This window comes from Esox lucius, chromosome 1 (assembly GCF_011004845.1).
Source record: "Esox lucius isolate fEsoLuc1 chromosome 1, fEsoLuc1.pri, whole genome shotgun sequence".
Taxonomy (NCBI): Eukaryota; Metazoa; Chordata; class Actinopteri; order Esociformes; family Esocidae; genus Esox; species Esox lucius.
In genome coordinates this window covers 19321908-19393996 of record NC_047569.1, presented here as the reverse complement: position 1 = coordinate 19393996, position 72089 = coordinate 19321908, and the positions used below count along the sequence as shown (strand labels likewise).

The window sequence follows — 72089 nt, the reverse complement described above, 5'->3', positions numbered from 1 at the left end:
ATCTTTGGAGGGATTTGAAAGTCTGTATTGCCCAGTGACAACCCCGAAACCTGAAGGATCTGGAGAAGGTCTGTATGGAGGAGTGGGCCAAAATCCCTGCCGCAGAGTGTGCAAACCTGGTCAAGAACTACAGGAAATGTATGATCTCTGTAATTGCAAACAAAGGTTTCTGTACCAAATATTAAGTTCTGCTTTTCTGATGTATCAAATACTTATGGCATGCAATAAAATGCTAATTAATAACTTAATAATCATACAATGTGATTTTAGATTCTGTCACTCACAGGTGAAGAATTGCTGATATCTGCATACCCTTAGTACTTAATACAGTGTATTGCCCCCGTTAGCATCAATGACACCGTGAAGTCTTTTGTAATAGTTGTCTATGAGGCCCCGAATTCTTGCAGGTGGTATAGCTTCCCAGGAATCTTAGCAAAATGCCTCCAGGTCATGCAAAGTCTTTGGTCGTCATGAACTGCACGTTTGAGATCTCCCCAGAGTGGCTCAATGATATTAAAGTCAGGACACTGTGATGGCCACTCCAGAACCTTATCCTTTATCTGCTGTAACCACTGGAGGGTCAACTTGGCCTTGTGCTTAGGGTCATTGTCGTGCTGTAAAGTCCAAGAACGTCCCATGTGCAGCTTTCATGCAGAAGAATGCAAATTGTCTGCCAGTACTTTCTTATAACATGCTGCATTCATCTTGCCATACATTTTCACAAGATTCCGTGCCTTTAGAGCTCACACCCCCCCCAAAACATAAGTAAGCCACCGCCATGTTTCACAGTGGGGATGGTATTCTGTTCATTATAGGCCTTGTTGACCCCTCTCCAAACATAGTGCTTATGGTTGTGACCATAAGGATCTATTTTGGTCTCGTCAATCCAAATTACAGTGTGTCAGAAGCTGTCAGGCGTGTCAAGGTGTTGTTGGGCATATTGTAACCATGGTTTTCTGTGGCATTGGTGCAGTAAAGGCTTTTTTCTGGCAACTCGACCATGTAGCTCATTTTTTTCAAGTATCGTCGATGAGATGATAGATGAGATGGGCGGTGGTGTTAGAAGGCCGGTGACGTGGACCGCTGGAGCCTGCCCGCTGCAGGGGGAGGAGAGGCAACAGAGGGCGCAGTCGTCACAGTTACACAGGTCTTTAGACTTTTCTTTTCTGTTCCCCGTGGCTCAGTATCTAGCCTGCTCAGTGCATCCATGTGAGAGCTAACAAACTTATTGACTATTTATGCACAGACACTGTTTGCAATTTAAAAAGCCACAAGTGTGGGAAAATCACCTTTAATTGCCATTTTCACCTGTGTGTCACCTTGTGTGTTTGTAACAAGGCCAAACATTCAAGGGTATGTAAACTTTTAATCAGGGCCATTTGGGTGATTTCTGTTATCATTATGATTTAAAAAGGAGCCAAACAACTATGTGATAATAAATGGCTTCATATAATCACTATCAGTCATATTTTCAAAATCAATGCCAAAATGTCACAATTTCTGGCAGGGTATGCAAACGTATGAGCACAACTGTATGTGTGCACGTGGTGGTAGCTGTGGTGTGCTAAGCACTCTTGTCATTTATATTTTATTTTCCTGTGTCTTTGCAGCGGCGGGGCAGAGCAGGTGCCAGAGCAACAGCAGTGAGGTTTAGAGTCATGCTGTTTGTCCTTTCCTCTGTCTAGAGCTTCTTCTTTTCTTCTTAAATTGACTACTGTGCAAAACATCAACAAGTGCCCAGAAAAATTATATTGTTCATAATAACAAGAAAATGAACCAGGCAAGCCTAGAAGGAATGATGTTGCCCTCGCTGGATTCAAACCAGAGTCTCCTATGTGACAGCTTATGTTATTAACCACTACGCCACTAATCTATATGCATACAGAGTGTTCTGCATTCTTAAATCAATGAGTAAAAATTCCACGGTTCTCCAAACTTGTGGGTTTAGATAAATCCAAACCAACAACCGGTATAACAGGGTTGATACACTACATTCAAAGTGTTAAATTAGAAAGAGATTAATGTAGGGACCAATTGAGACATAATACCTTGTCATAAAATTGCGTCTCGACATTAAATCATTGTGTCACGCATTAACATCATGCCAAGTTTGAATATTTAGCTAGACACCATTAAGCATTGTGTTAAACTAGCATTTCGTATTAAGTTTAGTACAACCACAAATAGCCTCTATGAACTGTATGGCTTTTTGCTGGCCATTTTAACAGCTTATTAGCCAGTAATAAGCTTACTAGTATCCACTAACTACTTGGAATAGTCATAAGAATTGAACAATTCCTATCGAGACTGAAGATGACCTTTACACTGCCAAAGCTATTTAATTTCATTTTTGTCACTTCATAGATATAAATTGCTGATGCAATTAAAAGCCACCTTTTAAATGCACAGATTATCTGGGATTCAATTGAACACCATGTACAAGCTGAGGTGCTATCATATCTTCAATTTTTTACTTGTTGGCAAGAATCTGCTTAGGAAATCTGTAATACAGTCCTAACTTCTGCCACCTTAACCTCCCTCACACAAACAGCACACTTAAACTCTGATTTATGGTCTTCACCACGATTGTAGCACTGACATTCTTTACTCTGATCTTCGGTAACCCCATTCCTCCAACACATATTTCCAGCATGGCCAGATTACAAAACGTAAACTGCAGAAATACTTGGCACAAATGCTCTCCTTGCATAACTCACCGCGTATCTCACCGCGTAACCCTAACTGAACTTAGTGAGGTTTTCTTTGTCAAAAAGCAATCGCACAGACAAACTGTCCACCCTTTCTCCTTTCACCACGCATGCTTGTAGGCAGGCACTCACCACATTTGGGATTTTTCTCAAGTTGCTGGTTTCCACCTCGTGTTGCATGACAATATTATCATTAATTACACTGCACTCTCCCTCTGTTCAGCTGAGAAACAATTAATCAAAAAAATTATAATTTGACTCACAGATTCAGGGGCGTTTCTAGGCATAGGCAGACTAGGCGGTCGCCTAGGGCAACAACTGCAGGAGGGGCGCCGATTGGGAGATAATCAGATTTTGAAGACCAGGTGCTCTTGGAGTCTTCCTCAATGAGCTTGACACAGTTATACACTCATTTCCAGATTACTTGCACACTCATATTACTAGCCAAGTTTCAACCTCCCAGCCGATGCCTTCAAAACATTTATTTTCACTCCTTACTTTTGACCTCAACCTTTCCCAGTCCCCCCCACTCACAAGGCAGGAAATGCACTTGACTTCATCTTTAATAGATGCTGTCTGTTGACTTCTCACTTCTACCCCCTCTGGGTCTCTGATTAATCCTCTCTGTCTCCTTCAACCTTACCCTCTCAGCCCTTTTGCAGATGGTAATCGCTCCCTGACTGCTCCCTGCTCCTCTGTCATATACTACCTTGCATAAATAAAAGTTCCCCCATCCCTAAACATTTCTCCATTCTTCCCCCTGAATCTGCCTCTTACATCCTACTCCACTCCCTTTCCACATTCTACAACCCAGTGTTCACTTTCTCTTGGCCGGCTGGGGCCTCCCCTCCTGCTATGTGGCTAAATGACTCACTCCAAGCTCACAGAATAGCGCTTCTAGCCAACCACAGCCATTGGACCCTGCAACCTTGCATTAAAAGCTACACCGATATCAGTCTGGTCATTCTTTGATTGAAGCAATTTGTGCAAGGGTCTTTGCCAAGGTGTGTTGATAAAAGACATTCTAACAATCAAACCAATAAACCACATGAAGTTTTACCAAAGCTCCACATTTCACAACAACTTACAGTACTTTACCACAAGCACCAGCAGTCAATCAAGCAAGCTGCTCAGTCAGTGTAGCTACAGTAGTTAACAGGTTAAAACATCTTTGTAATTACATTAAGCACATTTTTAACTGTTGGCAAGAAACAGAGAAAGAAGGCCCCAATGACAAAGCAACAACTTTAACAGTAGACAAAAAACAACCAGGAGCCAACATCTTCAGAAAACACCTGAAAAGCGTTGTGGCCTAATCCCCTGACTCTAGGAAGGACCATGCAGTTGTGGCGATCTACTTACACAGTGTAGAGTGACAGAGATCAGTTGAATGCGGTTGTGAAACAAACAAACACACTGCAAATGTATTCTGCTCTATGGGGCTATTCCTGGCCTTTTATGCATTCTGTTTTTGATATTTAACTCTATTTAGAAGTATGCTTCAATAGTTTATATTTTATTGATATATCCATTAAATAGTCTGACAGTCCTGCATTGTTTGAGACTAGCAACATGTCAATTTTTTCATACTGTATGCATAAATGTATTTATTATTGTCATAATTTGGTTCAATGTGTCTTAACAGACTTAATTCTAATTTAATGTAGTTAATTTCTAACCAGCTATCTACAGGTTTGCCTGATGAAACAGACGCTAACTGCATGCTTGTGTGTCAGAAATTGCTGCCATATTTTGTCTGTTAACATGAAACTAAACCCATACGTAGAAATAACAAAGAGAAAGGGTTTCTACATTACCCCTTCCATTTAGGTCATCATATTGTTAATAATATATTAGAGGTCAAAATTGTTCTCAAAGAATCCTCAAGTATGTGTACTTATGTTGATGACAAACCTGCCCCTATGAGGATATCTAAAGACAGGGTAAACAAGTGGTTCAGCACTGAAGTCTCAGATTTATTTTAACTAAGTCTGATCTAACGCCCGTTATTTTAACTAAGTCTGATCTAACGCCCGTTATTTTAACTAAGTCTGATCTAACGCCCGTTATTTTAACTAAGTCTGATCTAACGCCCGATAACTAAAGGTTCTTTAGTTAATCCATGGCATAAGACAGCAGGAAACAGTATTTTTCCCCATACAATCGGGGAGACTCCAGAAACTTTACATATGTATATAAAGCTAAACTATCATTTAAAAAACAACTTCTCAACCTTTTCCTAGCTAACTGTTTTGCAAATCAGTTCGGGCTCGTGTGTACACACATAATTATTGATTGGCAACACATTTTAGGCAATACATCGCAAAACAGGATGTTGTTACAATTTGAGCCGATGATTTACGACATGGTTTTGCTTTACGGTTGTACCATGGACCTTCTACAAAGACTGTTATGAAAGAAGATATGCAACTTCGAACCAATTGGTCTTTATTTTCTGAAAGGGGTAGAGTCAATTTGGCTTGCGATCTGAATATATGAGCCAATGAAATGTTTTTCTCTGGGTCACCTGCTCTGCAGACCAGATTGGCCCCGCCCTGATCATAATAACACTGAGTTGGTTCTATATTCCGTCTCTAGCTTTCTTTACTATGTCTGTCTTCTGTATAAAAACACAGACTTGTCAATTGTTTTACAAGTGTAGATCCCATCAAGTGAATTAGGAACTGTTTCTCAAGTAATACAAAATGGGAGTAGCGGATGAGACTGACAGGACTCTCTTCGTTGGAAACCTGGATCCGAAAGTGACGGAGGAACTTTTATTCGAGCTATTTTTGCAGGTGCAGTTTTGACGAGCTAGCTAGCAACTGTCGACCATAGTAGCAAATAGACGAACGTTAGCTAGCGGGTTAGCTAGCTAACGTCTGCGAAGTTAATTGCGATACATTAAACGGCTTCGATTCAATATGCGTACAATCTAGTGAGTACGGTAATATACTGTGATTTTTCAGGAGCAATTCCAACTTTAAGAACGCGGAAACTGCTGAAGTTCTGTACGTTACAGTTATTGTTAGTTCTGGATAACCAAGCTCGCATCGGAGAAGTTATTGTTATTTATGTATAACTACTAAATAGTTATTGTAGGTTGGTCGCCCGCCAGTCCTCTTGACAAAAAACTCAACACTAAATTAAACTAAAATGTTTGGGGGGCATTGGCATCATCTTGAAGGATTTGTCAAGGATGTTACAGTAGACTCATTGTTAAGCTTAGCTACGATCTAACATTAACTTTTTATTTTCTATTTGAATTAATGCTATGCTAGGTTTACTTTGTATTCAATCGATTAATTACTGCGTAGGTACTACTGTAGTATCCTGAGTAGCAGAAATTCAGATGTTTTATTTACCATTTTTGCAAACCTTATACTTTCAAAATGTTATTCACGTAGGCATAAAATATGGAGTTCTGTAAATTTCTTTGATGTTTTTGGTTGCTGCAAAATTCTGTATTTTCTGTGGCTCCATGTGTTTGAGGCTTAAAACAATCAAAATCTTCCAGTTTGGTTGAACATTGCTTTACACTAGGCAATACTTTCATGTAGCTAAATACCGGTTTACACATGACTGTTTTATGCTAGTGCTTTGGGATTGTTTTTGTAATGAATAGCAATGTAGAATCTCTGAGTAGTATGCCCATTCTTTTTTGACACCACAGTTGACAAAACAGGTGACTAAAGTATCCATACAAATAATCAAACTTTTAAAAATAAAGCTATTACATTCAGTAACAAAGACAGTTATGTTTAGCTTTAATGCTGTTGATTGGTGACCGCATGTATTGGGGTTGACATCCATAAAAGCGTCATTGTTATACCTCAAACATGCTTTAAAATATAATTAGAAACCCCCCCCAAAATGTGGGCACATTTTTATGTGGAAATGAGAAGACCATATGGTAGGGCTCTCATCTGTATAATACATATTAATTCCTCTGATTAGTTGTTTCCTGCCAGCCTCAAGATGCTTAAGTTCATGAAAGTGCAAGAGGTGTGCCTTTGTGGGATTACTTTTTCAAAGTTGACTTGTTTCATTGAGTATCACTTGTTAGCTGGGGTGTATTTAGCAGGATGGAAGGAAACAAAGCTGTATCAAATATGGATCTTCTACATGTAGAATAAAAAAATCACATACTGTGTGGTGTTTACATTAGCACTGTTTAAGAACATACGGAACATGGTATGCATCACATTTTTGAAGTCCGTGATCAAGCTGGGTAACTTAAATTTAAAATAATGTCCATTGGTTGTTTTCTCAAATGCAGGCAGGACCTCTCTACAAAGTGAAAATCCCAAAAGATAATGATGGAAAACAGAAGGCTTTTGGATTTGTCTGTTTCAAACATGAGGTTTCCGTACCCTATGGCATGAACCTGCTCAATGGGGCAACTCTGTTTGGAAGAACTCTCAAAATCCAGTTCAGAGCAGGTAAACTAAGTTAAACCCATAGCCACTCGTGTAATGTGTAGCTAATGGTTCACTCTGGTAAGTCTGGAACTGAATTGTCATTTTCAAAACATTTACAGGAAGCAGTCACACTAACAACCCTCCGAACTTTCAAAATAAAAGCCCTATGAATACTCCAAGTCCACATGGGTCTGGGAGCAGGTATGTTGTAACATTGCAAATGCAAAAACCTCAGATAATTTGATGTTAATATGCATGATGTTGTGCAACAGTAGCTACTGTTTAACTGCAGTAATTTTTTGCAGGTATGACAAGAGCCCTGACCAGATGGGCTCCCCATCATTTTCACCCCCTCAGCACATCCAGAGGTCCTTCTCCTCGCCTGATAGTCTGCAGAGACAGGCCCTGGTAAGCATCTATCCTTTCAATGGTTTCTAACTGGTTGGTCACATCCCATATTTGGGTTGACAGTGGTTTTGACTGGTATGCAGTTGTCAAATGTAATGATGATAAAATATATTTTCACAAGGTAGAAAGTGTCGATTTATTCAATTGCATTGCAATTTTCTTTAGCTCAAATGCTCCCTGAAATTGGAAGAGCGAGAGAGACATAGATATCTATCTTTTCTAATTCCAGGTAAGATTTGGGCTAAAGAAAATTGCAATGCAATTATTAGGTCACAATTGCCAAGAACTAGTTCAGCTGGCTTCCAAGGCAAAACCAGTTCAGAACCATTGCTTTATTTTTTTCTGCACTGTTACTGTGGCTTTTTTACATTAACACCCAAAGCGGCCACATTTAACCACTATCTGGTCAGTAAAGAGTAATTTTTTTTTTTTTTTTTCAGATGAATAACGCGTGGCAACTACAGATGCAGCAGATCCAACTCCAAGGGTTAAATGGAGTCATCCCAGCTTGTGGTAACGGGCTCCTGGGGCAGCCCCTACAGCATCAGCGTGGCGGTGGGCTCTGTCAACAAGACAGCTCCTCACCGAGAGGCAGCAGCCACTACAGCAGGGACCCGCACTACTCAACAGGCTCTGATGACACCGGCTCCAGTCGCCACCACCGCAGCCAGCGAGGTGACCATTATCACCATGACAACAGGAGTGAAAGTGGCCGCAGCAGAGATGACAGGTGGAGGGACAGCTCAAGAGATAGCCGATGGCGACGATACTAAAGCCGTATGGGAATTTAAGAACTGTATTCAGTACATTTTGAACTTCCTAAAAGGCATTTTAATTTTTTAATAAGATTCTTCAAATACAATGTAAATCCTGAGCTAAATGGAACTACAAATTTATTGACTGAGGAAAAAAAAAAAATGCTCAGGATGTTCTTAACAATTGGTTTACGGAGGATGTTGATACTTAAAAAATGATCTGGATTGTGTCCAGGTAAAAACAAAACATTTATTTGGTTATATAGTTGGATGCATTCTTTTTATACCTGTGGGGTTTAAACATTGTTTTAATTTGATTTGAAAAATTTATAGATGTAAGATTTTCATACCCTTTTGGCAGTCATTGTTTTGGGGAGGATTTATATTTGTTTTCTATATATGAGAAAAGTCGTCATTTGTCAGGAGTTTGTATTACTCTGCAAATATCCTTTTTATAACATTTGTTATGCCCTGCAATGGCAAAGCATAGTAACTACAAATTTGGTGAAACGTTTTGTTGAATTGGAAAAGTTTATTACATGATTGTAGTGTTTGTGAAACAACAAGCCAATTACAGAGTATTAAGACAGGATTGCTGAAGGGGGTAGGGAAATAAGACTCTTGTAGGGCAGTGTGGTGCTCAACTGTTTCAATTGCTCAGGTATTTTAAATTTTTTAAGAATTTTGAACTTTATTTGGAATTTGGAACATGTTTTTGTTATGAAACCAATTTTAACAGCAGCAACTGTTTTATACAACTAGCTTTTTGCAGCATCCCTTTTTAATTTCAACTCTGTAACATTCAATGCACAAGTGAAATGTTTGTATGAAAAATTGGCATAAAAATCATGTCAGTACACACTTGTTTTTGTTTTTATGCGGTAAAACTATTAGGCTTACTATGAAAACATTGAATGTAGACAGATGGTATTTTGTCCATCCAGTCATTCAGAATTTTGACTCATGCATGCTCACATGATTGGCTCATCTCTGAAAATGACTATGCCTAACAAATGTACACTACCATTTAAAAGTTTGGGGTCACTTAGAAATGTCCTTGTTTTCCATGAAAACCGACATGAAATGCATTTGAATAGGGAACAATAGCAAATATAGTCATTGACAAGGTTAGAAATATTGTGTCTTTCAAAATATGATTTAGTCATAGAATCCTCTGTTTGCAGTGTTTAAAGCCTTGCAGACCTTTGGCATTCTGTATGCCTATGTAAATCAGCCGTTTCAAGATACAATACTCATTTACAACATGAACAATATCTACACTCTTTCTGATCGATTTGATGTTATTTTGATGGATAGAAACTGTGCTCGTCTTTTGAAAACAAGGAATGGTAGTGTATTTTTGAATGGTAGAGTATGCCTGCAATGAGTAAGAACGTATTCTCCAGGTGGTGCTACACACCCCTTTGACATTTCTGTTATCTGTGCTATCCATAGTAGGTTAGTGACTCCTAGTATTTAAAGTGTCACTATGTTAACTCTGAGCTTGCTTATCACAATGAAAAAGATATCAGGATAATAATCAATGGCCAATTGTGTCTTCAAGTGCAGCCTATTCAATTAACATTCTTTAGTGAAGTTAGGCAACGTGAATATAAATATATATATATATATATATATATAGGCTCAAAACATACAAATTAATATTCAAAATGTATATTTAGCACAACACAATATTAGTTTTTCAAAAGGTGTGATGGACGCAGGTAATATAAAGACTGGGCTCATAAACATTTCAACAGAGAAGATAAAATGCTAGATAAGTCATAGTTTGCATAATCAATTCCATAGTGTTGGAATATACAACAGTATCTTCAAGATGTACCATGTAGCATTGTGGATGACAATCAAGGGAATATCTAGTGATATGTTGAACAGAGACTTGATACATTTATGTGCAGGCCACATAAAAAAATTGTGTCTTGAGCTATCAGTATTTGTAAGTTTACACAAAATCGAGCATCTCGAGTCTTCTTCAATATGTCTCAGAAAGCCCTAAGTTCAAGTACACAACCAATTAAATCAATAATTAATTTGTACCTGCTTTGTGGGGGTTGATTTTTGAAGGTGGAGTCAAATGTTTCAGTTTGTTTCACATTACATTTGTGTACCTTAACAGGATTGGGGTTTATTTCCAGTGTAATTAGAAATGGTAATTCAATTCACAGACTTGCTCATGAATTGGAGAATAGATACATTTTAAATTTGCATTTCCACAATCAAAATGGAAATTGAACTAGGCTGTTTGAATTAGAATTTTAAAAGTATTATTGGAATTTACATGGGATAAAATTGATTTCAGTATTTTTACATGTTGTATAGGTCAATTAGTTATACATAGTGTATATCATTTTTAATAATTTAAACTTTTTCCAGGATCTATAGCTGTCTAAATACAATCAGACTGAAAACATAAGGAAATAAATGTGAAATATGTGGAATTGTTGCTGATAGCTTGTACAAACTAGGGTTGATGGTAGGCTAAAGCTTGGTAAACTTTGTATTGGGCCCGCAATTAACCGGCCACATCGATACATAATGTCAATAAAAAGATAAAAAAGATAGTTGACAACTAATTCCATTGGTTATGTTAATGGGGATCGCAGCATAAAAGAAAAAATTACGTCTACACCAGTAGAAATACATTTAATGCGCTTTACACTGAAGACGTGCGTGGCACAGAATGCATCGCACACTTAGAAGACATTGGTGCCATGACAACAGAGGTTGAAGGGGGCTCAACTGGGCTGAACACGATACTGGACGTTAATGTAGAATTGTGTCATTGTCCCCTTTTCAGAGAGGTCGTTTAAGTTTGGCTTCATGGCTTGAGTTTTGAGGTTAAGCGTAGTTCATATTGAATGGATGTTAACGTAACATTAGCACCATCAAACCGGTGGTCTACTTGTGTGAAAGTTGTTCATCATAGTCAAGCATCGTCTAATACCTAAAAGTATTCCTCCCGTTGCTGATTTATGCACATGGAAGATGTTATTGTCAAGCATCGCCTAATACCTAAAAGCATGTGTATCATTTCTGTGGACTCTACTAACCATCCCAGGGTTTGAATTCCTTGCTATCAACAAAGGTATTGAAAAAGTAGGTTACAGCATAAAGATTGACAATCAGCATTACTTAATGTTTATAGTGTAATATTAAACGTTGTTAGTTTAACAGTGTGTATTAATAAAGTATACAGGTTTATAAGGTTTAGTTAATCCAGTGTTTTTTGTGAAATGGAAGATTGTTTTCTTAGATGCACCATACCTGGGAATACCTACTTAATTAATTGTTGAAAAGCAAGTATTTTTAATAGTAATGTTGTCTGTGTACTTCTGTTAATAGAGCCTACTACATGATTCTCAGGGATGTTTCACTGTTCCCTATTTCTCATTTTACTCTGTATATTTTACAGATTCATTAAACAGAACCTGGAATTATGGATACATTTTATATAGACTAATAATTCTAACTGATATTTTTAGATGTTTTAAATAGTGCATTGTGCAAGATGAGAAAAACACCCAAAATTTTATAAAAATTATATACCTGCATTTAATATTTTTTATTTCTGATTAATCAAAGTAGTAATCCATAGATTAGTGACAACATCATTACAAACCTGTTTCCAACAGATTTGGGACGCTGTGTAAAATATAAATAAAACAGAATGCAATGATCTACCATATATGAACCATATATTCAATAGAAAATAGTACAAAGGCAACTGAGACATTTTATTGTTTCTTGAAAAATATGTCTACTTTGATAATTTAATGCCAGCAACACGTTTCAAAAAAGTTGTGACAGAGGCAACAAAAGACTGGAAACGTTGTGTAATGCAAAAAAACTAAACCTGGTGGAATATCACACAACTAATTAATTCAACTGGCAACAGGTCAGTAACATGATTGGGTATTAAAAGATCATTCCAGAGAGGATGGGCCTGTCAGAAGTGAGGATGGGGAGAGGCTCATCACTCTTTAAACGACTGCACAGGCAAGTAGTGCAACCATTTTTGAATAATATTTCTCAACGTAAAATTTCAAAGAGTTTTTTGGGATCTTATCATCTACAGTACATAATATCATTAAAAGATTCAGAGAATCCAGAGAACTCTGTATGCAAAGGACAAGGCTGAAAACCAATATTGGATGGCCGTGATCTTTGGGCCATCAGGCTACACTGCATTAGAAACAGATACAATTCTGCAGTGGAAATCACTGCATGTGCCCAAAACAGATACAATTCTGCAGTGGAAATCATTGCATAGGCTCAGGAACACTTCTGAAAACCACTGTCTGTGAACACAGTATGTCGCTGCATCCACAAATGCAAGTTAAAGCTCTACCATGCAAAGAAGAAACCAGATATAAACAAGATCCAGAAATGCCGCAGCCTTCTCTGGGCCTGAGTTCATTAAAGATGGACTGAGGCTAAGTGGAAAACTGTCATGTGGTCTGACAAATTGAATATTTGTAATTCTTATGGGGAATTATGGACGCTGTGTCCTCTGGAGTAATGAGGTAAGGAACTATCCGGCTTGTTATCAGTGCACAGTTTAAAAGCCAGAATCCGTGATGGTATGGGGGTGTATTAGTGCACATGGCATGGGTGACTTGCATATCTGTGAAGGCACCATTAATGCTTAACAATATATACAGGTTTTGGAGCAACATATGCTGCCATCCAGATGAAGTCTTTTTTTTTACTCAGTCTAGGCCTTGCTTATTTCAGTAAGACAATGCCAAACCACATTCTGCAAGTTCTGCACGTAATACAACAGCATGGCTTTGTAGTAAAAGAGTCTGGTTGCTTAACTGGCCTGCCTGCAGTTAAGACCTGTCCCCTATTGAAAACATTTGGCGCATTAAGAAACAATAAATACAAAATAGAACTGAATTGTTGAGCAGCTGAAATCCAGGTAATGGGGATACATTTCACTTTCAAAACTACAGCAATTGGTCTCCTCAGAGACCATACAAAGTATTTTTAAAAGAAGAAGTAATGCAACACAGTGGTAAACATGCACCTGTCCTAACATTCTTTAAACATCTTGCTGGCATCAAATTCAAAATGGGCATGTATTTTTCCCAAAACAATAAAATCTCAGTTTCAACATTTGATATGTTGTCTTTATAATATTTTCAATTAAATATAGGGATTAAATAATCTTTGTATCCTGTTTGTATTAGGATTTTACCCAGCATCCCAACTTTTTTGTAATTGGGGTTGTATCAAAATAGTCGTTAATTGTTGCCCTATTTAGTATATTATAAAATATAAAATATTATAAAAGAGTTGCAATGGAATTTTTTCCACTTTGATCATTGTTTCAGCCCAGTGTGATGCCACTTTCACAGCAGGTTGCCTAAAACAAATTGCCTAACAAAATCCATTAATGTCCACATTTAGGGCATAATCTAACCTACTGGAAGTGCTAAGGCTTGTAATAGTGACTCCTGTTGTATATCAACATGTCTTACATCTCTAATAAAGCTTTCGGTGGATGTGCTTTTGCACCCACCAGAGTATAAGCCCTTTGTCTTGCTTGTATGCTGGCAGGTGTCAGATTCTGCCCTGATGCTTAGAAGTGGTTCTAATAAAGACTCCGTTCAGCAGGCTACTAGTAAAGCCATTTTTCTGGCGGTGGCCGGGACATACCTGTTTTAATTATTTGATCTTCTTGGCATGTGTAGCCATAGAGCGGCTAGATGAGGTCCACTTAGTGGCGGTTCCTGTGTGGACTTACAGTATATAGATGAATATCCATAAAATGATCCCCCAAACCCCTATCCCCTGCAGCCCAGGAGCCTTCTTCCATCACCCCAGATCCTGGTAGTCAGGTTGCATGGTTCATCCGTGCCAAAGTATTCTACCCCCCCCCCCCACCCCGGACAACAGAAGCCTCTCACAGTTGTTCTCATCCTTTCCCTTTGATCAAGCCATCAATACCCGAAAGGGACCAAGCTTTCCCATGCAAGCCCCATATTTCCTCCTCATAATCCTTCACACTTTGAACATGGCAGCTGTAATCTACAGCGGGACCTGTGGTGAGTTGTAGAGAATACCTCCAATGGTTGCAAACATTTTAATTCTTGGGAAAATGTTTTTTCCTTTCATTTTTTCATCCCACCAAGTGTAAACTTGACATAATCTAATATTACTGTTCCTGGACTCTCAAGGATCCTCTTTTGTTATTAAACACTCACAACAAAATGAGAGAATGAGAGGCATTTGATATGAACATCATATAATTTCAGCTGCAAACTGAATTCCCGAAATGGCAAGCTAAAATGTTTCAGTGAAGGAATCAGATCATAATGTTGTCAACACAAACCCCACAAACACTTGACAGTGCTGGGCAAATTTGCAACGCCCCATGCGAGGCTGCCAGGAATTGTGGCCATTATGACACAGCTGTACAAGGCACATCTTACTTCTAAACCATTTAATGGCCCCCAAGTTACTAGTCATGCAGGATTTTTTAATTGAAACCTAAATCTGATGTATAAAATTTTCATGTGATGATGCTTCAGCGATAATACTTTTTGTACTATGTTATTTAGAGGAATAATAAAGTTATCAATACCACTGTGTTAGGCCACAATAAATACCAATTAGAATAGCCTATATTTTAATGGTTTCCAAGAAATGTGAAGTTTCCCATTCTGTGAAAACAAAGTCCCTGAATGCATTGTGGAATATTGGAAATAAATAAAAATACCTTAATTATGATTGTAGGTTGAATTATTGGGAGAAAAAATCTGTTTCAGCTTTTCGGAAAAAATTTAACTATTGCAAGCTAGCCATTGGAATAAAACAAAATTACTATTTACTAATTTTATTGTGTTGTTTTGTTGGTTTGCAGTTAATAAAAATACATTCTACAACACAGTTTATGTCCTAGTTACATTAATTACATAATATAGACTATAGATCTTATTAAATTTACATTTTCAAGACCCAAAAGTTAAAACATTTTATGTTTATTTGCTACCGGAAGTAACGTTATTTGGCCTGTTTGTGGGGGTTATTGGCAAAAATCTGTGCTATATTGCAGATTTTGTTATTTGGGCAAAACAATGCAAATGTACAGTAGTGAAAATTGAAACTGAAGACATTTGAAAAAATATAGGAGGCTGCCAAGGATATACACAATACTTTTTTGCTTGAATCTCCACCTCCTGATGAGGAATATGAAAAACAACAAGCATGTTTTTATTCCAAAATGGCTGTCAATGATGCCTTTGGGAAAGATGTCAAAGAATGGTTATGTGACATTGGGAAACCACTTTGTGATAAGATTGATGATGATGCCTCTGTACGAAGTGATCACATCGGGCCGGATGATTAGTATGTCCAATCCTCCAACAAATTCAAATCAAAGCAGAAAAGGCAGTACTAATGCAGCATGCCATTGCTGTTAAGGAAAAACATGCTTTGAAAGCAGAAGAAAAGCTGAGCGAAAGAAAGGAAAAACGTGACACAAATTGTTGCAGTTGATCTCAAAACTCACTGTAATGGAAGGCAATGAGTTGAGCTGTTCTTCGGACGTGATTAATTCTTTTTATAGGATCGGATCTAAACCCTCTAGAAAAGTAGAAAGTTGACAACTTCCGCTATTATGCCAAGGATTCTTTACCCATAGAATATCTGAGGAAGAACGTACTCACAGAGACAAACCTCACACCGGTTGACCTACGCCCTCCAGTAGGATTAGTTGTCACACAAAGAGAGCCACATCACAGATACCAAGCTGCTCAAACAATCTCTCCTTTATTACACAACACTTACATAGACACGTCAAATTATCTACAATATACTGGAAAGGCAAAACAACATCACGGCCCTGCTGGTTCATGTTTTCTCTCTTTACCACCAAGGGACATTCCTGTTTTTGAAGGAAGTCCAGTGCTATATGGACCAGTTGTGAGAAATGTTTAGCATTGCATTGAAGGTAAGATGAGCGACAGTAAGAATCATCTGTACTATCTGGTGCAGTATACAAGAGATCAGACACAAGCTTGTGCATAGTTCCCAGCACATGGATTCAGATACACGATACCAGAGGGCTAAAGCCCTCCTAAAGGAGCACTTTGAGAACCAAAAAAACTACATGGAAAAGGCCTTTGGCTGACCTACCGTACAGTCAGAAGATGCCAAATCCTTACAGTGGCTAGTACACTGGTGAGGCAGAGCGCTTGAATGGAGGCTCCGGATTGGCTTGGACCGGGGATGTTACAACAGTCACATTCATTCTTCCTAAGAGGATGCTGCAATGCCATGGAGAACATCACATACATGGAAAAGTTAAATATCCTGTGTAATTGGAAGCATGTCATGCTAAAGTTACCATATAAGCTCAGAGAAAGATGGAGAGTGAAAGCCTGTGAGTTAGAGGAGCAGCGTGGAAACCGGAGAATGTTTAGTGACACAGTGAACTTAAATGAGAGACATGTTAGAATAATTTCTGATCCCCAATTTGGAGACATACCATTCATTATAAAAAAAATGTGGGTGTTACTGTAGATGCTGTTAAGTTTTTATTTTGTGAGGGTGATCACTCATTACAAAAGTGCATGAAGCTTACAAATAAACCACATTAGAGAAAATGCTTTACATGTTGGTCATATCAGTAGGGATATGACCAGCACATTCGCCCGTTTTGCTATGTTTGTACACAAAGACATCCAACTGTGCTCCACATTCAAATGCAGGCTAGGAAAGAACATAAGGACACATCCATTAGTCTCCATGAAGGCATGTGGTCATGCTGGTACTGTAGTTCAAGACTGTATCATTTCCATTGCCTTGGTACAGTTACAGTCAAAGACTGGGACAGGCAAACAAGGTGCTGCAGACGTAGGCTTTCTTGGATCCTGGAAGTCCAGCTACTCAACATCTTATTGAACGGCTTGATATAAAGGGGACTAATACTGAAATACTGCCACCTACCATGGCCCAGGAGAATTCTGTTAGAAGTTCTCTTTTTGGAGTTGTCCAGGCTGGAAAAAAAATTATTTTTAGTCCTACCAGAAGTATTTTTCCAGAAGAAAGTGCCTGTCTAAAGAAAGTATTCCTGCAGAAGATGATATCAAAGAATGGCCATATCAAGTAAGAATTCAAATTCCACATCTGGACGCAGATATAGAACCGTTGATTGGTACAAACGCTTCAAACCTTCAAGAGCCATGGGAAGTTATTAACATCCACAGTGACCTATTGGGATGGTTTGTGAATGATCCCTTGGGAAGGGGCAAGGACCAGGGAACTCTTAATAATTATAATTTGGTTACCACTAATAGGATACCTGTTGCCAAGTTTGAGGAGCTATTGGTTGCCCAGCTTAATCATGATTTCAATGAGAAGTTATTTGAAGGGAAGCTGGAAATGTGAAAAGAGGATAATCAGGAGAATGGAGAAAGGGTCATTACTGCATGGCTCTTCTATTTAAGATGCACAACATCACAATACCAAACAATAAAAGGGTTGCCTAAAAGTGTATCCTGAGTTTAAAGAAGACATTTAACAAGAACAAGGAGTACCATGTAACCCTTTTGCACTGAAGTCATTGATAAAAGATATGCTGAGGTGGTACCACAAAACCAGTGTGACAATTGATATGGTTTGGTACGTTCCCCATTCTTTTTTTTCTTGGATAGGGTGCATCATCCATAAATGAAAACATTGAGGGTGGTGTTTGACTGTGCTGCAGAAAAAAGGAACATCTTTTAACTTCTAACTGTTACAAGGTCCTGATCAGACCAATTCCATCTTTAGTGCCCTTACGAGGTTTAGACAAGAACCTGTTGCATTAATGGCAGATATCCAGGCCAAGTTTCATGAGGTGAAGGGTTCTGTGCAGGATGTTTACATTCTTTTGCTGATTTTGTTGTTTTTTGTGGTGATGTGTTACAAAGTCCTGTGGAGTACAGGATGCCTTTTCACCTTTTTGGAGCAGTGTCATCACCAAGTTGTGTTAACTATTAAAAGAAGACCGCTGAGGATAACAAAGCCTACTTAAAAACTTAAGGTATTAACACTGTGCACCGGCATTTTTATGTGGATGTCATCCAAAAGTGAAAGAGCCATGCCATTACACACAAGACATGTCATATTGTCAGTGGTTAGTTCAGTTTAGGAACTGTTGGGATTCTGTCGCAGACAACAATGAAAGTACGAAAATAAAAAATGTCAGAGGAAAAATCATCCTGGACTTACTTTTACAAATGTGGGGGAGGACTACTTTGGGCCAATTGAAGTGAAGAGACAAAATTAAGAATGCTTTACTGCAACATGGAACTGATTGGAGCTTCAATCCAGCCGGACCTCATCGTAGTGTCGTATGCGAGAGCTTCATTCTCAGTGTCAAGAAGGTGTGAAACTCAGTTCTGCATCAACAAACCCTGGATGATGAAAGCCTCCACACCATGCGGTGTGAGGTGGAGGCAATCCTCAATGACTAGCCCATCACCATACTCTTTCATGATATAAATTACCTTGAGGCACTTACCCCTAACCACATTCTGTTTATGCCGCTTCTTGTCCCCAGGGCCTTAAAAAGAATGACAAGTTTATTAGGAGTTGGAGACAGGTCCAATACATGGCAACCGTTTTGGAAAAGATGGGTACGAGACTGATCAAACCAAGGAGGAGTTTCAAATTAGGGGACATTGTGATCATTATGGATCCAACAGCTCCTTGTGGTTCATGGCTGATGCACAAGTGATACAACCCAACCTGACAAGAAAAATTTTGTAATCTATAGTTGAAAAACTAAGATTGGAGAAATGGAAAGGCCTGTGACCAAGGTCTGCCTCATTCAGGAGGCTACCTGAGACACTGAAGATGCTTCTAAATGTCTCTTTTCTTTGTACAATTGTTTATCACACATAACAATTTGGGGCCAGTGTGTAGGAGCCATTTTGATTGACTTAGTGTTTTCTTTTTTGTCATTTTTTGGCTTTTCACCTTTCACCACTAGAGGGCAATTTTACTGGGGTGAGGGATCAGGTTAATGGCCTAGGTTTGAGGTCACAGGTAAACTGGTAGTAGGCAAGCATGGGTGAAGATGGAAATACATATGGTTTTTACTGCTATTTACAGACAGGACTATTCATCCCCACCTACATCATCACAATGATAAAACAACAGCCTTGCATCAGTCAATTTACATTTTCATTAATGGGAACATCACCCAAATGTATTTCATGACTGGACAATAAATCATTAGCAGGTCAGGAATACTTGCCCTTCATTCAGGAGTCAAGTTGCAAATCAAAGCTCATAATTCCCCCTACATCTCCATTTTGCCACAGTGGACTGTCTTTACTTTCACCATTGTAGATCAGCTTGTGAGTGCCCTAGAGCAAAACCAAACCACCACCTTGTTCCAGAGACTAGTGAATCTAGAACACATTTTTATAATCTTTTAATTGGTTGTTCTTAAGGAATTTATGTGTAAGTGCACTGGATGAGGTCCATTTTCCACTGACAGCTTCTGGTTGGTAGCATGGCTTGTGGGCGTCTTACAGCAAAACTAAACACATCCACGAGTTTCAGAGACTACTGATTCAATTGGAGTTTGCAGCTCCAACCATTTGTTCTGTCATGGCGATTGTCTATCTAATAATACAGCTGCTACTGAAGACTTTGGTTGTATCTGAGGTTCAGTGTGTCCATGCGGAAAATGGCGATGACCAACATCTTCCCCTGGCTCTCCCCTTTTGATCCATGAATGACACAAGTTTGTGGCACAAACCTTTTTGATATTTTAAGTGGCGTCTGTTGTTACAGCGTCCCAACCTCTGCAAAAAAGACAGCAAATGATTAATTCTGTTAATGCATTTACTGTAACAGATCACCTGATTTGCAAGATTCTACTGAACACAGCAAAGGACTAACGGTGCGGCCAGCACAAATACAATTGTAATCAGATAACAAATTATGAGATGACCTAGTTCAATCACGCCTTCGTGATAATAGACTAGTATGGCTTAAAGCAACTGATCATTGAAATATCCGATTTTCTATGTTCATCAATACATTTTTTATTTATTATAAACTTTGTATGTACTTTTATTTAGCCTTTTTTCAACTACTTCTAATTAGTTTGTAGTCACGGAAACAAAGGTAGTTATTGTTGTACTTGGAATTCAACTAGAATATAGGATGTCCCACTAAAACTAGCTCTATAAAAAGCTGACAACGATACATTAATTCTTCATTGACCTTATCTTGCTGATCCCTCAAATGAATGCCTTACTAATGCCTAATGCCTCTCATCATCTACGGTACATAATATCATTAAAAGATTTGTTGAATCCCAGAGAAATCTTTATACACAAGAGACAAGGCCAAAAACCAATATTGGATGGCTATGATCTTCAGACCCTCAGGTGGGGGAAATCACTGTATGTGTTCAGGAACACTTCCGAAAACCACTGTCTGTGAACACAGTACGTCGCTGCATCCACAAATGCAAGTTAAAACTCCACCATGCAAAAAATAAACCATATATAAAAAAGATCCAGAAATGCAGTGGCCTTTTCTGGCCCCAAGCTCATTTAAAATGACTGAGGCGAAGTGGAAAACTGTCCTGTGGTCTGACAAATCGAAATGTGAAATTATTTTTGGGAATCATGGACGCTGCGTCCTCTGGGCTAAAGAGGAGAGGGACAATCTGGCTTGTTATCATTGCACAGTTCAAAAGCCAGCATCCGTGATGGTATGGGGGTGCATTAATGCACATGGCATGGGTGACTTGGACATCTGTGAAGGCAATATTAATGCTGAACAATATATGCAGGTTTTGGAGCAACATATGCTGCCATACAGACTATATCATTTTCAGGGAAGGCCTTGCTTATTTCAGCAAGACAATGCCAAACTACATTCTGCACATATTACAATAGCATGTCTCTGTAGTCAAAGACTCTGGGTGCTAAACCGGCCTGTCTGCAGTCCTGTCACCACTGAAAACATTTGGCGCATTATGAAACAAAAAATACAACAAAGGAGACCCCGAACTGTTGAGCAGCTGAAATCCTAAATGAAGCAAAAATGGGAAAGCATTTCAATTTCAAAGATACAGAAATTGGTTTCCTCAGTTCCCAAACATTTACAGAGTATTGTTAAAAGAAGAGGTGATACAACACAGTTGTAAACATGCACCTGTCCCACTGTTTGAAACGCATTGCTCGCATCAAAGTCAAAGTGAGCATGTATTTTTGGTACTATTTTCAATTAAAAATAGGACATCATTGCTTTCTGTTTTGATTTGAATTTTATGCGGCGTCCCAACTTTTTGGAAACAGGGTTATACTTTTGGGTTGGCCTTTACATACCTCATTTATAATTTTTTTGTGGCTCTTGGGGATATTTTGGAAGAGTGCCCACTTCTAGACTGAGTTGCAGATATGTTAAATGTTCTCCATTTGTAAATGATTTGCCTCAGAGTGATTATTTTTGAGATGGTTGCATAGCCTTCCTCAGAATGATGTGCTCTCACTACATTTTTCTGATATCCTCTGAGATTCCCTTTCCCGTTGGTATGTTATGTTTTGCATTCCCCTGTATGGGTAACACCAAACTGACCAGATTTCTTGTATCTATTTATCAAAGTCCAGCACAAACTCTTTCCTTGAAATTCCTCCTTTTATTGGTTCATCCCCCCTTTGATCATTAAGATCTCAGCTGTAAAAGTGCAGAAATTCCAAAAAGCTTGTTGGCATGGAGGAGAAATGTAGTTCTAGTATTGGATACGTGGTGACCCAAAGATTCTGTACTAGCCAAAACCTTTTGGAAATGCTACACTGCTCATTTTATAGTCATGCCTGAATGGGCATGGTGGTCAAGCATGGCTACTACGTTAGACTAGGTAGCTAACTCTATGTATGCTGATAAATACATCTTGTTGCAGTTAATGATGCAGATATGCTGGCTCTAAATTAAAAGTTGATCAGTGTTTCCCTGCAATGCTACTTTAGTGCACAGCAGCAGCTGACACAGCAGTCTACCGCATTACGTTACTGCAGGCGTCACGGCAACAACAGGCAGGAGTCAGCTGGCTTAGAGGTTTTCACCCCTACTGACACTTCTCCACATCCCTGAAATAAACCATGACATCTGTTAGTAACACAATGGCGCTGACATTATCACAGGCGTGAACCAAAATTGAACAAAGGGTCAGTTACTGGTGTAAGTAATGCTGAGGCTCATGGTTAAAGTTTCAGATGCTCTTGGAAAGCTTAAACATGGAAATTGACATAGAAATTATTTTGCAATCTTGACATAAGTAAATACATTAATAACACTTGCTAATATTTAAAATCACCATAGCTTACAAAAATTGAGAATTGTCTTCTAAAACCACTCCCAGTAAGCACTCACACCTTTGCCCAACATACCAAAATGGATAGGGAATATGGACAGTGGATATAAAAAGTATACACACCCCTGTTGAAATGCCAGGTTCTTGTGATGTAAAAGAATGAGACAAATAAATAATGTCAGAACTTTTTCCACCTTTAATGTGTCCTATAACATGAACAATTTAATTGAAAAACAAACTGAAAAAAAAAAGAAAATAAACTCCCAATAACCTGGTTGCATAAGTGTGCACACTCTTAAACTAATACTTTGTTGTAGCACCTTTTGATTTTATTGCAGCAATCAGTCTTTTTGGGTAGGAGTCTATTAGCATGCAGATCTTGACGTGGCAATATTAGCTCACTCTTCTTTGAAACAGCGCTCCAAATTGGGTCAGATTGCAAGGACATCTCCTGTGCACAGCCCTCTTCAGATCACCCCACAGATGTTCAATTGGAATTAGGTCTGGGCTCGGGCTGGGTTATTCCAAAACTTTAATCTTCTTTGTAAGAAAAGGCTACCCCATAGCCCATTCATATAAACAATATAGATTGTTGTCACATGTAGCACACAGCCAGTACTTGCCAGACATTCCTGCAGTTCCTTTAATGTTGCTGTAGGTCTCTTGGAAGCCTCCCTGACCAGTTTTCTCCTAGTCTTTTCATCAATTTTTGAGGGACATCCAGTTCTTGGTAATGTCTCTGTTGTCTCCACTTGATGATGACTGTCTTCACTGTGTTCCATGGTATATCTAATGCTTTAGAAAGTCTTTTGTACCCTTCTCCTGACTGATATCGTTCAACAATGAGATCCCTCTGATGCTTTGGAAGCTCTCTGCAGCCCATGGCTTTTGCTCTGAGATGCAACTAAGAAGATGTCAGAACAGCTGAACTTTTTTTGTGATTAATCAGAGTAACTTTAAATGATGGCAGGTGTGTAATTACTTCTATTTAACATGAGTTTGAATGTGATTGGTTAATTCTGAACACAGCCACATCCCCAGTTATAAGAGGGTGTGCACACTTATGCAATCAGGTTACTGTATTATTTTTATTTTTCTTAATTTTTTCCCCTCGAACACTTCAGTTTGTTTTTCAATTGAATTGTTCACATTATAGGTCACATTAAAAGTAGAAAAAGTTCTGACATGATTTATCTTTGTCTCATTCTTTTACATCACAAAAACCTGGCATTTTAACAGGGGTGTGTAGATTTTTATATCCACTGTAGTTTAGCGAGCATTTGCACATTGTCAAGATGATGCCAAGACATCAGAATAGAATATTGATAACTGATTGACAAATAAACAATGCATAATTACAAAAGTTAAAACATAGTCACTGCAAATACTGCTGTAAAACATCTTGATACTAGGTGCAAACACTCCATACTATGTATACATTGAGCCTACATTTGGCAGATATACAGTCTTGGCCAAAGGTATTGGCACCCTTGCATTTTACTCAAATTATACACCATTTCATCTAGAAAACCACAGAAATGCTAAAATCTTTTGGAATTCCCATATGTATTTTTTTGAACAAAAGCAAATGACCTATACAATATTATTGGCACCTTCAAAATAGTTCAAAATAATTTCAAGCAGGTTATTCCATTTGAATTGAGTGTACTTGTGGTGCCTGCAAAATGAAAATCACTAATAAAACTAGTTTTAATAGAGAAAACTTCTCATCTCCTGTTTTGTTTCACTATGTGTACTCGAAGGAACATGGAAAAAGAAAGAAAACCAAAGAATGGACAGAGGAGGTCAGACACAAAATTGTAACCAAGCATGGACAATCTCAAGGCAACAAGTCCATTTCCAGAAAAGTTGATGTTCCAGTTTTCACCGCACATTATGTTATCAAGAACAAGAAAGTCCATGCCAGTGTATCCAACCTCCCTGGAAGCTGCTGCAAAATACACCTCAATAAAATCTTTCAGTTTGAATGATTGTTTGAATGGTGGATAATCAATCAATAATTATTCACCAAGATAATCACTATTCAATATTCAAACATTATTCAATATGTACTGGAAATCAAACTTCCATCAAACACATCCCCACCCTTGAGGATTAAGTTCAATTTAATACTTAATAATGTAATCATTAGGCTATTAAAATGCATGCTTTACCCAATCATGGTAAGGGAAGTCCATAGAAAACACAATGAGGTTTTGATTAATATTGGCTCATATAAGGGCGCATTGACCAACATTTCTTGCATATCAATTTTACAGACACAAATGGATGCCACCCTGTCGAACAAACAAATTGTGAACTTTTATACACTGTTCTAAAATGTTTTGTCTTTTTCTATAATCTCTGTAATTTTCTTTTTATGAATTAGGTTATTTATCCACATTAAATGGTTGGATAGAAATGTGGTTACTAGGTTTTTAATGGAAACAGATTTTCATGAGAATATTCTTAAAGGGATAGTTTGAACTAGATTCATATTTGGGAGAAATTTAGCTGACACTGAGTTGTTCTTGTGACATTTTTCAAAACAAGCCATTATTCATCTTTCTCCCAGCCTGGAATTAGCATTATTAGCATCTTCCAAATGCGTGAATTGAAACTGTGCGTCCTGAGTAACAAAAACTTTTTAGAGGGATGGTAACATTAAAATAATATTCTTTTTTTAACAGTGCTGTCTCCTTTATCTTTTTTAATTTTAAGTATTTTATGTGGTTCAGTATCATTGTTCTTTGAAAAATGAATGGACCGAGTAAGCAGAGCCGGCTAAGAGCGAATGTCTCTTAGTGAGTGAGTGACCGACCTTTCTTGATAGCTATTGTATCAATGTCATTCACAAATGAAAGAAAAAAGTATGTTGTTATGCCATGAAAGAAAAAAATATGTTCTTATGCCATGAAATGAAATAGCTTTGGCAGACTCGCTAGCAATTGCTATGACTATTCAAGTAAGTTAGTAGATAATGGTAAAGCATATTACTGGCTAATAAGCTGTTAAAACGGCCAGTGGCACAAGAGGATTTGTTCAGGATAGAGGCTATACTGACACATTGAACGTAGAGCTCTGTGGTGTAGTGGTTAGCGACACAGCTTTTCACATGGTTGACCTTGGTTTGAATCTCAAGTAGGCAATACTTTCTATCGCGTTCTGGCTGAACTAGGCTTGCCTGGTTTCTTGTTATGCATAATAATTGTCATCACATTCAAGAACAAATGTAAAATATATGAAACTATTTATAAAATTCTGAGTTAGACCACTTACATTTCTTAAATATTCAGACTTGATGCTGTTTTTCATATATGACATTCGAAAAATATATATTCTGTACTTTTTTATGCTTAAACATCAACCATGAATGTACTGCACCAGCTTTGCACACAGTGTTGAAGTGATTTTGGTCCATTCTTCTAGACAGATTGGATCCAGGTTGTTTGAGTTGGTTGGACAACCTTTGTGGACTGCAGAGGGTACAAAAAACGAATTGTTAAGTCTTTAATCTAAAGTACGGATGCACAATTAATCGAAATATAAACAAAATTGCGATATTGACATGTGCAATAAGCCTATCCAAATTGCCATGATACATGATTTTCAGCTCCAAAAAAGGTCAATGATATGCGCTTCACGCAGTACAACGGTCACAAATCGTACATCTGTAAATGTTTTTCTTGTAGGAGTTTTAGGTATTTTTGTAGATTACTTAAATACCTGGACTAATTTTGTTGAAAAAATTTGGTTTGTTTGGTTTTTCAATGTTACTTTGAGTTAACACTGCAACTACTAGCGAAGACGCCTGCTTCAAGTTAATGAGTGGAACCAGGATATATTGTCCCACATACACAACAGCATGATTATTAAAAGTTTCGGCTTCAATGTCGGTGCCTACAAACAATTTTAATATGGGAGAAAATATACCTCAAGGGTTGAGAAATTTTGCCTAATCAGCTATGGCGACGGTACCAACATAGCAAATGCTGCAAATGCCATTGCATTAAATGAGCTGTTAAACAAATAGTTCGACACAGGCTGCACCTTCACATTTTTTGAAAATAACCGTAATTGCAATATTTGTCAAAGAATTTGCTATTCAGTATTTTATCTAATTTAAAGTGTTGTCACGTCCTGGCTATGCCCCTAGCCATCTCTGCGCTGGGCTCGGGGCATAGCCAGGACAGGACAGGAGGTGGCTCATCTAGCCACCTCCAACCCTTTTGGTCTCCCCAATTGGAGGCAGGTGTTGGTCATTGCCTCCAATTGGGGACCCTATTTAAGTCCTTTGATTTTGCCATGCTGGTGTGGTTCATTTTGGTTTTTCCCCTGTGTGTCAGTTAGCCCATGTCACTGGTTGCTGCCGTTTGTTTTGTTTGAGTTTTTTTGTTTCATTAAACATGGATGATTCCTGGTATCTCAACTCTGCGCCAGTGTCCTTCCACACCCCAGCACCCCAGACAAGTGTTAAGTCTTCTGTGTACTGTTTCTGTTGTGTGTATGCTGTCTCTCCTCTGTTCCTTCCCCTGGTGTGGTGAGTTGCTGCCAATGATGTGGGCGTGGCCATCAATTCCATCATCAATCCCCAACCGCCAATCCTAACCGGCTTGCTGCCCTATAAAGACATTCAATCTGTGTTTGGTTAGGTTAGATTGTCATTTGTTTGAGAGAGAGAGAGAGAGAGAGAGAGAGAGAGAGAGAGAGAGAGAGAGAGAGAGAGAGAGAGAGAGAGAGAGAGGTCTTTGTGTTAGAATCTGAGTTAGTGTTAGGAGTAGGTTAGATTGTTGTTTGTGTAAGTGACAGAGAGACTTGTTTGTGCTTGTGTAAACTTCCTTATCCCAGACTTCTATGGAGTAGGGTTAGGTAGACACCCTGGGGTTTACATATACCTGTAGGTTAGATGCCAGCGACTGTCTCCCAGTGGTTTTTGTAACAGTGAGGGTGTCATGTCATCTGCTGGTGTTGGTCCACTGTGTTTTCTGAGGTCCAAGGTCAACACAGCCGTCTACCAGGAAGTTTTAGAGCACGTCATGCTTCCTGCTGCTGACCAACTTTATGGAGATGCACACAGTGCCAAAGCTACCAGTACCTGGTTTAAGGACCATGGTATCCCTGTTCTTAATTGGCAGCAAATTCGCCTGACTTTAACTCTATAGAAAATCTATGGGGTATTGTGAAGAAGATGCGATACGCCAGAACCAACAATGCAGAAGAGCTGAAGGCCACTATCAGAGCAACCTAGGCTTTCATAACACGAGCAGTGCCACAGACTGATCGACTCCATGCCACCCGGCATTGCTGCAGTAATTCAGGCAAAAGGAGCCCCAACTAAGTACTGAGTGCTTTACATGCTCATACTTTTCAGTTGGCCAACATTTCTAAAAATGTTTTTTTGTATTGGTCTTAAGTAATATTGTAATTTTCTGAGATACTGAATTTGGGGTTTTCATTAGTTGTCAGTTATAATCATCAAAATTAAAAGAAATGAACACTTGAAATATATCAGTCTGTGTGGAATGAATGTATACATTATACAAGTTTCACTTTTTGAATGGAATTACTTAAATAAATCAACTTTTTGATGATATTCAAATTTTATGACCAGCACCTGTACACTCACCTAAAGGATTATTAGGAACACCATACTAATACTGTGTTTGACCCCCTTTCTCCTTCAGAACTGCCTTAATTCTATGTGGCATTGATTCAACAAGGTGCTGAAAGCATTCTTTAGAAATGTTGGCCCATAGCACACATTTTTGTTGTAGCCCTGGACAAGCACACCCAATTCAACTCAGTGAGAGCCTGATAATTAGTTGACAAGTTGAATCAGCTGTGCTTGGCTGGAGCTACAATGAATATGTGTACTGTTGGGGGTACTTGAGGACTTTAGTTGGGAACCACTGGTCTAAACGGAATAATTCATAATGCAGACTTAGCTTTGCCTGCAAGGAGACACGAACTCAGGACTTATACTTCATAAGCCCACTTCTCTAACCACTACGCTATTTAACAAGAGGCAGTCACTCACTCAGTAAGAGACATTTGCTCTTCTTGGCCAGCTCCGCTTACGTGGTCCGGCAAAAAAAAGTATAAATAATACAGGCGTATACTTTGAACCAGATCACTAATGTGAGGCATCTAGTGCTGTCCATACTGATGACATTTTCACAACAAATGTGCAGTCACTTGGAACTCACGGAGGATGTGTTGCATATGTCCTGTACGTGCTCGATGGCGGAGCAGTAGGGTCTACCATCTGTTAACATTAAAAAACATTCTCTGGCAGTGTCAGTACTTCCTTTAAGGTGTGTGAGGTGAAGGCCAATGACAAGCTTTGTTTGGGTTCATGTAGCCTACACTGAACGCTCCAGAAACAGAAATATACGGAAGGCACGCGAGCATAAGACAAAAGAGGGTACATTTTCCATTTGATGGCGAGAGCTGTGTGAACGGTGATCCAGAGTTGGCTACCTTTCTTCTTGAGTAGGTTACACCGCCTCATAGTTGGCTAGATAGTCAAGGAAATGTATATGTAATTTACTTGATGATGACGGAGAAACAATAATACTACGTAGAAAATCATTCAATGTTGTTTATTCTATTTGTACGAGCTCTAATACGTTTTGGGAAGGTTTCTCAAGTCTTTGGTTGAGACAATAAGCAAATGAGCTAAGTTGTGTCAGAGCAGACACTCCTTGATTCAATTTCTTGCTGGAAAATAGTGTTACAACCTGGTATTATCTGCAAAATGTTAAAAAAATATATAATAATAATACATTCATTGTGGATTGTTTGACTAAACCTTATGCATAATATAATACTGCTCAGAAGCAGAAATTATTTTGCATTTTAGCTAGATTTAGGCTTGTGCAAACTGGTCAAAATGCGCACATTATTGTTCCAGCTAGAGCAACTAGTACAATTATGGTTTAATGTTCGCTAGATAGCCATCAACGAGTCTCTGAATTATGGTGATGCATCTAACGCAATAGCCCAGATTATGCTTTGATTAGTATAACTGTTTACTTTCTTAATTCTGTGTTCCGTAGTTATGGAAAGGGCCCATCAACTTTAACCCCATTTGAAACGAAAGTCTGTTCATTGCATTCCAGCAATGGTTGGAAGTGACATTGCTTCAAACAGGTATGTATGCTTATAGTTTGTATTGACAATGTCAGATCCTAATGGAGCTATAGAACCGATATACAACTCACTGCCGATAGGTGTCGTTAAGTTTCATAAGGCAACTTTAAGGATAGTGATCATATGAAGTCATTTATTATCGCATAGTTGTTTGGTTCCTTTTTAAGTCATAATGATAACATAAATCACCCAAATGGCCCTGATTAAACGTTTACATACCCTTGAATGTTTGGCCTTGTTACAGACAAACAAGGTGAAACACACAGGTAAAAATTGCAATTAAAGGTGAATTTCCCACACTTGTGGCTTTTTAAATAGCAATTAGTGTCTGTGTATAAATAGTGAATGATTTGTTAGCGCTCATGTGGATGCACTGATCAGGTTAGATACTGAGACACAGGGAGCAGAAAATAACTGTTAGTGTTATGTTTGTTTTACATCGGTATTTGATAATTGTATCAATAATAATAATAAATGTTAACAGAGATATTGAAACTACTGTAGTGCTTCGCCAGTCACTAAATAATAAATGACCAGATTATGCGCACCCACCTTATGATCACTCACACTGTGACTCGATGCAACATTTTAACACATGCAACATGTCATAATTATTTCACGCATCTCTTCTTTTTCAGCAGAAGTAATCCAAAAGTATCTCTAATCCGATTACAATATTTTTGCTTGTAACGTAACAAATTACAGTTACAGTTTTCTACATGTAATGGATTACTTATAGACCCGGCTGTAGCCCCGGATCTTTTATGAATAGCCCCGGATCTCAAATTGACCAAAATAAAAAACAGCCTCTGATCTATTCATCAATAATTCCAATCGCGCATTATGACAATGTAGACGTGTAGGCCGCTAGCGTGCACATCCAAAATCCTGTACTTTCTGTCCCTGGGGGGTGGGTTAAGCCCCAAATGTTTTGTGATCCTAACGACTCCTCTGATAACGGTATTGAAAATCAACTTGTGCACAGCAGCAGAAGACACAGGAGTCCACTATTATGTTACTGCAGTCATCCCAACAACAACAGGCAGGAGGCAGCTGGCTTTGTGAAAACATACCATAATTTTAACTAACAGCTAACCTATGTGACATATGGACAGGGGTGTATCACAAAATTCTGGGCCCGGTCTCTGAGGGCTCCTCTCCTATTTATTGAATATTCAAACATTTTCAAGGGACCCTCTACACGTTAGGGCCCAATATATTTAGTACCTCCTTCCCTTACCTGGTATGACTGAGCTGCAGCACGGTGGCCAAGACCATACAGTGGTCAGGTTCCACTCAGAACAGGCCTCACCATGGTCGATCAAAGAAGTTGAGTGCAAATGCTCAGCGTCCTATCCAGAGGTTGTCCTTGCGAAATAGAGTGCTGCCAGCATTGCTGCAGAGGTTGAATGGGTGGGGGTCAGCCTGTCAGTGCTCAGACCATTTCCCGCACACTGCATCAAATTGGTCTGCATGGCTGACGTCCCAGAAGGAAGGCTCTTCTACAGATGATGCAGAAGAAAGCCTGCAGACAGTTTGCTGAAGTCAAGCAGACTAAGGACATTACTAATTACTGGAACCATATCCAGTGGTCTGATGAGACAAAGATAAACGTATATAGTTCAGATGGTGTCAAGCGTGTGTGGCGGCAACCAGGTGAGGAGTACAAAGACAAGTGTGTCTTGCCTACAGTCAAGCATGGTGGTGGGAGTGTCATGGTCTGGGGCTGCATGAGTGCTGCTGGTACTGAGGAGCTACAGTTCATTGAGGGAACCAAGAGTGCCAATATGTACTGTGACATAATGAAGCAGAGCATGATCCCTTCCCTTCGGAGACTGGGCAGCAGGTCAGTATTCCAACATGATAACGACCCCAAACACATCTCCAAGATGACCACTGCCTTGCTATAGAAGCTGAGGGTAAAGGTGATGGATTGGCCAAGCATGTCTCCAGACCTAAACCCTATTGAGCATCTGTGGGGCATCCTCAAACGGAAGGTGGAGGAGCACAAGTTCTCTAACATCCACCAGCTCCCTGATGTCGTCATGGAGGAGTGGAATAGGACTCTGATGAACTCCATGCCCAAGAGGGTTAAGGCAGTGCTGGAAAATAATGGTGGCCACACAAAATATTCACCCATTGAGCCCAATTTATAAATTTTCACTTCGGGGTGTACTCACTTTTGTTGCCAGTGGTTTTGACATTAATGGCTGTGTGTTGTGTTATTTTGAAGGGACAGGAAATGTACACTGTTATACAAGCTTTATACTCACTATTTTACATTGTAGCAAAGTGTAATTTCTTCAGTGTTGTCACATGAAAAGATATAATCAAATGTTTACAAAAATCTGAGGGGTGTACTCACTTTTGTGAGATACTATATTTGTTCTCACATCAAATGCCGTTCTGATAATTACACTGTAAAGGGTTATTATCACAAAGTAAATATCCCATAATTTTATTATAAATAACGTGCATTAACTAACACTAAAACAGTATAAAAAACTGTTCAAGCTACAGATTTACTGAACTAGACAATCCCCAAAAAACAGCTTAAACGTGTATTGACTATGATAATATAAATATGTATACATTTGCACATCGTCAGTAAACTGAAACTGTTTAGCCATCCCACTTTACAGGTGTTCAATGTGTGAACATAATAATAATATACATAATTATATATACATTTGCATTAATTAGGCCTAAAACAGTTTATAAACATCAAACAACAAAAATAAATCATTCTTTCACATTTTAAAATGCCTCAACAAATGTATTGACAATAACCATATATATGCAAACATCTTATGTAACTTTCAAGCTAAATACCCAGCTAGTTCTATCGGCCATTGCACTTTCTGCAAATCAAATGTCTCTCCACTATTACAACCTGGGGCGTCTTCAAATTCACCACAACTATATCAAGACCAAAAGGTGAATCATTGCAATGAGGTTGATAAGAGAAATGTTGATTGGTCCCTGTATGTATGTAGCCTTTATTACAGCTACCTAGCAAGTCCATTAAATTATTAATAAATCCAACAACAATCAAATAATTTTGTTACCAGTGACATCTGCTCTATCAATAACGGCTGTTTGGATGTTCAAGAACAAAAAGAAAATGACCAGTTCAGTGTAAATCCCAAATCACACGACAGAAGAACATCAACGGCATCATTATTTTGCTTGCATAATTTGGAAATGGTCAATTCACATTAGGCGCGCCGCTACTGCAAACGTATATAGGTGTCAATATAGCTAAAAAGTAAGGGAACACCTTAATCACATATCTTGTGTTGATGAACAAAATATATTAGATCATAATCATTCGATGAGAACAAAAGTACATAACAACGGTCAAAGGAAACCAATGAATGTGTCATCCTGGTGGAGCTGGTCTTCCTGTGCAACCTGAATGGGCTGCAGGTACCACCTCATGCTACCAGTAGTGACAATGACACTAGCAAAACAACAAACTAGAGAAGAATCAGTCAGGAAGGATAAGCAGAGAACAATTGTCTGTGGCCACCACCTGCAAAACCATTCCCTTTTTATGGGTTGTCTTGCTGTTGCCTCTCCAGTGCACCTGTTGTCACTTTCATTTGCACCAAAACAGTTGACATTGATTCACAATTGCTCATGCTTCCTAACTGGACAGATTGATATCCCTGAAGTTTATTTGACTTGGTGTTATACTGTGAGGATTATGTGTTCCATTTTTTTTTAGCAGTGTAGTATGCCAGATTGTTATGCAAGACAATTAGTATGTCTTAAACCATAGTACGCTGAAAATAGTATGCCAAAAGTTCCCAGGTCTTCTGTTTCTGGTGGATTTTCGAAGTATACATCCGTGCATGCTTTCTGGCGTAATATAGACCATAACCCCTTGGGCAGTAAATGAGGAGGGGTTTATCTCTTATCTTTTCACTTCACAAGTCAGTTATCGCCACCTGTATTGATGGTTATTGCATCAATTTTATTCAGGTATGAAAGAAATACAAACGTTGTTGTGCCATGCAATTAAATAGCTTTAGCACTGTAAAGTATGTCTTCAATCTCACTAGCATGTGCTCAAATCTTATGACTATTTCAAGTAGTAAGATATAGTATTGCTGGCTGGTAAACTATTAAAACGGCCAGTGGCAAAAGCCATACAGGTCATAGATGCTATTTATTGTATCAGTCAACTTTTCCAAAAAAAACTTCAGTCAATTTAACACAATGCTTAATGGTGTCTATAGCTCAGGTCTATCTAAATACTCAAACTTAGCATGATGCACGATAAAATTATCTACTGTTGAAATTAAATTTTATGAGGAGGCAATGCTGGCATATAGCTTACTATATACTGAACAGTTGCTACTGATAACTGGTAATTGAAAAGACGAAAGCTTTGTCACAAACACTTCCTCTTCTACATGTACCTGCGCAAGGGGTTGTGGTTACATACTTCAAAAAAATCCACCTGAGATAGAAGATCAACCTGGAACATTTGGCATACTATTTCCTGCTTACTATGGTTTGGGACAGGCCTTCTAATCTTCATCTGACATACTATAGTGTGGTCTATACCCTATGCGATTTGAGACAAAATCATACTTTACATTTGGGGTACTTAGGTTTGGAATAGCAATTGAAAAATGGCAGTCTTTGACTTCCATACATGCTTTTTGCACTAGAAAGAACACAAGTAAGCACTTTAAAACACAACCAATAACTTATAAACTGCTCTATTTATGGGCACCAAAATAGTGCTAGCTTTTCTGACACGTCGATTGCGGTTTCACATCAATATTTGACAAGCATCTATTTTATTATTTTTTATTAATGACTGCTTTCTGAAACGTGTTTTCAGGTTTTGCAATATGGTTAAAAAGGGTTCTGTCTATTACTTGGGATAGTTTTACAACCAAAAAAATCTAAACTTTTCTGTTCTACAAGTGCTAGTGCCTTGCATTAGGCTATGTATTTTCCTCTCAGCCACCGCTGTAGAATAGACCGCTGCTTCTCACTCTGTACCTTGCTAGATCGATTAGTCCGAGGCGCTGTCTTACTTTTAGCGGGTCCGCGCAAATTCCAGGCACTGATTGTCTGATATTGCAGTGTAAATGAGATGTTACATGTATTTGAAATATGAACGGAATACTGTTCTTTTTATGTTACCCAATACTTTTCCACAGTCCTGGTAGAAATGGTCTCTTATTCGTTTTTACATTTACATTTGCATTTTGTGTCCCGGGTGATGGACAATCAGTGTTATCATCTAAAGTAAATAAATAACGACATATTAAATAAAAATAATAATATGTTACCAGGCTACTTAGCACTGGCGTTGCGTGGTCACGGTGGGCCCTAGTAAGGTTGAGGTTGTAAATATTTGAGATAATTTAATGTATGTTACCATGCAATACTAAATGTATTTAAAAAAAATGTATTTTATTACGATAGCTTGCTGAATTTTCTTTCAAAATATGTGGTATTAGAAGCAATTAAACATTTAGGCGGAAAGAAGAACAGAGACATTGAATGAGGCCATTAAAACACGAATCACAGTACAAACAAACGAATAAATGCCATCCTCTTCCCAAGCCTCACAGTTAAACAGGGTTTGTATCCCCTCCATGGCCAGGGTTTTTTCCAGGAATAAAACAAGGATTACTAAAACAGTGGTTTCATCACCCGGATTTTGAATTTGGCTGACCTAACACCCTTGGAAGACAGGACGGTGCAGTCGGGTCGAGGGTTCATTTGCAGAGATTTATGATGGTCCTTAGGGACGGTTCGGTACCTGACACATTTCTTTAGCTTCCTGAGGTTAAAGAGGCGCTATTGTGCGTTATTTACCACCGTGTTGCTGTGCCAGGGCAACCCAACCCTGTTCCTGGAGAGCCACCATCCTTCAGGTTTTTCTCCAATGCTAATTTGACACCCCTGATTCTAATACTTTTCTGGATGAAACACTGAAAAAGGTTAGTCAAAACTGGGTTGGAGATAAAACCTACAGGACGCAGCCTTGGGTTAGACCTTTTCAGGTCCTCGGTGATGTGCATGCCGAGAAACCAGAAGCTTTTGACCCTCTTTCCTATTTTACGTGAAAGACAGTAGGCATAAGGATTGACGGTAGCCTATAACCCACAAACAAAAGAACTGTGTTAGGTAAACCTAGGTATTTGACAGCACTTGATGATTTACTTACGGTTGTGCATATATCTATGCATTAAGCCTACCGTTTTTGCTTTAAAATCATTTTTTTTATCTTAAAAAAATGGAACTACATATATTGTATAATTGTATAATAAACATGCAAACCATGATATTTATAGCAATGCAATTAATCTATGCAATAAATAATGATAACAAACCCCATAATAATACATATTATTACTATGGTTGTTGCTATTAATGGAAAATAAAAACAACTCTACAACGACTTAAAAGAAACAAAAACACGACGCTTAATTTTGCAATCCAACTCTATTTTTGACCACAACGAAAAATAACTTGCTGTAGTAATCCTCGTTTTTGTATGTTGACAGAGGACCTTTTAGTTTTAATTGCTTCAGAAGTACTACAAAAGTCGGGGACTTTTTTTAAATATATATTTATATATATATAAAAGTCTTATTCCGTTTGCTAAATTAACTTAAGTTATGAAACTTGTTGCCAGAAAAAGGCCGGTAGAAAAAGTGCGATACTAGAAAAATACAAACATGTTATACATTTGCTGATAATATTGCTAGTAATAATTATTATTATAAGACAAACTTTTATTTATGCAAGCCCCAGATGCATTCAATAAAATAATTCAAACCTCATTCGTATTCAGTTCAGTTTGGCTTAACCTAATAGTTGAAAAGTGTGACAAAATATAATAATCATGATTTAGATTAACTGGCATTTACATTTAGACTATATGCGCAAACATGCCAATTCAGGTAATTTCTGAGTTTGATAGGTGCGTCTCAGAAAGGAATTTATTTCAGAAATGAATATTATCACAAAAAAGGCTAAGGCTGAAAATAAAATCATCATCACCATCATCGTAGTAATAATGAGTCCACATACAACAGCAATTATGTAAATATAATACGATCATCGGGCATATTGTATCAGTATAATGTTTGAACTCCTCGTGCAATTTGTTTGGATAGGGAAGAACAAAGAGAGATCGGTTTGGGCTGCGAGAGGGGTTGAGAGAGTGAGAACGAGTGTGTGTCAGTCTGAGTGAGAGTGCAGGAGAGAGAGAGGGAGGGTGGCAGCAAGTGAGAGAGGAAAAGAGAAGTTGATTGACATCTGCAGTGTCCTGGGATGGAACAGTAGTATGGGGAAATCGTTTATATAGCAGCGTGTCCGGGCACATTGTACTCAGTTCATAATAACCACTCTGAAGCACTGCGCAGCTCAAGTTGAAGGCTTCTGCAGTTAAGTAGGCTACGGCTCAGGGACCAAAACAAAAACGGAAGACAAAAATGCATTAATAATACGAATGCGCTAGGAGACACCTTACTCTCAAAGTCATATACACTTTTCTTTTGACATTTTAAACGAAAACGTGGGCACAGTGCGAAAACCAAGCACAGTGTGGACATCATGCACTGTCAAACCGAGTTAAGACTCTCCTCCCCCGGGCAGCTGAAAGCAGCCAGGCGGCGCTACAAGACTTTTATGATTGACGAAATTCTTTCCAAGGAAACTTGTGATTATTTTGAAAAGCTTTCTCTTTACTCAGTATGCCCTTCAATCATCGTTCGGCCTAAACCTCTGCACTCATGTTCGGGTAAGTGATATGCATGAACTGTCAGTCAAACGTAGGATGCTGATTAATGGACAGTGGTATTAATGGTTTATGAATACAATGTAACTATTTGTGTTATGATTTCAAATCATGAAGAAAGTAAATTGTTTGAATGTTCTTCTTTTGATAACGTTAAGTCCGGTTGTTGACTTATTGATGAATAGCTTATTTCTCTCTTGTATTGAAACAATATATTACTTTAAACTGTCATTAGAGGACATAGCACTACCCGTGCCGAAAATACCAACTTGATATTTTTGAGAAACTGAGCGCTGCATCTGCATGAGTTTTTGATGACTCTGAATCTATCTAGCTACTCTAAGCAAATAAGGGAACGAGGAGCAGAAATCATAAGCATGGAAAGGTCTACAATAGTATTAAAATGTCATTAATGTAAATGTATGTTGTGCGAGACGAGCACTGTTAGACGTACTATGTGTAAAATTAAATTCGGACTAATGCCGTAGCTTACGCTGTTACACGATGGATCTTCGTAGTATGATAATGGTGTTATGCCTACAACCTATATTTATCAACGTATTGGCCTCGCTTATTATGGTTATAATTGTGGCCTATTATTTCAGGCTGGAACGATTGATAAAATTGGACTTATAACCGAGCCAGGGATCAGTAATGTATTGACAACCTACAGTACCTGAAGTAATTATGAGTAATTGCAGACATCCTTTCTTAAAATTGAGGATTCGAACCGTCAACGTACTTGTTACAGGTCCAGCGCTCTTACGTAAAATCTATCTTCCTGCCCCATGCGTTTAAACAGGTATACACAAACAAATATATGAAACAGGTAGAAGGAATGGCATGTTGTATTTGTAAAACATGTGGTAGGCTATTTGTTAGATAGCCAGTTTGTTTTATTTTACAATTGCCGAAAGTGTTACTATTTTTCAATAAAAAAAAACTAATTGCATGGTTCAACTGTAATTTCAGTGTTTTTCACAAGTGTAACAATGCCCTGAGACATATGGTGGTAATATTTACTCAACATAGACCTACCAACACATTGTAAACTGTAAATTGCTAGTCCAATCGCTGACATTCATATCATTGTCAGTCTGTCTTTTTCATGTTATATTTGTTTGAATCAAGCCCCAAAGTGATGCTCAAGGAGGTTTGTACAGGGAAACCTGATGTGTCAACATACAAAAGACACATTAACTCAGAACACAACAAACCCTGCGCTTAGTTGAGACAGCAGGCTTTTGGTTTCTAATAGAGCCTTAACCACTAGACCACTTGTCCACCTCATTTAGAAGGATTAATATGGGCACTGTGCTAAACCCAGAGCCTTGCCTAATTACTTCTACTGCTGCCGCTCTTTCCTAAAGCATGGGAAATGGCCTCTACCCAACTGAGGGCAGGTACATTTGCCCATCTGACACAGTTGCTTGTGGAAACATGATGAAAGGTTATTGTATGGTTATGTCAATCAGCCACAATTAGTTTTGTACTGTGTTGCTTTGTGAAGAGAGATTCATAGCCACTGTCATCTCATAAAGAGCAGTACAAGTTTTAAATTATAGAGCTATATGTACATAATCCAGCTCTTCATGACTAAGACTTCATCAAGTTCAGTCTTTATTCAGTGTAAAAGGCCAACCATACGTATAATTCTTGCCTAAAATAGTTTGAGGTTTTGATTGTAATTGAAATTAATTTGAAAATAGCAGCAAAATAAAGCATTGCCAAAAGTGTAAAGACAATTTATTTGAATTATGTCTTACTTGCTTAGCATATACAACTTTGTGCACAAAACATCAAGCTTACAACCTTAAATAAAGTCCTCCTTCTTCACAGTTGTTATGGCTTACTAACCTCAATTTTCACATGATTACTGTTGATCTGCTGTCATAAAAGCTTCCAGCACTGTGTGGTAACTACAGTAAAGTCACTAATTCCCCCCTAAAAAAATAATAAGAATACTTTTGTCATGAAAGACTGACAGATATATTTGCCTCAAATGCAATGGTGTTTCTGTATCCGTTCTTCATGGGGTATCCTATTGTTGAGTAAAAAACACATTGACCACTAATGTCTCAAGTACATTAGTGGTCTTACATTTTGATATAATAGCAGCTGCAATTTGATTATGACAGTAACAAAGGTATAAATAGTAGGTGATTCCCTATTTGCTCTGCTGTAGTCTGGGTGTGTGCTAGAGGGCACTGTAAAGGGTTTTGGCATTGCTGTGACTGATGGATAGAGTAACCAGCCCACATATTACTACCAAGTGACCACCACTTATTTGCAGCTGAGGGGGTGTGAGACACATTATATTCCTGCACTTCAATGGCCTGTACTGCTCAATATAGAAGCTGGCAGGCTTATAGGCCCAGAGTCAGTGAAAGGCCATTGGCCTGCTGTGATTCCCATCAGGGAAAGTGCAGTCTAAATTTTCCCAGTGTGAAACTGCTACTCCAGTAGTTACCGGTAGAGGCTGCTGTAGGACAGTGGTGTCAATCAGGCAACCAATGTGGTTGTTAGGCCCGAAGGTCCTTATACAAATGACACGTTGTTTACGTGTTCTTGATGTAATATGGGATCAACTAGTAGAATTAACATGTCAACAAAGCGATTACTCCTGTCTTTGATAGAGCAACCCCCTCCACTCTGATTTTTTTATTTTTCTGTGTCGGATCACAGCTCTCTGCTTACTCTTAACTGTTTCATGATGGTCCATTTTTCTATGCCATGCCAAATGTCTTTAGAACCGATTACACAGTAAAACCAGTTGACAAACTTCGAAGGGTATTCCCTGTCGTCGTTTTATGCCTTGTAAAACTACAAAAGCTACAGACCTGACCTCCAGCAGATCATTACCTTAATGGAGAGCAGTGGACAGTGTAATAGCGGGTTACAATATTTCATTTCAAGCCTCGTCTCTCAGCAGAACCCAGGGCAAGGCTTTTAGAGGCAGTTCTGGAAGGCAGAAGAGATAAAAATCAACTCTGGTGTAATCTCACATGACAGCGTGATGAAAAATGGCCAAATAGGAGGGTATGCACCCTGAGGGGCATAGGTACTGCAGCCTAGTTCTGTGCAATGGCTGAGGGCTTAGGGACAAAAGCAATGAGAGCAAAGAGTTTTCAACCCATTTTAACAGCTAATCCACAAAGTACAATACAGCTTGCAATTAAAAACGAGGCAAGCTTGAGGAATGTGATTAGGTATCTTTGCATGCATGCAGGCACAGGGTAAGTTCAGTTTTCTGTCTCTTTTGTCTCACTTTAATTCCAGAGCTACCAGGCCATCAGAGATCAGTTTTACAGTAGATTGTGCTCCAGGGTGTTTCTGAATGCCAATGAATAATTCACAGGATTGGGTTTCATGTATAATACTTAGTTAAAACTTACAGGAAACACAACACCCCCATTTTGGCATATGAAAATAGTACCACAATACACAACATTCTTAAAATGTCATAGCTTTCTCATGAAAACCAAACTTCAATTAATGGTATTATCTGTCATTTAAAGGAGTGAGAGCGGAAGCACATTTAAAAGCAGCATGCCTATTGCCCATCCGATCTGTACAGTGTTTGGCTTAGGATGGCTGTAGAAATATATATGCAAGCAATACAGCACAAGGGCGTGTGGTATATAATCACAAACCCCAAAACCCCTGAGATTCACTATTGCTCTAATAAACCTGTTACCAATGCAATTAGAGCAGTAAAAATGATTTGATGTTATACCTGTGGTCAGCATTCTGGATTTAAATCATTCGGTTTGTAAAACACTGTACACCACGGGAATGACATTACATCACTTTCTACTGCTGTAATTGCACTGGTAACTGGTTTATAAGAGCAATAAGGTATCTCCGGGGTTTGTGATAAATTGGCAATATACCACAGCTACGTGTGGTGTCCAGTCACTCCGTGTTGCATTGTGCATAAGAACAGCTCTTAGCCATGGTATATTGGGCATAGACAACACCCCTTATTCCCATATTGCTTACTTAAACCATGACCCTCAGCATTCAGAATTTAAACCTCTCAGTTTATAAATATATCAAAAGTATATCAACATTTTGGGGTCACATAGAAATGTCATTGTTCACATTGATTAGAAATACAGTCTAGACATTGTTAATGCACATTGTGTCTGCTAATCTAAGATTATCAATGTAAAAGGTTAATTGATCATTTGAAAACCTTTTTGCAATTATGTTAACCCAGCAGAAAACTGCTGTGTTGATTAAAGAAGCAGTAAAACTGGCCTTCTTTGGACTAGTTCAGTATCTGGAGCATCAGCAATTGTGTGTTCAATTACAGGCTCAGAATGGCCAGATACAAGGACATTTCTTCTAAAACTTGTCAGTCTCTTCTTGTTCTGAAAAATGAAGGCTATTCCATGTGAGAAATTGCCAAGAAACTGAAGATCTCATACACATTCTGTGTACTACTGCCTTCACAGAACTGTGAAAATTGTCTCTAACCAGAATAGAAAGAGGAATGGGAGGCCTGGGTGTATAACTGAGCAAGAGAACAAATACATTAGAGTGTATAGTTTGAGAAACAGATGATTCACAGGTCCTCAAGTGGCAGCTTCATGAAATAGTACCCGGAAAACTCCAGTCTCAACATCAACAGTGAAGAGGCAACTCTGTGATGCTGGCCTTCTCAGCAGAGTTGCCAAGGAAACGCCATATCAGATTTGCCAATAAAAAGAAAATATTATAATGGGCAAAATAACCGAAACACTGGACAGAGGAAGATTGGAAAAAAGTGTTATGGATAAACAAATCTAAGTTTGAGGTGTTTAGGTCGCAAAGAAGATCATTTGTGAGTTGCAAACCAAATTAAATGATGCTGGAGGAGTGTTGACACCATCTGTCAAGCATGGTGGAGGCAATGTGATGGTCTGGGGGTGCTTTGGTAGTGGTAAAGTAAGAGATTTGTACAGGGTAAAAGGGATCTTGACGAAGGTAGGCTATCACTCCATTTTGCAACGCCATGTCATACCCTGTGAACAGCACTTGATTGGAGCCAATTTCCTCCTGCAACAGGGCAATGACGCAAAGCACAGCTCCAAACTATGGAAGTACTTTTTAGGGAAGAAGCAGTCAGCTGATTTTCTGTCTATAATGGAGTGATCCGCACAGTCACCGGATCTCAACCCTATTGAGCTCTTGTGGGAGCAGCTTGACCGTATGGTACGCATGAAGTGCCTAACAAGCCAATCCAACTTGTGGAAAGTGCTTCAGGAAGCACTGGGTGAAATCTCTTCAGATTACCTCAGCAAATTGACAACTAGCAAGGTTGCAAATGGAGAATTCTTTGACAAAAGCAAGTTTTTAAGGACACAATTATTATTTTTAAATAAAAATCGCTATTTCTAACCTGGGCGATGACTATTTTTCCTATTCATTTTGCCTCAAAAAACTGACAACTGGAATGCCAAAGGTCTGCAACGTTGTAATTGCTGCAAATGTAGGATTATTTGAAGAAAGCAAAGTTTGAAGGACACTATAATTTCAACAAAAAATCATTACTTCTAACCTTGTCAGTGACTATATTTCCTATTCATTTAGCTATATTTCCTATAAAAACGAATTTCATGTATGTTTTCATAAAATATATTGTATACATTGTATACAACAAACATATACAAACATGTCATACAGAAAAGGCAAGCATGTTTATATCAAATTCTTATGGCCTATTGTTGTTGTGTTCTTTGGCAGTATCTTTTGTCTTAACCACCACCAGCACGTGCTAGTCTGAATGGAGTGCACTCTGTGTGCTACACAAATGGTTTATTTGTGAACTATAGGCGGGACACTGGTGCTTGTCAACTATGTGTCAGATCTAGTCTCAGGAAGCCGGCTCAGTTAACAGTGGAAAGTCACCATGAGGTTTGATACTTCCCTTCTGACAAGCATCCAAAAGGCATGGCTGTCATAACCTCAAGCTCTGCATTGACAGGAGATTTCCAGAAGAATGTAAAAGTATCCCAAATGTTTCCATCCTTGCTTCTCAATCAACATTGTCATTCAAAGTGACATGAAGCAATTACTCAAACCACAATCTTATATTTTGATGTATTTAGAAATATTCCATAATACAACAGCTAATATATTTCAGATAGATTAATACATTCACACTCCAACTAAGTGCCATTTTATGAATACAAATATAATAATTCTAGTTGATTTGTGCAGGTGAGAGAAACAAGGAGTGGGAGAGGGGTGGGAAGGTGGAGGGAGATGTCATGTCCAGACTCGCTGCACCAGTGATTCCATGAGGTGGAAGTTTAGTGATGAGCTCAGTGCCCTGCGATGATGTCATTCAAGAACGGGCGTAAGGCTCTGTCTGAGCGAGAAGAAGAGGTCGGGCATGGGGGGAGCGGGGGATGAAGAGGGGCAGGCTTCATCGTGTAACCTTCTTCTTTCTCCTCTGTATGCTCACTTATCTCTTAGCCTAACCTCCTGACCACCGCAGCTCCTTTAACTGTCTACAGCTGTCTTATTGGATTTCTTCATTTCTTCCGTAAATTATTAGTCTCTTCCACTCCAAACCAAACGAGGCCTCAGTTTATATGTCAGTCTTAGATTCAGTGGATACAAAAAGTCTACACACCCCTGTTATAATGGCAGGTTCTTGTGATGTAAAAGAATGAGACAAATATAAATCATGTAAGAACTTCTTCCACCTTTAATGTGACCTATAACATGAACAATTCTATTGAAAAACAAACTGAAGTGTTCGAGGGGAAAAAATTAAGAAAAATAAAAATAATACAGTAACCTGATTGCATAAGTGTGCACACCCTCTTATAACTGGGGATGTGGCTGTGTTCAGAATTAACTGAAATCTTTGAGGGTGAAAAAAACTCACAATAACCTGGTTGCATAAGTGTGCATACCCTTAAACCTTTTGATTTTATTGCAGCACTCAGTCTTTTTGGGTAATATTTGCCCACTCTTCTTTATAAAAGCGCTCCAAATCAGAGCAGATTGCGAGGACATCGCCTGTGCAGAGCCCTCTTCACAATGCCACCATCATGCTTCACTGTGAGTATGGTGTTCTTTGGGTGATGTGCAGTGTTGTTTTTGCGCCAAACATACCTTTTTGAATTATGGCCAAAAAGTTTGGCCTTGGTTTCAGACCATAACACATTTTCCCACGTGCTTTTGGGGGACTTGATGTTTTTTTTGCAAATTTCAGCCGGGATTGGATGTTTCTCTATGTAAGAAAAGATTAACCACCCTACCCCATAGCCCATTCATATGAAGAATATGGGAGATTGTTGTCACATGTAGCACACAGCCAGTACTTGCCAGAAATTCCTGCAGTTCCTTTAATGTTGCTGTAGGGCTCTTGGAAGACTTCCTGACCAGTTTTCTTCTCGTCTTTTCATCAATTTTGGAGGGAAGTCCAGTTCTTGGTAATGTCTCTGTTGTGCCATACTTTCTCCACTTGATGATGACTGTCTTCACTGTGTTCAATGGTATATCTAATGCTTTAGAAAGTATTTTGTACCCTTCTCCTGACTGATATCGTTCAACATTGAGATCCCTCTGATGCTTTGGAAACTCTCTGTGGACCATGGCTTTTAATCTGAGATGCAACTAAGAAGATGTCAGAACAGCTGAACTTTATTTGTGATTAATCAGAGTAACTTTAAATGATGGCAGGTGTGTAATGACTTCTATTTAACATGAGTTTGAATGTGATTGGTTAGTTCTGAACACTGCCACATCTCCAGTTATAAGAGGGTGTGCACACTTATGCAACCAGGTTATTGTAAGGTTTTCCTTTTTTATTTCTTCCCCTTGAAGATTTCAGTTTGTTTTTCAATTGTATTGTTCACATTATAGGTCCCATTAAAAGTGAAAAAAGTTCTGACATGATTTATCTTTGTCTCATTCTTTTACATCCCAAAAACCTGGCATTTTAACAGGTGTGTGTAGATTTTTATATCCACTGTAGTTTAGCGAGCATTTGCACATTGTCAAGATGATGCCAAGACATCAGAATAGAATAATGATAACTGATTGACAAATAAACAATGCATAATTACAAAAGTTAAAACATAGTCACTGCAAATACTGCTGTAACACTGCAAATACTTGTGCTACTGAAAATGTGCTATTTGGAGCCATACATATTTTACACCACTTATCTTCAGGCTGGAGCACCATCTTTGGGCTTGTCTTCAGTGGCTCCAAGACAAGTGTTACTTTTTATTGATTGTGGAATTGCACTGCTACTGTCTGCAGAAAGAGATAAAGGAAGTAAGGAGAGAGAGTGATTAAACCATGAGGTTTGGTTTGGATTTACAGCCCTGTGTATTACTGTGTGACTGCATGTGTGTTGGAGGTGGCAGAGACACATCGTTTATCTGTCCAAGATAAAAATAATTATTACATTGGTGGGTTAAAAGGAGCAAAGTAAAACACACAGTGCGTCATTAGGATCATGTCCCTCTTCATCAGAGGTCAAAAGCAAAACACATTTCATTGTATAAAAGAGCAATTAAAAAGGACCCAGTCTAACCGGTCTATAAAAACTATTATACAATATAGAATAGCAGAGCAAATTAAAACACCACTAAATTATATATTTTTTTAAGTACAACTGTATTTATTAGTTTGCCTTTCTAAGCAGCCAGCCTCTGACGTGCCTCTCTATTTACTTTTTCAAGGATCCTCCTCACTGCGGACCTACCCTCTACTCTCAGTCATCACACGGCAGCCCAATCTACCCGCTCACCTCTCCCAGCCCTCCTCCCCGGGCCATGTACCCCACCTGCCTCTGCTTTCCCCCCAGCACCACTCACGGGTCTCTGACCCCTCCCCCAGTGAGACAACCGTCAGTATCAGCAGTGAGTCAGACACAGAGCACAGTACCCCCAGGCTGAAGAAGCCAAGACGCAGTCGCACAATATTCACAGAATTGCAGCTCATGGGCCTGGAGAAGAAATTCCAGAAGCAGAAGTATCTCTCCACCCCTGATAGGTCAGTATAATTCTGCATCTTATGTTTGATTTTCCTCAATAAAATATCCACAGGTTCTGTTTTTGATTGATTTCTTGAAGGAAGAGTGGCGTCCGTTGGTTCAGCAGTCCAAGCTACTGCCTCCAGGCACACATGTACTGCTGCCGTATGGCTTTGAATCCCACTACTCTTTCAGCAAAAACTTTACACACTGTTAATAATAATTTAAATATACTTAATTGAAAAACATACTTCCTCATAGATCAGTATTTTAGTACTTCTAATTTGATTTCATCTAATGACAATTGTTGAAAATATGACATTTTGTGAATGCAATAACATTTAATAAAACACAAACCAAATGCAATGGCTGACAAAAAGTTCAGCTTCGACATCATAACATTTTGATGTATGTCACATGTAATATAACGCTCTGAAAGCCAGGGCATTACCTCAGCATTCTAGTTGAGACAAGAGTAACCCTAAGCATTTGAATAGCAAAAAGTCTCAACAAGGAAACACTGTTCTATTCAAGAAACTAGCGCCTATCTGCCAACACAAGCAAACAGAAATGTATTACATTGATATTCTGCCAAACATTTAGTATGTGCAGATGTATATAAAATAAATGTAGCTGTGTACAATGAGATGAGGTAATATCCATGTCTTAGATTCCAGTCACTGGATCATTTTCAAGATCTGACACACAACCATAACACATTTTAAATTTTATAGTTGTCCTGACATTTGTATTTCCATTATAAAACAAATTAATACTGAGCTATAAACCTAATATTTTCCTTTGGTCGTGCAACAAGAACACCAGACACCTCAGCGACACAGGATTTCAGTATCTTGTTCAGAGCGAGAATTAAATCATTAATTTACCCTTAACTCAACAACCACAAAATGATTGGCCAGTTACTCTATTTGATATGGTGGTAGATTTGGAAAAAAAAGACATAGCTGGATGATTGTTGACATATATTTGATATTCTAAATCATATTTGAGAAATATTAAATCAAATTTGGCATATTAATGACATTTAGGCCTTGCAGGCCTTCTTTATGACTCCACGATGTTGCATGTAGGTGTTGCAAAGCTTTTCTACTTGCTCTATAATACAAGTAGTATATTGAGTTTAATAACAATTGGCTCATATAAAATATTTACATTTTGTATTGTATTAAAAACCTAGCCAAATACACATTATTTTCTATTTCGATATTCAACATATTGAATGCTAAAATATATTTGCTATTTGATATTAATCAAATTAAAAACCTATCCTCATGCATATCTATGTTCTAGACTGGAATTTCTTTGAAAATATTGCTATTTTTATATAAAGAAACTAGCACAGTAGGAATTACAACTAATCACAGCTCTCCTTTTTAACATTGCACATTCTGCACCCCCCTCCACACACACACATACACACACAGACACACACATCCATGGATCCCAATCCCATGATTCATTTTTATTCAATACAAATCAGACGTCAGTCTCACCATACTTTCTCAGTGAAGGCTGAGGTCAACTTCAACAGCCCAGTGGTGATCCAAAAATGACTCCTTCTGCCCATAGTGCCAAATCCTGGATCATTTCAATTATCTAATTCCCACTGGCTGTAAGAAACTGATTAAATGCACAGCTGGATGGAAAACATTAGTAGAAAAAATATCACTTTCAAAGACCACATCACAGTTATTGCACAACACAGTCCACTTTGTTATAATCCCATGATAACTCCTTGTTTTGGCTCATTCTTTGTCTTGCTGTTTTTTTTGGCTTTGAGACCCTACAGTCTTTGAGTTTTGAATTCAGGGAACAATAGGATATAAAGGTCCATCAACAACCACAGGACGATAGTGTGAAAAAGATTAGGCAGAACAAATTACATCCCCTAACACATGCAGGGTTTCTGTAATGATTTAAATCCTTAAGCAATCATTATTTTATTGATATTAGTAGCCAGCATCATTATTATCATTGTGCATTTCTTTAGCTAAGGCCCCTCCTCCCAGGGTAGAGACCTAAGCAGTAGAGGTCTTCTAAGTGCCTCTAGCAGCCATTAATGAAGGACTGTATGGCAGCCTGTCACTGTGAGTGTGTGGTTTCCATCCGTAGAAGACTAATGACCATAAATAGCTGGGGTACTTTCCTCTCCTGTAATTACTTTCCTTACCTCCAGTCCCTCCACTAGGTGGTTTGACATTCAAGCATGATAGACACAGTCAAGCATGATGGACAGCCAGATGGTTTTATATGCGCACACACTTTTTTACTCCAAACTAAATCATCTGACCAAAGTCTATAGTTGTATGGAATGCAGTTCCCTCAATCAAATTCTTTAATATATATTTAGATGTAGATAAAGAAGGGAGGACGATAATTTAGAAAGAGAGGAAAATATCACAGGGCAAGCTAATGGAAGTGTAGTAACCTAATGATATTTAGCAGATACACTACAGATCAAATGTTATGGGTCACTTAGAAGTTTCCTGGTTTAAAAAATATAAGGATAACATCAAATTGATCAAATATACAGTGAATATATTGTTAGTGTTGTAAATGACAATTGTAGCTGGAAACAGCAGATTTTTTATGGAATATCTATACAGGTATACAGAGGTCCATTATCAGCAAACATAAGTCCTGTGTTGTGTTTTCTAAACCACGTTTATAATTTTAAAAGGCTAATTGATCATTACAAAACTCTTTTGCAATTATGTTAGCACAACCGAAAACTGCTGTGCTGTTTAAAGAAGCAATAAATATAGCCTTCTTTGGACTAGTTGAGAATCTGGAGCATCAGCAATTGTGGGTTCGATTACAGACTCAAAATGGCCAGAAACAAATAACTTTCTTCTAAACCTCATCAGTCTATTCTTGTTCTGAGAAATGAAGGCTATTCCATGCAAGAAATTGCCAAAAAACTGAAGATCTTGTACAATACTGATTTGTACAATGTACTACTCCCTTAACTGATCTGCACAAACTGTGTCTAACCAGAATAAAAAGAGGAGTAGGAGGCAGTGGTGTACAACTGAGGAAGAAGACAAATACATTAGTCTAGTTTGAGAAACAGATGCCTCAAAGGTCCTCAACTGGTGGCTTAAATAGTACTTGCAAAACACCAGTCTCAATGTCAACTATAAAGAGGTGACTCCGGGATGCTGGCCTTCTCTGCAGAGTTGCAAAGAAAAAGCCATATCTCAGACTGGCCAATAAAAAGAAAAGATTAAGATGAGCAAAAGACACTGGACAGAGGAATATTGGAAAAAAGTGTTATGTACAGTCAAATCTAAGTTTAAGGTGTTTGAATCACAAAGAAGAACATTTGTGGGATGCAGACCACATGGAAAGATGCTGGAGGAGTGCTTGACACCATCTATCAAGCATGGTGGAGTCAATGTGATGGTCTGGGGGTGCTTTGGTAGTGGTAAAGTAAAAGATTTGTACAGGGTAAAAGGGTTCTTGACGAAGGAAGGCTATCGCTCCATTTTGCAACGCCATGTCATACCCTATGGACAGCACTTGATTGGAGCCATTTTCATCATGCAACAGAACAATGACCCAAAGCACAGCTCCAAACTATGGAAAAACCTTTTAAGGAAAAAGCAGTCAACTGGTATTCTGTCTATAATGGAGTGGCCAGCACAGTCACCGGATCTCAACCCTATTGAGCGGTTATGGTAGCAGCTTGACTGTATGGTACATAAGAAGTGCCCATCAAGCCAATCCAATTTGTGGAAAGTGCTTCAGGAAGCACTGGGTGAAATCTCTTCAGATTACCTCAGCAAATTGACAACTAGATGGCCAAAGGCCTGCAGGTTGCAAATGGAAAATTCTTTGACAAAAGCAAGTTTTTAAGGACACAATTATTATTTTTAAATATAAATCGCTATTTCTAACCTGGGTGATTACAATTTTTCCTATTCATTTTGCTATATTCCCTTTTCAAACTAATTTCATGTATATTTTCATGTATAACAAGGAAATGTGTGACCCCAGACTTTTGAATGGTATTGTTTAAAGATAGTAATTCAATATTGTTATTTTACTCAATTACAAATGGTACATTGACATTTTATTCATATATAAATATTGTAAAAATATTTCCCAACACAACATTGGTTTTGTGTTGGGAAATAAAAACTGAAACATATAACATATAAAATGAAATATGATGTGTGCGTAAATATTCCACCCCTTCAAATTATATTCTGGTAACAGCTTTGTCTTTAGGTAAGTATGAACCAGCTTTGCACACCATGACGGAGGGTTTTTGATAAATTCCTCTTGGCAGATTTGCTCCTGCTTTAAGTGGTGATTATGGACTGGAATTTTCAAGTAGTGCCATAGAATCAATCTAGATCAAGACTTTGACTCTGCTATTGTAGAACATTCATATTTTTGTTCTTGACCAACTGCATTCTTGATTTGGACTTGTTCTTATGATCATTGTCTACAGAAAGGTGAATTCCCTACAAAGCTTCAGTTTTTAGTAATTGACAGCTGCTTTAATGATTCATAGGTCAATGACAAGGTAACTGTGTCCTTGTTAGGTCAATTTCTTTCGTCATTGTAAACTGGCAGCTTCCACCGGACCAAGATTTAATACTTAAGGAAGCAACAGATTACCTTTTTTATATTTCTTACAACTATTTCCCCAACATAAATCCAATATCACCATATAATAATTGATTTGTAAATGTCTGTTCTGTTTTACAATATATAAAACCGAACAACATTTTAATTCAGTAATGAGACATAATTGATTAGGGGTTTGAATGCTTTTGCAATATGAAATTAAAGCCAATTTCTAAAATGTCAGTGTGAAGGATTGTGAATTGAAAGACTTTGAAATTAATCTTATTTCAATAACATAATTTCCACTCCCTCCCCAGGATGACATGTTTTTCTCTGACCAGATTTTCTTGGCAATGTTACATGCCAACAAATAGTAATATTAGTCATGGATCAGAACACATGGTGGATGTGTCCAGAATTCCACACATCTAGCAACAAATAATTAGATTAGATTATTTATCTCCCAAACAGATGTCTGTTCAATGGGTTCACATGCTGTCGATCCCTGGAAAGTAACAGGGCTAAATTAAAAAAGGGTGTACTTTGATGCACCATGCTAGAATTGAGTCCTAGTTTAGGATGCCAGTTAAACTGCACATGATAGCTTATATAGAGCTTATTTTATCGTTTAAAGAATATTGGTGGTGATGCTTAAATAAGAACATTAACTTAAATGAAGTATGTATTCCTTTGTCTCACTGCAGGCTAGATCTGGCCCAGTCCCTTGGTCTTACACAACTTCAGGTGAAGACCTGGTATCAGAACAGAAGGATGAAGTGGAAAAAAATGGTGAGAATACTGTACAACCATAACAACATTGGCCCTGGCTGGCTTACTCTAGGCTGGAGGAGTAATAGGACTGAAAATTGTTTGGTCGAGGGATGTTGATGAATAAGGAGCTACTTTGGAAACTAAAGTTTAGTGTTGTCAGGTCAGCAGCTCAGAGACCAAAAGGCTTAAACCATTAACTCTAAATATTAATGACAGTAAAAGGGGTATCTCAGAGTCATACATCTTTCGTTAATTACTATAATACCTCTGGGTGCCTTTGACTGCAGCTAGGATTAATCACCACTTCACTGAGCCAACTGTCTGTGTTTGTGTGGCATGTTTTGCCCTAGGTGCTAAAGGGAGGACAGGAGGCCCCCACCAAACCTAAGGGCCGGCCCAAGAAGAACTCTATCCCCACCACGGAGGAGATTGAGGCAGAGGAGAGGATGGCCAGGCTGGCTGAAGAGGAAAAGAGGAGGAGGGCAGCTGATGAGGCCTTGGCCCACAGAGAGTCTCTACAGTCAGAACCTCAGGATCTGAGTACTCCTGCCAGTGCAACAGAGACCCATAATCCCACAGTAGTGAGCAAGGGTCAAGAGAACCAAGACCAGCCTCTCATGATGCATTCAGAGACACTAGCAGCCAGCTAAATAAGACAGTTAATGTAAATGTCTCAAAGAAACACCCAAAGACTGGTGCCAACAGGAAAATAGAAGCACTTACTGTAGTTCCTCAGGATCAGGATCGGAAAACCCCTCTCTGGTGTTGATTAGTCAATCATTTTATTGAGTTGACGGGAGTGGGTTACATTCACTGGTTTTGTCATATGACTTAGGACATACTGAAATACAATTTTATTTTACAAAGTTTACATGTAGACAGCCATATAAATACAAAAGAAACATCCAGAAGTGTACAGTATATTTCGTCTATGTGTTTTTGTTTTCATTTAAGAACAACAATGTCATGTCTCCAGGCTTAAACCTGCTTGTTTATAACAAGGGAATTCCTTTAGTTCCATTTTGTCCAGGTTGCCTAAATAATGACCACACTGTTAATTGTGCCTTTTCTCTTATCACAAGCTTTACCAGTATAGAAACACAAAGATTAATTCATACAAAATGAATGTAAATTGTTCTTTTACAGTGTTTTACGTTTGCAGATTAAAAAGTCAGACTTTGGTAAAAAATCTGAATTATTGTTATATAATATAGTATTTTTATTTGTAGAAACATTGAGTATCTAGGACATTAACTTTCTAGGTTGGGGCTGATGATGGAGTGATTTTACTACCATGAGGGAAGCCTTTTAACCTGTCAAAGACTGTAAAAATGAATAAATCACAGCCTGTGTCAAAGAAATGAGGAAACTGCCAAACATTTAACCTTTTTTTTTAGATGTTTTCTGCCCGCAGGGCTTTGCTTGAACAGTGCACTCCTCCAACTATGCCTTAAAGTCTGCCCACATAATACAGTCTTTAGCTGCTTTTCAACACTTATTTTCTGCATTGCCTTCATGTTGTGTCCTCAAGTAATCTATTTGTAAAGAGTTCATTTATAAAACACAAAATCTATTTTTTGTTTGATATTAGCTATTTCAATATTTTCTTATGTAAATAATGCTTGCTTGGTAAGCTAATTAATTGTTTTGTTTTTTGGGGAGATGGATATTAGAATATTTGCTGATTGTTCGGTTTCACATGAAATTATTTTTACTATATTCTGTTGTGTGTTGTGTATTTAAAAACATTTAATAAATGGCAATCATTTCCATATTAATATAAGTCCCACATTATTATATGAATAATAACTAACTATTTTGGATCTTCATTAAAAAACTAACCAGTAACTAAATTCTCAAGAAACCACCATCTATATTTCTAGACCATTTCAAGCATACTCAATGGTTTACTGAATTTTGGTTTCTTAAATTTTCTGCTATCCATATACTAAAACGATCTTATATGCAATGCAACTACATTGAAGTAAAACCAAGGTGCAGGTGAGAGCTAAGTTGACAGAATACATTGTTAGTGAATTGGTTTCTTGGAAGAAGTGAGACCATTTGCTTTTGGTTTAACAATAGTCGTGGAAAGAATGACATGTTTTCTTACTGGTAAATTGGAAATGTTTTAGACATTTTTGTAATTTTTTAAAACAATTGTGGTAAAATTTATTTTAACATTCCAGCACAGTGAAAAATTTGAAAATGAATCTACTACAAATAAATAAGGCAACAAATTACACAAAATACTATTGAGTAGAGGTAACTTTGTATGTTTTTGGATAAAATACATCTTACAAAGTCCTATATAAATATAATAAAATCATAAACATTTGTGGAATATAGTTTAAAAAACAAGACAACACAATTATCAAGTAGATATAACACATTATTATTAAAATAAATTGAAAAATAATTACTGTTTTACACAAAGTTATTTACAGTCTCATTAAATACTTGTCTCTAACACGACTGATGTCACTGAGCGTTTGGTTGATGCCGAAAAATGAAAGCACTGTATGTTTATAAAGAATACATAGAATGCACTCACTACATAATTTTCCATTAATAAAGATCAATTATATATATATCAATTATATATATATAAAATGCACTGAATGTATAAAAAAAAGAACTGTATGTGCATATCTATATAAATCCATCATGAGAGATTAAGTGATGAAAGTCGGACAGAACTCTTGAAGTCAACGCATAGAGAAAGAAACACTTGAAGGATAGTCAAGAGAAACTCAAATTTTAGCAGAGACACAATCTAAACATATTGTTGATAGTTGTCTTTAATATTTGCAGTTTGTGTCAACCAATGTATCATTGTTTTGTTATTTGTTGTGTTTTTTATTTTCTGTGGACCTAATCCCTGAAACACAGAAGTTATATACTGTGTAACCGGTTCAGCTATGATTAACTACTGCACTGAAATGTGATTTCCACTTAGAGAAGCTTCCTCGTTTTGCAAAAGGAACTTAAAAATATAGCCATGCCCTACCCCCACCCCGCATTAATTTCAACTTTATATTGAACAATAAAAAGAGCAGTCAACTTTAACTTAAACTAGCAAAAGAGGTGTTTTAGCATGCTTTCCAAGCATCAGAGGCACAATTATTACCTTTAGCAAATGCTGGAACATGCTAACTAGCTAGTATGGAGAAACATATGTTAGATTCTGTAATTTTAGCATATGTGGGCCAAAACCAAGACACACACCTAAAGATTACCAATGGATAGTTCTCCATCATGCATTTCAAAACGTTGATAGGACAACAACACACGGTTGCTTACTAAGAAGTCCCATATAACTAGAATGTAGTCTTATAAGTACACTTTGATTGACTATTTCACATTTGCATTAAATATTAAAATAGCTGTAACTGTGTACCTGTTTAGGTATTGATTAAGTGTTTACAGCTTATTTACAGCTTAATCATGTAGTTGTATGAGATCATTACTCCAGGGTAATGTTCCCTTAGGATCAGTTGCATTCCTCTACCTTAGTGTAGTGAGGGAAATACAAATATAAAATAAACTCTTCAACCTAGAGGCCTATTTAAACTACACATTTTCTTGATAACAATTTTAATTAAATAACATCTATATAATATGTAAATGACAATGTTCTATGAACACTTGCAATGAGAAACTCTTGCAGTGATAGAGCTTCATGGTAAAATGCAACAAATGCGCTCCTAACACTTTGGTAGGGCATTATTTTGTATAAACAACATGATGCTTTCTGTCGAACAAGTGTTAGTGCTAATGGTTGTTCAGCTTTTGTGGTACCAATGTGAGATGCTTTAACATGCTTCATTACACTTTATATGACCACATTAAGCAGTTGATCAGGGCAAACTTTCGCAAAGACCCAATCCCAAAAATAAAATTACAGTCCCCAAAAAGGAAGTCAATATTTTTTGGTCGTATACCACCTTAGTCGTATTACCTTGGTCAGAGCATCAAGTCCCAAAAGTCCATATTTCAGATCAGTATGTTAAAACATTCCTGCCATCAGACACCTAAATGAACAAATCAAATATATGTTGTCTGCATCTTAATGAGACAGCACAGACATTTCATGCAAAGGTTTTGGCAACGGAACCTTTCAACAGGACCTTAATATCAGTAAGGCAGCTTTCTGATGGAACACGTGATTTGTCCTTTCTGCAGAATCACAATAATGACATTTTTGCCTCTGCATGATGGAGCTTTTAAAGATAAGAAGCCTAATTGGGGATTGTTGAATATATTAATTTAAAGAACAATATTAATCCCAAACTTAAAAACACTTGAATTCTCTCTCTTTAGCAAGTTATGTGTTTTTAAATGGTCAAACGAGCAACAATATAGTGAAACATAAACCAATTTGGCATGCAACATGTTACATTTTTGCACCTACAACGCTGTGATAATCTCAGAAAAATAATTTCTGACATTTTTAGGATGCACCGATTTATTTTATTCAATGGCACAGGCTTAAAGGAATGATGGATAAGTTACATTTATCACTGGTGATGTTGTTGTGGAAAGATAATATTTTTCCAATCAGTAATTTTCCTGAACATAAAGCATGACAAACAAAAATCTGCAGTAGCACTTTCTTAGTTCTACATCTATCTGCAAATAACTAGTCATAGCTACAAACTATTTAACATACAAAAGGGATGCTGCTAACCAGTGTAATTGGTTAATTGATGCTACTGTAGATATTATTGTCATACATTTTCTGGAAGCCAGCTGCCTCCATAGTTGCTGCTACAAACACAGTAACGTAACCCCATAGACTCAGGAGTTAGCTATTGATTTGCACAGCCGTTACAAAGTTGCACGGGAGAAACATGCTTCTCTGGACAGATTTCTGATAGCCATTGCTCTTAATTTAGCGTATGGATAAAGAAACAAGCCATGCCAGATTGAGTTAACTAGCTAGTCTAGCTTAGTAGATAGTTTTCTCAGTAATATTGCCAGCTTCAAAATGTCCATTCATGCATGTATTATAAATGAGCAATGTAATATCATTGACCTGACCTTTCCATATTGTCTCTTACACTTCCTGTGATTTTTCATTCAAACTGTGAACCCTAAATATTTTATTGTATTATTATCTCTTATTTCATTCCTTAAATCAATTGAAAGTGTTGCTGTGCTTTTTTACAGATTTTTTGTGCAAATTATATAAATTGTCAAACATATGATATCTTCGTTTGAAATATGAATGTAATTATTTTAAATATAAAATGTTATTACATTTTATATAAAACTGCAGAAAATGTAATAATTAACTATACATATAATTTAGCTCTTGAAGTGATACATCAGGCTTTATATATATATTTTTTTTCTCCATGTTCTGTGTTGCATTTATCATCTTGAACAAGTTGCCTGTTTGTGCAACCAGAGACTCTTCTGTGACCTGGGCAAGGCAAGCTATTTTTTTTGCAAAATACCAGACATGTATGATTTGTAAAGTAAACAGCAACTTAGCACTGAGAGAGATGCAACATGCTCTGACGCCTTGTCTCAACACAATGAGGATGTTTTCTATAAGTGTGTGTTTAGAGGCGTATTAGAAGCCATTGGGCCCTGCGTTGAACTGTCAGTACAACCCTAGAGGCAGGAAGTGGGGCTGGGGTTTGAGAGGCAGGTCTCTGGGTGTGGGTTTGCAGGAAGGTCAAGTTGGAGGATGGAGCAAAAGAGAGGGGCTTTTTCTTCATGTCTATCAGTTGTATAGTACAAGCCATTGTATTATTTTTACACACAAGGCAATATATCTCTTTTATTAAAGAACATAAATTATGAAGGACAGTGACTGAAAGGGGCACATTCCAACCTTACCAATTATTGTCAGAGGCTTAGCCTGATAATCATTTGCAGTTTAAATTTCCTTTGTCCAGTATATAATGTAAAAAAAGACATGAATTAAAGACTGGATATTTGCAACTGGAACCAAATATGTTTCATTGCCATTGCCTTTTTCAAAGCCCCTTACCAGACTTCATTCTCAGTCATAGCATAAAAAGAATACCTTATGATGTAGTATGTCAATCTTATTTCCATTACAGTCAAAAAAAAAGGTGAAGATGCCATGGATAACAAGGAGGATCTACTATTGAAAAAGTTGGTTGATTTCTATCTGTTTGATTATTTAAAACTCACTACACCATTTTCCAGCCAGACAAGGGATGTTTTTGAATGACTACTGAGTTACTCAATCAAGCCACCTGGTTAACTTAGGATGAGAAAAACAGATAGATTGGAGCATGTAGAGTGGATCTGTTTAAATTGCACAGACCGCGGGCAAACATGTCCTTATTAAAGTGTTGTGAAAACAGAGGTTGTGGTTGGCAGTCATCTAGGCAGGCAGGCCTGTTGAATGAGCTATGAGCTGAGCTGAGCGTAGTGGCAGGTCTCCACAAGCAGAGAGCAGAGCAACGCTGCTGGGTAATTGTTGTGTAGTGAGGTATGGAAGGGTTACAGAAACAGCCCTGGGTAAAACACAGAAGGTCTAATTCGAAAGCCTGTAATTTTCTCATAGGTCCAAGTTCAGACTGAGGTCATCAATAGAAAAGCTGGTGTCAATTTCCAACCACCCACCCCCCAAAACCGGTAAAACATCCATCGCGCACCTTCACCTGTCAGCTTAACTCATGCATTGCAACCAATTAGCCCTGACGATTCACGGGAAGAAGAGAAAACTGCTCTGAGTGTTTCTGCCACTTTTCTGTTATGACAGGGAAAGCAATTTCTAAATACCAAGTGTAGGAGCCATAGCAGGCTTACTAAAGTCAATAGAGGGAAATCCTCCTGACAACAGGGACAATGATCCTATTGTTTTCAACAGCAGCAGAGAACAACCTGACATTACCGTGAACATGTGCATGAACGTTCATATAGATGACACATGCACTGGCCCACACCACTTAAATACAAAGTTGATTGCAAAATGTTAATAAAGCTTGGAATATTTGTTGTCAGTATTAGTTGTATTTTATTTCTAAAAGCTCCTGACTACATACTTAAAAACCTTTCAAGCCAACCTATTATCACATCAATAAATCAAAAAATTACAATTGATTTCCGGTCTCCCCAACAAACAACAAGCATAAAAAAAACAAGAACAGGAGAGAGTCATTGAATTGATTGTCTTTATATCCCTTCCTGTCATAAACAAATCAGCTTCTTTCATCCAGAGGTCAGACTCTTAACACCAACACCTTGGTACGGCCCAATCTAATATTCCTTTCTTCACTTTAAGACCTCTTCTCCAGCTAATGTATTTACTGTGCTAATAACAGTGCTGTCCACCTCTCTGTTTTCTTTCTCTAGCTAATTCCCTAGTCATCATGGCTCTCTGTCTGTGAGACATCGGGCGCTATCTCCCCCCAGGCTCTCAGATTTGTAAATCAGCTTGTTTTTGCTACATGATATATCAAAGGGCTTGTTAGGGAAGTTGATGGTCACCGGCTAGGGGGTATCCGTCCGCCACAGAGGAGGAAGTAGTATCAGGCCTAGCTGTCGGCTGTGTTTTAGCCAGCAGCTACAGTACAGCAAGCAGATAAACGATCCCACTCATCCTAACTCTCCTTCTGCCCAGCTTCAGTGTTTATGAGTCATCTCCTGGTCAGATGGCAACTTGTTACTTCCAGTAAAATTTTAACTAGGCTAAAAAAGCACAGGGACTGAAATGGGTGTAGGTACTGTCATAGTATTCAAACCGTTCCTGTGTCACAACTGTGCAGGTTCACAGAAAAGCAACTATGCTTCTTTTTTATCATAGCTTGTTCTGGCGTCTGGAATCTCCCTCTTTTGGCAGATCGCCTGCTTTTATAGTGTTTTTCTTTCAGTAAAATACACAGACCCTAAAACCCTTTCACAACTGAAGCAAGGCCACTTTCCAGCAACAGTGTCTGTGGATACAAGTCCATGCCAACATACAGTATACTGGCTGCAGAGCTTTGTTCACTCACAAACGTACTCTCCCCGCCACCTTTTCTGCTTTCCATGTTGCCACGTACACTTTGCCAGGCTTTCACACAGAGTTCCTTAATGATAAAGAACAGCTCCTGATGCACTAAATTTAAGCAACATGAAAATCAAGTTCAATAAGCCTGTAATCCATATTATAAGAGAAACTGTCAAACCCAAGAAAATATCTTTGTGACTGGGTATAAAGTGCAATGAAGCCAGCTCTGTAACATGAGATCAACTGAGGTTAAGGATTGCTGCACAATTACACATTTGTTGAAAGCCGATTTAGTTGTTCCTGTGCCTTATAGAAATCAAATGTGTCGTTGCTTTTTGTGTACCGAAGCCATGTCAGTCAAACAACTCCCTCCTTGCACACACAGTAACATTTTGATCTGGCTCTTATTTGTTCTCTACTTTGAGTGGAAGCAAAAGAAAACTTTTTACTGAATATGGTTATTCTTTTTTTCGGACATTAATACTTTTCTTGAGCATGGACACTTGTGTTGACAGAGTCGATTTTCCCTGGTAAGGGGGTGGATGCTTACTGTTTCTTTCCACAAGGAAAGGTGTGTATGAACGGGTTTAAAGTCATCCATTCTGTATTGTGTCAGGCACTGAGATCAGGTGAACAAAGTTTCTCTTGATATTTCCACAGAGGAAACATGTATTTGTGACTGGCAGGCCGAGAGGACCTTCTATTTTCACAGCACATTTACCATCTCCTCCGTTGACTGCTCTGACAGAGATACATGTCAGCGGGGTTGTGCCGAGCTCCTGATCTTCCTCCTGCCTGACTGATGTCATAGAGCAGCCAAGGGTCAGCCATGAGTCGGTGGGGGGGGGTAGTGTAGGTGCATGCAGCACCATCTATTGAGTGCAGGTGCATCCTGGCCAAAACAAACAGAGGGTTAATCATAAACAACCGAAGCACACACAGCACCTGCAGTTAAGCAAGAATGCAGAAAAGATTCATTCCTGATTATTTCCAGGTTTCAATGTGGAACTGGAACAGATGGGTTTTCCTGTAGGACGACTGCAGTCCTGATTATTACTATTAACCACCTCATATATTTTTAAGAGGCTCATTGCACAAGCTGTGGATGCTGTGGTAAAATTAGTTACACACAAGCATTACATGTCCAACAAGTCCATGAGTAATTCAAACGACCAAAGTTCCAGAACCACAAGAGCTGAGGTGAGGAGGAAAATGAATAAATCATTTAATAAAAATAACATTATAACACTGGTTTATTTCACAAAGCATTTGTTTTGAAGGGAATTTTATTGTAAGATTATTAATATTACAGCTGCTTTGAGTTAGATCAGTGAAAATGCAAGCTATAAAAATGGTCCAAAGCAGTGTTAGGCTTGACTCAATGGCAGAACTTAAGAATTCGAAGATAACTAATGACAAATGGAGGTGACGGGGTTGTGGCTGAAGAGCAAATGTCGGCATGCCTATAGGTACGGCATCTGTTAATGTAGTACGCATACATATGGGTATGTTCACCCTATGCTCTCCAGCTGCGCTCCCCAAACAAAACGTCCATTATCTCAGAGCACTGGGCACACTCAGGTGAGTCAGATACCTCTTCAGTAGCTGTCAAAACCATCAGAAACCACAGTCCCATGAAGAGGAATCCTGCCAGCACACCACTCCGCGCCCCAGCCTTCCCCCCGTGTTATGGTGCTGGTTGCTATAAACACTTTGGGTAATTTGCATTAAGTATGCGATACTGTAATGTTTCCTTCAAGATGTTATCTGCCTTGGTCTGGCTAGCTGCCCTGTATTCACGGATCATAGGAGGAGAAGGAGGAGGGGTAGTGGAAGGAGGCGGCGGCTGGATCTCATGTGTCCATGGCCTTGACAAGGTGAGCCGACTGACTGCCAGTTGCCTGAAGGACTGAGGCGCAGGCAGCATTCGTGGAGGGTGAAGCAGAAGGAAAAGGCTCTAAGCCTGTGAATGCAGATGATTTCATAAGTATTTAAAGGTGATGAAACAACTGGGCATGGCAGATTTAACTGAGATATATAGCTTTGTTGTTCTGCAGATCTGAGCATAAGTGATTTGTTCATGTAATTTTTTAACTGATAAAAAGTATTTAATCAGTGTCATTTTACTTATGTAAAATGACAACCATATGAATTTAATAAATCTAGGAGGTTTTGGTATAGGAATATGTTCTGCATAAGACAATAACAGGAAACAAAACCTTTAACACATAAATCAAGCTGTTAAGATGTGCTGTCTGAATCTGAAAAGATCAAAGCACTACTAACCCACGCTAATGTAAAAGCATAATGACATAAACTGTAGTCACAGTCTGAAAATGCATTAAACAGTAATGATGTTTTTCTTTCCTGTGGTGTGGGTGGTAATGATTTAATTTTCTCTGATACACAGGGACGAGGTGCTTCCTGATTAGACCATAGGGAACACAAACAAAAGATTAACAAAATGTCCACCCGAATAGCTTTAAAAATTATGTAGGAAGAGAAAGAAAGACTGTGCTTGATGTGGTCTCATGGTCATCAAATATAAAGAAAAATGTCACTGTGCTATTTTTCTTCCACCAAAGGAACAAGCCCTCTGGGGATTTCCTTTGGGGTTGGGGTGTTATTTGAACTGGATCTGCTGTTGATTGAAATGAATATGCCCAATATCACAACTCTTTAAAACTCGATCCCAGTGACAGATGGACAAGTCATCTGAGAGGACACTTCCTTTAATCCTCTCCCCTCTCACGAGCTACGGAATTCTGGAACATCTGAGTTTTAAAATACAGAATGGGAGAGTGACCCCCCAGGCCGTTACACACCCCAATTACTGTTCCGTATCACACAGGCTTGTGCACTCTGCTCCAGGACGTCCTGATTTCACGCTGTAGATGGGTAAGACAACAGAGAGGTGTGGAAGTCTGTTTGTTTAGTTTCACTTCTTACCAAGTAATTAAACTGATGGTACACATAAGTGTAAGGTCATGCATGGAGGCGTTGTCTCTCTAAACTTGGCTTCCACCCCTTCACGGCTCACAAGGGTCTGGTTTTATTAATGCTAAAAGCCTACACAAGTGCTCCTAAACCTCTTTCAACATTTTAGAATTACATTACAATCTTAATTTGTTTAAAGCCATATGAGTTAGTGTTTTATGTTTTTACAAAAGGACTATATAATATTGAAGTAAACACAAAAAACATGAATAAAATGATCAGTAACAAAAAACGTATAGCGTCTTTACAACAAGTTAAAACAAAAATTTTGGTGCACTCCCTTAGAATGAAAAACTGAATCCATTTGATTGGTTGACAGTTGTCCTGTGTTAAATTGTTCCAAGCTTCTTCCAGGATTTGCTATAATTATTCTCTTGATTTTGGCAGCTTTTTGTTCTTTTCTTTGTCTAAGGGATCGCACATAGCTTCCATTATGATGAGGATGGGGCCTTGAGGTGTCCAATCTGACAATTCGTGCTGAGCCAGTTCCAGCCATAAGCGACATAAGCAGTTGCTTAGGGCCCCCAAATCAGTCGCTTAGGGCAATCATTTTGATTAAGGGCCCCAAATGGCTAGACTGTGTGTATTCCACCTGCAGACTTCTGCTCTTTGCAGACTGTTTGTGTTCATAATAGTGCTGAAAGATTACATTTTTGCAATCAGCAAAGGGTGTCCATTCCTTGCAAGATGTCATACAAATAGCCTGTACTTTGGCAAAGGTTGTCATGTTAGGATGGTATAGACCAGAAATTTCACTGACCCAAGCCAGAGCCACATATTGTATAGACTGTAAGTTAACTTAAAACATGTGCTTGACCAAAATACTAGGGTGAATGGTTGGACATATAGTATGAGAGGATATATGGAGATGCATGTCTAACAAATTTATGATGTACATTAAATCACACAATGAGAGTTGACCATGGATTCAGTTTAGGGATTGTGCTAAATTAAGTTACCATTTAGGTGTCACAGTGATAAAGTCTATTGCCAATTGGGAAGAGTGGTAAACAATATGTGTCTGTCCTGCAATAAGGAGATATAGTCAATATAATACGAGGCCACGGTAACATCCAATGCCGTTTGTTGTGGTGATTTTCAAAGAAGTAAATCTGTTTGATAGCATTCTGAGAGAAACTGACACAGCACGGAGGAACTACTAGCGAAATGACTGTCTTACAGCTGCCTATCTGTAAGTGTATTGAATGACGGGCAGCCAGATCAGGGCTTAGTGTGTGTGGCCCGGGCATTTGTAAGGGTGTGAAAAAGACATCTGTCTATAGAAGTGTACTGTTGTGGCAAAAGTATTGTTGTGCACGCAAATTCTGTGTTCTTTTGAACCTGGTAAATATGTCAGAATAACCGTTCAATTCCACCAAAATGTAACATTCTGTCATAAAGGGTAATTTTTAACTTGTCAAGAAAAACACTATAATTTGTGCTTACTTAGTGGCAAACTTAGTGGCTAAGTTCACCCTAACAGGGCTGGTGATAAATCAGCCATAAAGAGGGACACCTGAATTGAAACTTTGGCAAAAACATGGTACTTTCATGTATATCATGGCACTACAGTGGTGTTTCCTGTTGTACAATGGTACAGTCTGAGTAATAAAAATGTATAGTACTATGCTTTTATTCTTGAAGAATGATTGTAGTGACATGTTATTGCATAATTTATACCATGGTATACATCTGAATCCTGGACCACAGTTTTACCTCGACATAAAATGTTGCAGTACGACTATGATACTTAATATATACAATGTGGGACTTGAACACACCCTGACCTGTTGCATCAGTGTTACACCAATGCCCCTTAGGAAAAAGCTCCAGTCCATCAGAACGTCACCTGGGGAGGTGTTTAAAGATGCAGTCTTTATGCTCAACTGCAATGCTAGCCATTGCCTTTTGGGGGCCCCAAGCAAAATTTGAGGGGCTCTAAGCGACCGCCTATGTTGCTTATGCCTAGGGCCGGCCCTGCTCAATCAGGTTGAGATCTGGGGAACTTGGAAGCCAGGACAACACCTTGAACTCTTCATTATGTTCCTCAAACCATTCCCAAACAATGTGTGTGCAGTGGCAGGGCGCATTATCCTGTGGAAGGAGGCCACCGCCATCAGGGAATACCATTGCCATGAAGGGGTGTACCTGGTCTGCAACAATGTTTAGGTAATGTAGGTGGCACATGTCAAATTGACGTCCACATGAATGCCCAGACCCAGGGTTTACCCAGCAGTGAACAGTGAACACGTACACGGCCATTCATGTGAGGTGAAAGGAAACAGGACTCATCAGACTGGGTAACCTTCTTCCACTGCTCATGAGTCTGGTTCCAATGATCGCGTGCCCATTGTAGGCACTTCCAGCGGTGGACGGGGGTCCTCACGGGGACTCTGACCTGTGGCTACGCAGCCCCATACGCAGCAGGGTAAGATGTGACACATTCCTCCCATAACATCATTAACAGTTTCTGTGACTTGTGCCAGGGTAGAACTTCTGTCGGTTCGGACCAGACGGGATAGCGTCTGTTGCCCTCACACACCGATACGCCATGTCTGCCCAACGCCATGTCTGCCCAACGCCCTGTCGCCGATTTATGGTTGGTCCCTCCTCGTTCCACTGTCGGTAGGTACTCACCACGGCTGACCGGGAGCAGCCCACAAGCCATGCCGTTTCAGAATTCTCTGACCCAGTCGTGTAGCCATAACAATTTGGCCCTTGCACCCAGACCTACCAAACCACCAGCGGGAGGCAGGGAGGCAACATCTATACCTCCCAAACAGCCACAGACATGTCGCATCCCTGTCACAGCGCTTTGCTTTGGAGTACTCCCTAACCTCTTCCCTTTACACTTCTAATTTCTTCAATAACACAAATGCAGAAGGGCCCTAAACCCCTGCAATCTGTCTGTTCCCTGTGTCCCTCCCGGTTACAAATGGTACCACTAAGGTACCTTGCTTTATCCCCTAATAAGATCTAAATCAGGGAACTTCTTTTTAGCATTGAAACATGACGGTACAAACATACAAGGGTGTAGCGGGGGAAAATGCAGTTTGCCAACCTTTTTATTTTTCATCATGGCTTGCCTCCTACTATGGGGAAATGTTTATTTAGGGAGGAATCTGTTAATTGTTTTCTAATGGTAATTATCATTTAGTCAAATTAATGTATTCATCACTGCTGAAGTAAAAGCCGACTCAGTTTCCGGAATGTTGCTTTTTTGTTAATCAAATTTAACAAAAATATATATTATTTTAGTTTTCCTCAAACAGTTGGGGAAAATAGACTACATCTGTAAGCAATCAATACGGTGTGAGTTTTAATAAGTGTTTATAATTTTGACAAAATGGAGTGCACATTCAAAAAATTACTTACAGGTGTTATGAACAACTGTAATCAGGTAACTTACAATTTTCTCAATACTTAGTGCATACAATAGTAAATCGACAATGAAGAATTTCAAAGCTATTATGTTTTCCTCAACATACAGCAGTCAAAAAGAAAAGATTGTTGTCACAGCCAGGAGCATCTCCAGACATGTGTTTTATGAGTTTACATTATTCTTAGCTGGGATGGTGTCAATAAAACAAGAACAAAGAGAGAATCTGTGCATCATCTCAATGGCATGAGCTGTGTTTCAATTTCGCTGGTAAGTATGATTCAGCAGAGGACCATTTTAGAGAACGAATTAAAAAGAAGGAAGGAATGGATAAAAATACATACAGTGGATAGAACAAGTATTTGATACACTGCCGATTTTGCAGGTTTACCTACTTACAAAGCATGTAGTCTGTAATTCTGTAATTTTTATCATAGGTACTCTTCAACTGTGAGTGATGAAATCTAAAATCACATTGTATAATTTTTAAGTAATACATTTGCATTTTATTGCATGACATAAGTATTTGATACATCAGAAAAGCAGAACTTAATATTTGGTACAGAAACCTTTGTTTGCAATTACAGAGATCATACGTTTCCTGTAGTTCTTGACCAGGTTTGCACACACTGCAGCAGGGATTTTGGCCCACTCCTCCATTCAGACCTTCTCCAGATCCTTTAGGTTTCGGGGCTATCGCTGGGCAATACGGACTTTCAGCTCCCTCCAAAGATTCCATTGGGTTCAGGTCTGGAGACTGGCCAGGCTACTCCAGGACCTTGAGATGCTTCTTACGGAGCCACTCCTTAGTTGCCCTGGCTGTGTGTTTCGGGTTGTTGTCATACTGGAAGACCCATCCACGACCCATCTTCAATGCTCTTACTGAGGGAAGGAGGTTGTTGGCCAAGATCTCGCGATACATGGCCCCATCCATCCTCCCCTCAATACGGTGCAGTTGTCCTGTCCCCTTTGCAGAAAAGCATCCCCAAAGAATAATGTTTCCACCTCCATGCTTCACGGTTGGGATGGTGTTTTTGGGGTTGTACTCATCCTTCTTCCTCAAAACACGGCGAGTGGAGATTAGACCAAAAAGCTCTATTTTTGTCTGATCAGACCACATGACCTTCTCCCATTCCTCCTCTGGATCATCCAGATGGTCATTGGCAAACTTCAGACGGGCCTGGACATGCACTGGCTTGAGCAGGGGGACCTTACGTGCTCTGCAGGATTTTAATCCATGATGGTGTAGTGTGTTACTAATGCTTTACTTTGAGACTGTGGTCCCAACTCTCTTCAGGTCATTGACCAGGTCCTGCCGTGTAGTTCTGGGCTGATCCCTCACCTTCCTCATGATCATTGATGACCCACAAGGTGAGATCTTGCATGGAGCCCCAGACCGAGGGAGATTGACGGTCATCTTGAACTTCTTCCATTTTCTAATAATTGCGCCAACAGTTGTTGCCTTCTCCCCAAGCTGCTTGCCTATTGTCCTGTAGCCCATCCCAGCCTCTTATGTCAATACATTGAATGTATTCAGGAAAATAACATAAACCAATTGGGCATACAGATAGAAACACAAACAGACAGAAAGATCAACAGAAACACTCACAGAGAAATACAGACAATTTAATCGTATTCAACTGGTACATCAATGAGAATCACACTGACAGATGCACTCACATAGACTGACAGAGAAATACGATCACAGACAGACAGACTCTGACCACTTTACATGTAACTACATGATGCCATGGCTATTAAATTGACATAATAACAAGTATGATATATAGGCTGGGATCTGGATACAATTATTATAATTCAGGCACAGCCTGTCATTTCTGTTAATTTATTTCTGTGCTGTTCACTGTCTACACCTATACCAAATTTTGTTTAAGACATTAACTGTGTATGTAAATTCATATACACTACCGTTCAAAAGTTTGGGGTCACATAGAAATGTCCTTGTTTTCAAAAGAAAAGCAATTTTTTAATCCATTAAAATAACATCAATTTGATCAGAACTACAGTACAGTGAAGTCATTTATCATGTTGTAAAACACTATTGTAGCTGGAAACGGCCGATTTTTTATGGAATATCTTCATAGATGTACAGAGGCCCATTATCAGAAAACATCACTGGCACATTGTATTTCCTAATCCAAGTTAATCACTTCAAAAGGCTTATTGATATTTATATAAACCTTTTGCAATTATCTTGGCACAGCTGAAAACTGTTTAAAGAAACAACAAAACTGGCCTTCTTTAGAGTAGTTGAGTATTTGGGGCATCAGCAATTATGGGTTTGATTACAGGCACAAATGGACAGAAAAAAAATAATTTTCTGAAACGTATTAACCTATCTTTGTTCTGAGAAATGAAGGGAAATGTGATAAATTGCTAAGAAACTGAAGCTCTCATACAACGCTGTGTACTACTCCCATCACAGAACACCACAAACTGTCTCTAACCAGATAAGAAAAAGAAGTGGGAGGCCCTGGTGCACAACTGTTTAAGAGGACAAATACATTAGAGTGTCTAGTTTGAGAAGCAGACGCCTCACAGGCCCTCAACTGGCAGCTTCATTAAATAATACCCACAAAACACCAGTCTAAACATCAACAGTGAAAAGGCAGTCACCAAGATGCTGCCCCCCCCCCCCCCCCGGCCCACAATCTTCCTCTGTCGAATGTCTGTGTTCTTTTGCCAATCTTATTTTTTTATTTTTATTGGCCAATTTGAGATTTACTTATTCCTTGCAAAATTCCCTAGAAGGTGACATCCTTCATATTGTAGAACTACAGAATCAACCAAATTTAATGGAATGTTTTTGGCAAAGGTACAGTATCTTGGTGGTAGGCAGTGTTCAGAGTACAGTTGCCTACATATTACTGGCAAAACCATGGTATTGCACCTTGGCCTGCAGTGGGGGAAATAATATTGAAAAAAGTGCTGTAAAGTGAATAATCAAAAAAAAAACACAGAATCACAGCATTACTCATTTACTTTGTGCACACAACATTAAATCTATCTCTGAAGCAAGAGAATCAATGTTTTTTTAATGGCATCATTAATTAATCACAGACATAACAGACATGAGCCACAGTAGGCGTGCAGTGGAGCTGGAATGGAGCGTGTGTAATTTAGTGCAAATCAGTTTAAGCAGTTTCCTTCATCATGCTCCTGTTTCGGCATAGCCTACAGCATTCTATAGACATTTTGAGTGTCTTCACAGATAGCATACTTCTTAAGTAAATGGTAGCCTAAAGAATTGTAGAAGTAGTGGTGTTTGTTAAAAGAAAAAAATAATATATATGTCTGCGAATATGTAGCGAACACTGAATGATTTTCAGCAGAGCGGGGTCATGAACGTTGACCACCCAGGAGAGGACCAGTCAGTGAGTGATGAGTGGGAGTACAGATTTGGATACCAAGACCACAGTAACCAGCCGGCTCAGAATAATGTGATAAGCAGCAGCAGCCCACATGGCAATCCCACTGGAACACCTGCCCTAAGATAGATAACCACAACGGTCATAGACACAAAGGGGGTGTAAGAATCCCGAAAAGACAGTGTCCATATGCACTCCACGTAGAATAGGTACATTTTAGAAAACAAACCTACCAGGCAAAGAGAAATAAATTCTAAATAAACAACAGAAACATTAAAGAAGTATTCCATTCTATTAATTGGATGTAATCAGCCTGTGAGCCCAAATCAAGAATTTACTACCATTACTTCCCACTGCAAATATATTTAATCAAGTTCAGCACACAACGTTAGATTGTAACACCATCACTCTCACAAGGTGAGTATGACAATTTGAAATGCAAACACATAATTGTTAAAAAAAACTGCTTGAGCAGACACCAAAGCCTGTAAGCTCAAAAAGTATGCGGAAAGAATACTAATACTAGGTATTCACAGTCAGTTATTTACCTGTTTACGCCTTCTAGAAGTCCTAGCTTGTAATCCTAATCAGTCCCAGCAGTTTCAAGTGAAATTGTGATTGTTTATTTCTATTGTCATTCAAAAATGTTGATCTAATACATTTGAATGGCAGGTGTCTTCTATCCAAATCCTAAAGGCCTAGCTAGGTTTTGTCTACACAGAAATTACCAAGCTCTTGTAATACATTTTTCTCTTTCCTGCACAACCTGAAGAATTTGAATGAGAACACCATTAAATTATCAGAATAAATCAATAAAAAGTTATTATATAATACAACATCAAATATATAGGGTAACATGAGGTAACATGCCCCCCTCACTAATTCTTATAAGATAACACAAATCTTTAAAAATTTTCTGATTACCACTACATTTATACAAATAAATATTTATTCTGAATAACACTTTGAGGTCAAACACCCCAATAGCAATGAGTCCAGTGCTGTGCAGAACATGACACAACATCAGTAGCTTTTTCCCCAGAAAAAGGAGTAGAGAACATTGCATGTTAGTTAGTTGCTATGAAAACCACAAAAGAAAAAATAAATGTTAAGAAGTACATGAACAATCAGGTTTTGCTGTCTGTCAGACGCTGTTGCAGAGGTTGTCAGACAGAGATTAACAGATCAAACAACTTGGGTCAATCAGAAACTCAGAAAACTTGTCAGTGTACCATATTTTGCATGCTTGCCATGGCTCCTTATAAATGTCATCCATTTCTTCCTAACTCCTGAGGGTTTTGGGAAACTGAATAAATTTACACTGCTATGCCAAACGTAACAACATTGGTGTTGGTAAAATAGGTGTCAAATTTATGCGACTTGATACACAAGATCATTTATATTGGGAGGAGAATTCAATGAGCAGAATGTTGTCATTGGTGAGCAACACCATTGTACACGTTTTGATACCTATACAGACAGGATTGACCTATTTGTGTCAATCCTTGTCTTTTCTGAAGGAGCAGAAGGCCCTGACGACGCTGTTATTCACATTTATTTTGCTCAACCAGTCTTTACAACTTTATATCCCCAATATGAGAAGTTAAGTTTATAGTGCAGATGTTCAAACATATACAGAATCCATTATTCTTATCCAAATCTTGATTTAAATCTAATCTAATTTACATTTGTCCTGGTCCTGTCAGCAGCTAAAGAACATAATAAGCCTAACCCAAAATAAAAAAAAATGTGTGATCAGTATATTCAACTTATCATATCACGGGTGAGCTCACAAACAGAAGTTAAGTAACCCAACCAAATGTTGCTAACATTTGTGGGCGCCATGTTTGTTAATCCGAATGAAACAAAGATGAGGTGATGAGTGACTCTAAGAGAATGGATGGTCATGTACATTTGCTCATTTGCTCAAGATTTGTGAAGTCTTTTTTAAGGATCTTTGGTCGGATAAACCTTAAGGCTCCCATAATCCAGTGCAACGGAACTAAACATGGCTGCTTTTGCGGATCATTTTAACCAGTCAAAATCATATCACCATGCTGGAACTTGGAGTATTTTATGAACAGATGAACAGAGAGGCCGACAGTTCCAGATTCTACCGTAAAATCTCAAATGAACTCATTCTAGATTACAACTGTCTGTGTCTTGTGTACGCAACTGCTACTGAAAGAAATACTTTTCCCAAAATCTTCCCAAACCTGCAAAATAGGCTTTTACCTGGCAGAGGTATATTATAATTAAGTACACCATATGATCTGCTATTTGTTTAAAATTCTACGATCAGAAAGTAAAGGTTCAAATGCTTTTTTTCTTCCATTCTTAACGTGATGCCAGAATTTGATTTATACAGTTGTGCTCATAAGTTTGCATACCCTGGCAGAAATTGTGAAATTTAGGC

At 38.5% G+C, this 72089-nt stretch overlaps 2 protein-coding genes across 2 annotated transcripts; both read left to right on the top strand.

Moving 5' to 3' along the window:
* Window positions 1–5285: 5285 nt before the first annotated feature.
* On the top strand, window positions 5286–9149 carry rbm7 (RNA binding motif protein 7). Its single transcript, XM_010902398.5, has 5 exons — window positions 5286–5506; window positions 6988–7150; window positions 7249–7330; window positions 7435–7537; window positions 7978–9149. The coding sequence occupies exons 1-5, from the start codon at window positions 5414–5416 to the stop codon at window positions 8308–8310; spliced, it is 774 nt and encodes a 257-aa protein (XP_010900700.4). The 5' UTR covers window positions 5286–5413; the 3' UTR covers window positions 8311–9149.
* A 27907-nt stretch (window positions 9150–37056) lies between these two features.
* Window positions 37057–53605, top strand: barx2 (BARX homeobox 2). The gene is made up of 4 exons (XM_010902396.4): window positions 37057–37577; window positions 46268–46580; window positions 51864–51948; window positions 52281–53605. The coding sequence occupies exons 1-4, from the start codon at window positions 37391–37393 to the stop codon at window positions 52578–52580; spliced, it is 885 nt and encodes a 294-aa protein (XP_010900698.1). The 5' UTR covers window positions 37057–37390; the 3' UTR covers window positions 52581–53605.
* The last annotated feature ends 18484 nt before the right edge of the window (window positions 53606–72089 follow it).

What these genes read in the sequence shown, in the direction of transcription:
- rbm7 (XM_010902398.5), top strand. Translation starts at nt 5,414, where the DNA reads ATGGGAGTAGCGGATGAGACTGACAGGACTCTCTTCGTTGGAAACCTG. An exon ending in CCACATGGGTCTGGGAGCAG is followed by an intron (nt 7,331 to 7,434) that starts GTATGTTGTAAC and finishes AATTTTTTGCAG; the next exon opens with GTATGACAAGAGCCCTGACC. An exon ending in GTCTGCAGAGACAGGCCCTG is followed by an intron (nt 7,538 to 7,977) that starts GTAAGCATCTAT and finishes TTTTTTTTTCAG; the next exon opens with ATGAATAACGCGTGGCAACT.
- barx2 (XM_010902396.4), top strand. Translation starts at nt 37,391, where the DNA reads ATGCACTGTCAAACCGAGTTAAGACTCTCCTCCCCCGGGCAGCTGAAA. An exon ending in ACCTCTGCACTCATGTTCGG is followed by an intron (nt 37,578 to 46,267) that starts GTAAGTGATATG and finishes TACTTTTTCAAG; the next exon opens with GATCCTCCTCACTGCGGACC. An exon ending in TATCTCTCCACCCCTGATAG is followed by an intron (nt 46,581 to 51,863) that starts GTCAGTATAATT and finishes GTCTCACTGCAG; the next exon opens with GCTAGATCTGGCCCAGTCCC.